We start from the raw sequence: 61702 nt of genomic DNA, 5'->3' as shown, positions 1-61702 counted from the left end.
GTCGCCGTGGAGCTTGGGCGCCGCGTCCGCCGCCGAGCTGAGCCTCAGGCCACCGCGTCTGCCCGTGCCTCAGGCCGCCGCGTCGACGTGCGCCTCCGGCTGCCACGCCGAGGCGCCTATCTAGGAGGCAAGAGTCGAGGGGCTAGGACACCGGCAGAGCTCGCGCGCGCCTTCGTCGCCGCGGAGCTCATGCGCCGCGTCCGCCGCCGAGCTGAGCCTCGGGCCGCCTCGTCTGTGCGCGCCTCTGGCCACTGCGTCGCGTGCGCCTCCGGCTGCCGCGGAGCTCATGCGTGCCTCCGGCGGCCGCGTCCTTTCATCGCCGCGAAGCTCGCGAGCCGTGTCCGCCGCCGAGCCGAGCCTTGGGCCGCCCGTCTGCGCATGCCTCTGGCTGCGAGCCGGGGCCGGGGCTGGCGAGGAGGAGGATGGGCCCGACGCCAGCGCGGGAGGCCGTAGCGGCCGGCGCGAGGCGGAGATGGGGAGGGGCGTCGACGGCCAGGCGGGCCAGCGTGAGGCATTAGGCGGTGGCGGCAGTGGGAGAGGAGGCGGCGGCGGTGGGAGAGTAGAAGTGGGGCCCACCTGTCATTGAGAGGGAAGAAAAGGTTGAGGTGCTGACGTGGACTGACTTGTGGGCCCCCTGTGCCACGTGTGCAAAACGACCCTCAAAACCACTTGCTACAGTGCTCGAGGGGGTGATTCGGATGGTTTTGCCAGTTCGAGGGCCTAGGTTACCCGGTTTTGTAGTAGGAGGTTGAAAAACGGACTTCTTGACTAGTTCGAGGTTGTAAAATAGACTTATCCCAAAAAATGGAACATTGATTAACCCTCTTTGTGGAATAAGCATCCTTAACTTACTTTCGCTTCTTTTCTTCTTTTTGCAGAAGAACAACTAGGTTTTTTTAGTAATCGAATTTGACAGAAATTGCGAAAAAAAACTGTACGGGAAACTTTGGCTCGGGGTGGGCTTGTACACACCCTAAGACCATCCCCAAGATCCCAATTCCCCACGAGTACCGCTTATGTTCCCGTGCATAGTTCAGGATGGGCCAAAGCCACCTCACTTGGTACAAAGTGTGGTTCAGGTCTGAGTGTTTTTCCTTCTTAATTAAGAAAATACTTTAGCTATCATAGGCAAAAATAGCCTCCTAGTTGGTTTAGGTCAAAATGGTTAGAGAAGCACTGTTTATGATCGTTGCCCTGTTTGCAGCTCCATTATAACACTTGCAGTAGATTTCGGCCCATTATCCTCAAAAACACATTCGGCCCGTCACGATTTGCCATATACTTTATGCCCAAACAAATATTATCGAGTTATACACCTATGTTTATGGTCTATGGAACAACATAGGTACTATCAAGAACTGAAATTTTCTGAGCTTAGGGTGATGACAAACTAACATGATTTTTTTGAGATTCGAGATGCACCTCTGTACTTTTTAAAATCTCGAGTTAGCATATCAATGGCAAAACTTTTTTTTTGTGAGGAATGGCCAAACTTTTGAAAGCATGAGGACACGAATTCCACATGACGATTAAAAAAAAGAACTCAAAGACTGCAGATGTACAATAAAGTGAATGGGAAGAGATCCCTTCTCACGGTGCCGGTGCATGGTAGCATGGCTGCAAAGATTTTCTCAGAAAACAAAGTGTTAGAGGGATTCACTTTCGTTAATTCAGCACGCAATCTACTGTGCATGCACTGATACAGTAGTCTCATACGGCCTTGTTTGTCCCGGTCGATCGACAGAGTCTTCTCACTGAACAAAGGTGACATTTGAAGGGCATGTGCATTTCGGGACTCCAAAGCTTTGGGCTACAGGCCTACAGCTGCGTGGTCGCGTGGACGACCAGAACCCGGTCGGCTTTGATCGCGCTCTCACCCAGTGCCTATCTCCAAATGTAAAGCGGACATGCTGCCTCGGCATCAGCATCCGTGCAGCTGCCAGCTGAAACCTGAAAGTCTGAACTGAACTGAGATCCTCACCAATGATTGATTGCTCATCGGTGCACCTTCGCTACAGGCTACAGCCATGTGCAAGCAACAAGAATGAGCGTATGATCGATTCTGCTTGGGCATGGCGTGACTGTCTCATGCGGATGTGTTTCTCAATGATCTGCTTGGACTGTTGGACATGACATGACTGTCTCGACGCTTGAGGGTTGGTGGACTGTCCATCTTCAGAAAAGAAACAGAGGAGTTCGCGTTTATTAGCAACTTGCTCCCTCCATTTCAAATTATAAGTGATTCTAAGAATTTTGGAGAGTCAAACCATCTCAATGTTTGACCAAAATTATAGAGAAAAATGCAAAAATTTATGACATCAAATAGATATACTATGAAAATATAACTAACAAAGAATCTAATAATATTTAATTGGTATTGTAAATATTATTATCTTGTTGTATAAATTTGGTCAAACTTAGAAAAATTTAACTCTCCAAAATTCTTGGAATGACTTATAATTTGGAACGGAGGGAGTAACACCTTACACCCCGAATTAGACTCCACCTGTAGGATTCGGTTAGCCTTCGATAAGTGATGAATACAGCTTTGAAGATGTAGCATTAGCTTAAACTAACAGCTTTGAAGCATAATTTTCTTCACACTTAGATGTAGTGCTCAGGCTAGTACTCCTTCATGTACGGCCAGTGCAAGCTGCAACTGATCAGAAGCAAGGTGTAACCAATGGCTAACAGCTGAACTGCCGAAATTCATAGTAACGTCAGCATTCAGCAAGTACACATGTACAGAATTTCCCTCAAGATCAGTATGCTCCTACTCTGAACATGACAATTGTGAAAGATCCGTGGGGAAAAAAAACAGTGCCCCTAACCTACTCAATATGTGTCATGCCAGGGCAGTTTGATGATCTCAATTTGCCGTGTGTGCTGGAGAAGAACTAATCTCCAGTGGAGATCAGTACTCCCTCTGTCGCTGCGGGAAATGGGCGACTACAAAACTACTCGATTACTCGTTTGTTGTGCGCTTGATCGGATATGGTCTAGCACACAAAGACTCGAAGATTTAGACTGGTTCGGGCCTGAAATGCCCTAGGTCCAGTATGAGGGTGGTGTTGTTGCTCTATTGCCCTCGAGCCCGGGTGCTCAAAGTTTAGAGGGGAGCTTACAAGCTGGTCAAGCAGTGCTGGATCTCGGGAGTCCAACCATTTCCTACGTGGGGGGCTTTCCCTTTTATAGTCCAAGGTGGGGCCCCTATTTACAAATATCTAACACTGTGTCTCGGCACCGTCGGGGTGCGATTTGTCCTTGTCAGTCGTCGGAGCCCACTCGGTCGGTCGGGAGTGGGCAGGCTTGATCCTGGCGATCTTCTGGGTAAGGGATGATCCTGACGATCTTCTTGGGTAACGTGTTCCCCCGGTGTTGTCCCATCCTGGCTCAATCGGGGCGGCATGATCACTCGGATGGTCGCTCGGGGGTCGCCTCCGGTCTTGTCCGCCGGAGCCTACGTCCCTTGTCCGCGGGGCCATCTCGCGCAGCTTCTGTCACCGGACGGCGCGCCCGGTGAGGGGTGTCTTACCGAGGTCTGTCCGGGGGCGTCTGGTCACGCTCGCTGTTGTAATGAGATGGCACACAGAGGCAACCATCATTACGACGGGGGTGGGGGAGGGGGAGGCAGCGTTTGTGGACGCCCTCTCCCGTTGTGTCACAGGTAACAATGGCAACGGGTCGGGTTCGGATCGGGTGGAGTCTCCGTGCACCCAAAACCGAAACCCGTACCCGAAACCGATTCGGGTGGAAATCCATCACCAAAACCAAACCCGCAGATACCCGAAACCCGAATGGATACCCGAAACCCGCGGATAAATATACACATATTCATATGTATAAACAAGAGGCAACAAATAATAAATATTTTCATGACTCAACTTTCAATAAATTTAATAGTCTAAGTAAACAAATTATCATTAACATATTATAAAACATGAGTTTTAATTCCAAATAATTCATTTCGGATATCCATTGGATATCCATGGGTGGAAACCAAAACCCGAAACCGAACCCGAAACCAAACCCAAACCCGAACCTGAAAACCGTGGGCGAAAAACCAACACCAAACCCGAAACCCAAAAAACCGAAACCCGCGGATACCCGCACCGAACCCGATCCGCTGCCATCTCTAGTCACAGGGCCCGCGCGAGTGGCGTTGTCCCCTTGTCAGGGAGTCCAGCTGCCTGAGCCCTTGCCGCAAGATAAGGAGAGCTGGCGTCCTGGAGCTTGCCCGAGGCCTATCTTGGCCGGCACGCCTGTCAGGAGGTGCGGCATTCTTGGAGCGCACGTCACGGGTCACCGGCATGGCTCTGACCCGGGGCGCTAGGTCGGGGGGCCGCCACGTGTCCCGGGAGGTCGAACTCTCGGATCCACTGGCTTAGGAGCGAAGGCGGCTCCCCACACGGCTTGGTGGGCCGTTTCGTTCTAAGCCCAGTGAGACTGCTGGGCTTCCCTTTGTACGAGTCGGGCCCGCTAGGGATCCTGGGTTTACACTCCTGTCAGAGGCCCCCGAGCGGCTCTGCGATTTTTTAATAATTGTGGAGTCACTGGACTTGGTCTTGATGACCCCTGACCGGGGCGTCCCATCCAACTGCCCGCGCTCTCAGCTTTCGGCGTGTGCTAGCGATGGCGTGACGGGGTCTGGACCGTCTTGATGGCCGGCTGGAGGGCCGTAGAATCTCGAGGCCAGTCGTCGCGTCTTATCGTCGTACTGCGGACGCCTCGTTTTCCCCCGTTCGGGGCTGCCTCCCATTGGTGGGTCGTGCGGCGATCGTGCCCCGAGTGGCGCGGCGGTTGCTTGGCGTGCTGGCACCGTCCCGTTGGCATTCAAGAGGGGGGTTCGGTTAGGTGAGGGCCTTTGGCGTGCCCCGTTTTGGCTGACCCACTGAATGCTGGGGCCGTTCGTGCCCACGTTTGCCTATAAATAAGGGTATTGTGGACACATGGTTCCACTCAAGTAGACGGATCATGGAGATCCTTCTAGTGGTTCTCTTCCTCACATCCCACACCCGTCCCCCAGATGAGAGTGGGCATGGCTTATGTCTCTGGTGCTAGAAGAATGCTTGCGAACGGCGGGGGATCTTCCTCAGGCATGAACTCGCCAACGAGTTCATCTCGCCAACTGCTACCCGGCGCCGACAAGTCCGAGGACTTGCTGCAGGAGTTAGGTAAACCAGGCCATTGGTCTGCCGGCTCCCTTACCAATCGGCGAGGGGGGCTCCCAGCTTCTGGTGGCCTCCTTGGACTCCCCTCGGCACCGTCTCGGAGACTTGGTGGTGGTGAGGACCTTCCCTGCCATGGGGGTCGCCCCTCTGCGTCCTTCTTGCGGCTGCCGCTCCCCCGAGATCTCGGGTGGGCATCTCACACGTCGTCGATGTGGAGCCGCGGATCCGCTGCCTCATCTTCCAGCTATAGCTCGAAGGCTGCACAGCTCGGTGCTGTGCTTTGCGGTAGCGGGGGACGGTCATGGGCTCCTCGCTCATCAGGCAGGGTGGTCTTGCAGCCAGGATGGGTCTCCGTGCCTCCCTCATGGAGGCGGGCGGTTAGAGAGGTGCGACTGGAAGGCGCCGTGGCCGATCGGAAGGAGATCATGGCCCGTTTTCCAATGCCTGTGGAAGATACCCAGAAGCAGCGCCGGAGGGGAGTTCGGGCTAACCTTAGCTCTATTAAACTCCCCCTCGTCGGCATCATCTGCCTCTACCTCCGACGGGGGGTTCTTGGCGCGGCTGGTGCTGGAAGAAGGCTTGCGAGGTGCTACAAGAACTCTTGCGACATTCTTTGGCCATGTCCTCTAGCTTGCCAGGTAGCAGCCGTTGCCTTAGCCCCTTTTAGTTGCTCCCTTAGTGGGAGTAAATGGATTTGATCCATTGTATCTGCTGTTTCCCTGAGTCGAGGACAGCTAGTTTTTGTTTGATGTAATGGCTTTCAGCCGATTGCTGTAAGGAGTCGATTGATGAAATAAAGTTAGCCCTGGGGCATTTTTATTTGCTAGTCTTCCGCACTGTTTTTGCATTTTTGTGTCTCAATGATGAATGACTCCACTGTGATCGGTGGCTATCGGAGGAGGTGAACCCTACCACTTGACCTAGATGGCCCGGAATGGCGGGTTCGGTGAGCTCGATAACGGGTACGCCCATTTAAGGACAATCCGAGTGAAGACCGACCCTGCCACGGACGACCGGGTCGACGGAGCCCCATTGGGAGCACTCCACTGCTCTATAGCCCGCATCTCTGTCAGATACCCGAGCCGTCAGCCAGCTCGGGGGGCCTAGTTGGCCTCCCACCTGGAGGTGATTTCGTGGAACGCTAGAGGCCGGATCGGACAAGAAAATTTGAGACGACCCGATTGCTGCCGGGGCAGATCGGGCTTGGCCCGCTTGGTGCTCGTCTCGGTTTTTCTTCCCTGGCTCTTTGAGTCAAGGCGGCGCGGAGCCCTCAGCGGACTGGCCTTCACACCTTGAGATCAAATCGTGCAGTTGCGATTCGTTTGAGACACGGAAACGGTTCGCCGTCTTCTTTGCAGTTGGAAACGAATTGACGATGGGGATTTAATTGGAACTATAGAGTACGCACCCATGGAGCCGATGCGTCGTGCCAGTTGTCGTGGAGAGGCCCGTTTGTGGCAGCTCGTGTCTCGAGGCGTCGCTTCATTCAGGAACTGCTGCGGAGTGATGATGACGATCGCCTGTTTAGCCCTCTGCCTCCCGTCGCCTTGTCTCCGTCGACGTTGCTGCTTGCTAGTTCTCGGAAAAAAGAGAGGAGGAAAAGGCGAAGGCGTGGGGGAAAGGAGGGATCGGAGTGTTAACCGCCTTCATCGTCGTCGTCGATCTTTGCCCGATGGCTGACGGCAAGCGTCCTCGTGATGAGGAGTCCAGTGCCGCGCCGCGCAGTCTGTCGTGAGCTCTTCCGGGGAAGGTATTTTTCGTCTGATCTGCTTCTTTTCCGCCCATAGGTGTTCTCTTGTGGCTTCCCTTCGTCTTCCAGGTATTGGAGAAAATCTTCAAGAGGAAGTCAATCTTCTTGCGGGAGGAACATGGTCGCGATGTGATGGGCGAGGCAGTTCGCCGGGACCTCGTGGAGCAGTTGTGTTCTGCGGAGGCCGCGCGTGCCTCGGATGCCCAGGAGTATCGCCGCGACCTCGCGGCCATAAAAACTCAGTTGGAAGAGGAGCGGGCCCATTGTGCCCGCGCAGAGGCTGACTTGGCGAGCCAAGAAACGGGTCGTCAGGCGATGGAAAAAGCGCCGGATGGTGAATTCCCTCGCATCCCCTTCTTTTGATTATGTTTACAATGTGGTCTCACGGTGTGGTGATGTTTCTTTTAGAAATAACCACTCGGAACCGGAACATGCGCCACGAGTTTGATTGGCTGCAGTCGTCGGCTCAAGAGGTTTGCTCCTGCGTCCTGGGCTCCCCGCCCTCGAGCCCTCTGCAGGACGATCTTCAGAAGGTTCCGAAGAGCTAGCCACGTTGACGGCTATAGCGGCTTACCACGGGGCTTCGACTGCGTTGAGCGCCGTGGTGCTGCGACATCCGTAGCTAGACTTGTCGGGTCTTGAAGACGATCTCTCTGCCGGGAAGCCGTACGAGAATGTCCTTGTAGTGGCCAGGAGGTTAGAGCCCATTGCCAGCAAAGTTGCACGGGGTCTGACCTTCGCTGCGGTGAGGAGAGTCCGGCGCGCAGAGCAGGAGTTGGATGTGAGCGGTGGGAGCGCCGGAGCCGTGGTGGATGCATCGTCGACTGGTGGGCCTGCCGCTCCTTCCTCGATTGTGGATCCGCCGTTGCAACAATAAACGATATATTAGCTTTTGTTTTATATGGAATTGCTGGTGAGGGATTGAACATATTGCGCTTCGTGGTCGAAGTAATCTTTTATGTTTTTGAAGAGGTTCTGCTATTCGCTTCTTCTGCTTGCTCGTGAACATTTTTGGTCCTCTGCATTCCTTTCTTTTGGAACTGCGTGCTGATCGTAGGCTGCGACGTATAGCCGGGAGCTGGCCCAAAGGCATCATTCGCTGGTCACCGTAGATCATTACACAGATCCAATTGATCGGATAGTTTGGAAAAAATGCTTGAGTAGGGTGAAGAGTATGCGAATTAGCAAAAAGAGTCGTGTATTATGTGACAGGAGAAACCGATGTGCGTGTGCTACGCGGTTTATCCCGGCGAGGCCCCCAAGTGCCTTGGCCTGAGAGTGCTCAGGGCAAGGAGCTGTAGAGGCGAGAAAACAATAGCAAGTAGGATGGTCGAAGACCATGGTTTGGCCCCCGAGCGCTCCGAGCCAAATGTGGATGGGTCGGGGTGCTAGAAGCCAGAGAACTTGTGTGTGCTGTGAGTATGCAAGAAATGCAGGTGTGCGGCCCCCCGAGTGATTCCGGGCCGAGAGTTGCCGGGTCGGGAAGCCGGGTGAGTGCACTGTGCTGTGCGGGGAGAAAAAAAAATCGACAGGTGTCGGGCCCCCGAGTGCGCCGAGCCGGGAGTGGCCGGGTCGGGGCACTTGGACTGAGCCTACTAGTGCTTTTTACGGGAAGAAACGTCGTAACTGTTCTATGTTCCAAGAGTTGGTCAGAATATTACTGTCGGAGTCTCTTAGCTTGTAGGTGCCTGGCCGTATCACTTTTGCGATGTTGTAAGGTCCCTCCCATGGCGGTGAGAGCTTGTGCTTGTCCTTCGTTGACATGACCCATCGCAGAACCAGATCTCCGACTTGCAGCGTCCTCTCCCGTATGCGCCTCTCGTGATACCTACGTAAAGTTTGTTGGTAGTGAGCCGATCGGTGTAGCATAGCTAGCCTTGCTTCTTCCAAGACTTCCATGGCGTCCCTCTGGGCTTCGGCTACCATTGCTGGGTCAAAGGCTTTGACTCTTAGCGCACCGTAGTCCAGATCAGAAGACATGACGGCCTCGGAGCCGTATGTTAGGAAGAAAGGTGTTAGTCCTGTGGACCGATTAGGTGTGGTTCGCAAGCTCCAGAGCACTGCCGGCAGCTCTTCCACCCAACGGCCCGCGAACTTTTTGAGCATGTAAAAAATGCACGGTTTGAGCCTTTAGAGGATTAGGCCGTTAGCTCTTTCTACTTGCCCGTTTGTGCGCGGGTGTCCGACCGATGCCCAGTCGATCCAGATCCCGTATCCTTCGGCAAACTCTTGGAAGTAGTGACCTGTGAAATTGGTCCCGTTGTCGGTGATGATGGAGTTGGGCACGCCGAATCTGTAGACGATATCCAGGAAGAACTTGACGGCCTCCTTGGAGTCGATCGTAGTTATCGGTTTTGCCTCTATCCATTTTGTGAACTTGTCGATTGCGACAAGCAAGTGGGTGAACCCTCCTAGTGCCTTCTTGAGTGGCCCGACCATGTCTAGACCCCATACGGCGAATGGCCATGTTATGGGAATGGTCTGAAGAGCTTGGGCTGGCAAGTGGGTTTGTTTGGCGTAAAACTGGCAGCATGCGCGGATGATTTCTTCCGCGTTGCGCAGTGCTGTTGGCCAGTAAAATCCTTGTCGAAAGCTTTTCCGACCAGGGAGCGTGGCGCAGTGTGGTGTCCACAGATCCCGGCGTGTATCTCGAGAAGGAGCTCCTTGCCCTGGGAAATGGGGATGCACTTCATGAGAATGCCAGTTTCTGAGGGGCTGCATTTGTAGAGCTCGCCGTCGATTACAGTGAAGCTTTTTGCTAGTCGGGCTACCCGGCGGGCTGTGTTGCGATCCTCGGGGAGGACTTCATGAAGAAGATAAGCCAGTAGGTCGGCTCTCCAATCTACGGTGTCTGCCGGGCTTGGTTCGGATTGTCCCGTAGCGAGACAAGTTGGGCCTCCGGGTACCTGGTCGGGGGCTGAGTCGGAGGGAGCGTGCCCTATTTTCTCTGCATGCTCTATTTCCCCTGTTTTTGTCTTGTCTACGGCCGGCTGCTTCTCTCGTGCTGACGGCACGTTCAGGTCGTTGACAAAAACGCCGCTGGGCGCCGGCTTGCGCTCGGCGGCCATTTTTGCGAGGGCGTCCACGTCGGGGTTTTGTTTCCGTGGGATGTGGTGGAGCTCCAGACCCCGGAATCTCCCTTCTAGCTTACGGACTTCCTGGCAGTATGCATCCATGAGAGGGCTCTCACAGTTAGAGTTCTTCATGACCTCGTCGACTTCGAGCTTGGAGTCGCCGTAGACGTATAGGTGGGTTGCCCCGATGTCGATGGCTATGCGAAGGCCGCTGATGAGCACCTCATACTCTGCTACGCTACATTTTGGATGCAGGAAAGTGGAGGCGGACTGTGTACTGGAACTTGCCTCCTTCTGGGGAGATCAGGACGACCTCGGCCCCCGTGCCGGGTCCCATGACCGACCCGTCGAAGTAGAGGGTCCAGTACTCGTCAGAGATTTCTGGGGTCCGGGCTTGGACTTCTGTCCACTCGGCGATGAAGTCGGCCAAGGCCTGAGACTTTATCGCCGTGCATGGCACGAACTTGACGTCGTAGCCCATTAGCTCGACTGCCCATTTGGAGATCCGCCCTACGGTGTCGCGATTGCGAACGACTTCTCCGAGTGGGAACGAGGTGACGACTGACATCTCGTGCTCGGTGAAGTAGTGTTGCAACTTCTTGGCCGTCATGACGACAGCGTATAGGAGCTTTTGTGTCTGCGGGTACCACGACTTGGTGTCAGTCAGTACCTCGCTGACGAAATACACGGGACGTTGGACCTTAAGGGCGTGTCCCTGTTCTTCCCTTTCAACCACCAGAGCGGCGCTGACCACATGGTTAGTGGCTGCCAAGTAAAGCAGAAGGGGTTCGTAGGGATCCGGTGCCACGAGCACCGGCGGAGAGGATAAGAGAGCCTTTAGGCGGTCGAGGGCCGCCTGTGCCTCCTCTGTCCAGACAAAGGTGTCGGATTTCTTGAGGAGTTTGTATATTCCAGCCGGGCGATAAACCGGCTGAGCACTGCTAGGCACCCGGTTAGCCTCTGGACACCCTTAACACCGCGGATGGGTCCCATGTTGGTGATGGCTACGATTTTGTCACGGTTGGCTTCGATGCCACGCTCGGACACCATATATCCGAGTAGTTTGCCCTTAGGCACACCGAACGTGCATTTCTCGGGGTTCAGTTTGATGTTGAACCTTTTGAGATTTGCGAATGTGGTGCTCAGGGTGGCGACCAGGTCATCCGCGTGTGGCATCTTGACGATGATGTCGTCAACGTAGACCGCGACCGTCGCCCGAGGCGGACCTGGCCGGTCGGGGTCGATCCGCGGGTTGATCTGGTCCGAAAAACAGGTTTGCATGCATCGCTGGTATGTTACCCCTGCATTCTTGAGACCGAACGGCATTGACACGTAACAGTATGAGCCGAACGGCGTGATGAAGGAGGTCGCGAGCTGGTCGGATTCCTTCATCGCTATCTGGTGGTAGCCCAAGTAAGTGTCTAGAAAGGATAAGATTTCGCATCCAGAGGTAGAGTCAATTATCTGATCTATCCTAGGCAAAGAAAAAGGGTCTTTGGGGCAAGTCTTGTTCAGGCTGGTGTAATCGACACACATCCTCAATTGACCAGTTTTCTTTTTTACAAGGACTGGGTTAGAGAGCCAGTCGAAGTGGTAGACTTCCTTTATGAAGCCAGTAGCTAATAGCTTATCTATCTCCTCTCCTATGGCCCTGCGCTTCTCGTCGTCGAAGCACTGCGGTTGTTGTTGGACGGGCTTGGATCCCAGAAAAATGCGGAGCTCGTGCTCGGCGACCTCCCTTGGGATGCCCGGCATATTGGACGGCTTCCAGGCAAAAGTGTCCTTGTTGGCGCAGAGGAAGTCGACGAGCACGTGTTCCTATTTGGACGACAGCTGGGAGCCGACTCACACCGTCTTCGTTGGATCAGCGTCGTCGACCGAGACCGGCTTGGTCTCATCGGTTGAGACGAAGGCCGGTGCCTGGCTAGCCTTGCTAGGGTCAGGATGGCACTCGGGAGTGGTGGCGCGAAGTTGGCCGAGCTCGGCTGAGTTCGCCGCAGTGGTGACGAGGTCAAAGTACTCGCGGCTGCTGACGTAGGCCTGCTCGAAGGAGCAGCTCATGGTGATTACGCCGTTCGGGCCCGACAGCTTGAGCTTGAGGTAGGTGTAGTTGGGCACTGCCATGAACTTGGCATAGGCGGGGCGCCCGAGAATGGCATGGTATCCCCCCTTCCAGTCCACCACCTCGAACGTGAGGGTCTCGGTGCGGAAGTTGGATTTGCTGCCAAACGTGACCGGCAAGTCGATGTTATCGATCGGGTATGCCTTCATGCCCGGCAGGATGCCGTAAAAGGGGAAGAGGGATTCCCGCAAGCAGGCTCGCGGGATTCCCATGGTTTCCAGGGTGTCCATGTAGACGATGTTGATGCTGCTTCCCCCGTTCATCAACACCTTGGACAAGCCCGGCATGCAAGCCGATAGTCCTCCAGCCATACGCCGGGGTTCGTATCCCCGGTATACTTCACGACGTTCGCCGACGGTCGGAAGCGTTGGGGGAAAGGCGCCCCCCCCGGATCGCTATGGAGAAGGCGTTTGGTCCGGTGGGGTCCGGGCTCGGACTGCGGTTGCGATCCGTGTTAGGGTTGCAGGGGCGTCCCCCACGCTGGAGCGGTGAGCGCTCCGGGTTGGGCGCGTATGCCCGCGCATCTTCTGCTCGCGCGGCCGCACGGTCAACGTCAGCGTGGTGGCTTGCCTGCTGCCGGCCTTGGATCACGCTGCGCGCGTCGTAGTTGGGGACGACGCGGTCGTGAATCGGTGGCCTCGGCGGGAGAGGAGCAGATACTACCACTGGGGCTAGCGCGCCACCCGCGTTGGCCTGCCGCGCAGGTGGGGTGCGCTGCACTTCGGATGGCTCCTGCCCACCGTGGCTCGCGCCGCCAGTGGGACACGAGGCAGCAGCCTGCCGGCGGTGTTGCGAGGAGCTCTCCGCCTGCTGAACGGTGGTGAGTTCTACCAAGTTTCTCACCTGGCGGTGAAGGTCCCTTTGGGTCGGATCCTCTGTCTCTGGCAGCATCTGCAGGAGGATCGCGCCTGCTGCAATGTTCTGGCCTGCACGGAACTCTTGCGGGAGTTGCATGTGGGCGTCGTTGACGATGTCGTGGTTGACCTTGCATGCGCGCTAATGTGCGGAACCCGCGGGGTTTATCCCTTTTGACCCGGAGGGGGCCTGCGGGGGCTGTTCCACGGGCTGAGGTGTCTGCTGGCGATGGTGGAGATCTTTGCCGTGGGCCTGCGCGTCGGCGAGCGCGTGCTCGCGGTGGTTTGTTGGGGTGTGCATCTGCTCGGATGGCACCACCTCCAGCGGCGGGTCACCGTCGGCCATGGTGCACATGCGCGGTGGCGCGGACGTCCCCTCCAGGTGGTTGTCCCCCGTGCTGGAGGAATCACTCAGGGGATCCTCGAAGCACAGGAGGTCATGGACAGAGTCGGGGTAGCTCTCTGTCATGCTCACGAACTGTGACGCGGGCTGGAACCCCTGGGCAGCCTTGCGCAGCTCCCGAGCATAGATGCTCGCGGCATTGCGTAAGCCGAACGGGAGTCGCCCTGAGAACGAGCGGGGTGTCGGGAGCGGAGGTCCGCCCACGAGCTGTCGAGAGACGTTGGCTAGAGAGAAGAGGACTAGGTTGACGTCCTCGACGGCAGGGTTGGAGGCCATCATGAGAGCGATGCGGCAGAGCACCGCACGGGTTGACTGTGATGGCCTACGCTTCTTGATGCGCCAGCGAACTGATCGCCGACGCCTCATGTTGCGAGGCTTAGGAGGAGGCGGAGGCTCCTCTGTGGCCGCCGGGGCGGCTTCCTCCTCATGGAGGTGCAGTGCACCGAGCTGGTCGGTGATGAACTCCAGGCTTCCGAACTGGAAGGTCCGAGAAGGCGGGAATGGTGGAGGCGCCCACAATCCGATCGCCGAAGCAGTGAACTCAAAAGGCGCTCCCCACGGACGGCGCCAAAACTGCCGCTGCGGGAAATGGGTGACTACAAAACTACTCGATTGCTCGTTTGTTGTGCGCTTTATCGGATATGGTCTAGCACGCAAAGACTCGAGGATTTAGACTGGTTTGGGCCTAAAATGTCCTACGTCCAATATGGGGGGTGGTGTTCTTGCTCTATTGCTCTCGAGTTCGGGTGCTCAAAGTTTAGAGGGGTGCTTACAAGCTGGTTAAGCAGTGTTGGATCTCTGGGAGTCCAACCCTTTCCTACGTGGGGGGCTTTCCCTTTTATAGTCCAAGGTGAGGCCCCCTATTTACAAATATCTAGCGCTGTGTCTCTGCACCATCGGGGTGCGATTTGTCCTTGTCAGTCGTCAGGGCCCGCTCGGTCGGTCGAGAGTGGGCAGGCTTGATCCTGGCGATCTTCTGGGTAAGGGATGATCCTGGCGATCTTCTTGGGTAACGTGTTCCCCCGGTGTTGTCCCATCCTGGCTCAGTCGGGGCGGCGCGATCACTCGGATGGTCACTCGGGGGGTCGCCTCCGGTCTTGTCCGCCGGAGCCTACGTCCCTTGTCTGCGGGGCCATCTCGCGTAGCTTCTGTCACCGGACGGCGCACCCGGTGAGGGGTGTCTTACCGAGGTCTGGACGGGGGCGTCCGGTCACGCTCGCTAGCATAATGAGATGGCGCGCAGAGGCAACCATCATTACGGCACGGGGGGAGGCAGCGTCTGTGGACGCCCCCTCCCGTTGTGTCACGGGGCCCGCGCGAGCGGTGCTGTCCCCTTGTCAGGGAGTCCAGCTGCCTGAGCCCTTGCCGCAAGATAAGGAGAGCTGGCGTCCTGGAGCTTGCCCGAGGCCTATCTTGGCCGGCACGCCTGTCAGGAGGCGCGGCATTCTTGGAGCGCACGTACCGGGTCACCGGCATGGCTCTGACCCGGGGCGCTAGGTCGGGGGGCCGCCACGTGTCCCGGGAGGTCGGACTCTCGGATCCGCTGGCTTAGGAGCGAAGGCGGCTCCCCCACACGGCTTGGTGGGCCGTTTCGTTCTAAGCCCAGTGAGACTGCTGGGCTTTCCTTTGTACGAGTCGGGCCCGCTGGGGATCCCGGGTTTACACCCCGTCACCCTCCGTTTCAAATTATAAGTCATTCCAAGAATCTTGAAGAGTCAAAGTTTTTCAAATTTGACCAAAATTATATAACAAAATAATAACATTTATGATACCGATTAAGTATTATTAGATTCTTTGTTAGCTATATTTTCATAGTATATCTATTTGATGGCATAAATCTTTGTGTTTCTCTCTATAATTTTGGTCAAACTTTGAGATGGTTTGACTCTCCAAAATTCTTGAAATGACTTATAATTTAGAACGGAGAGAGTACTTTATTTCAACTGAGAACTTAATATCCACACTAGGGCCATTAATGTATCTTAGTGGTGTCGTAAGATGATATCCTAATTCTCATAGACCTAAGCATTTGTATAGTCATTTAGGCTTGTATTAAGATTAGTCTCTTGAGCAAGTTTGACTTTTCTTTTTGATATGATCAATTTGGAGAGATAGCATGTATAAATAAGCAGTTAGGCAGGCTGTTGCTCTATGCATAAGTGTGGAACCACCAAGCTGTTTTAAGAACATGTAACCTGTGCAGCCAATTCATCAATACCTTGTTCTATGGACTATGGTTACTCTTCTGCGGAAAGAGAAAGAAGCATTTCTTGACTAATATGTAAATTTTTATCCTAATATGTTTTCAAGATATCTGAGATAATACAGCTAACACTAACAAGAAAATATTGTACTTACATGGCAACAAAGATTTGAGATCAGATGAACAGATAACCATGAAGTGAAAGATGATCCCATAACTTTGCCTTGTAAATGCACCAATGAGAGAAAGTTTAAAAGTATTGTTCACGATTCCAAATCTTCTCCATCGCGCTGATATCAAAAGTTGGTGACACTAGCAATGTCTTAGCGCATCCATTATGCACTCAACAAGAAGCTCCTGTTCACTTGTCCATTTGGGTAAAGGGTGGTCAATATGACAAGCGCAATGGTATTTGATTAAAAAGAGTGTGTTGTCTTATGCGGAAACTTTCATAGTGAGGAAGAACATTTTTTTTGGTAATTTTCTTGTCATTTGCCGAGTAAAAGCCAAGATCCAATTGTCCAACAAATCCCTTCTACAATCCTGCGGCCGTTGGTACAGCCGCCGTCTTCCCTTCCATACCTAGAGGTTAATTAGAGGCAGGGATTGGAAGCGCCGGCAATCAGAGGCGATAGAAAATATGACGGGTTCCCGGAGCACGAATCATAAGGTAAATCGAATGGTTCAAGTCGTGCTTCCTTTTTCTCTTTGCCCAAGTTTTCAGCAATTCTATTGGTGCACTTTAATATTTTGTTATAGTAATATAATTTAGATTCAGATTTAGGAGTTACTTTAACTTTAATAATGATATAATTAGATAATTTATGTACAATTTGTATTATTTTTATAATGGCATAGATGAGAAATTTACACGAAGATTAGGGGTTACTTTAGATTTTGTTTTATAAGCAGGGCTGAGTAATTTAGATACATATTTAGGGATTACTTTAGTCTATTTTCATAATGAAAGAGATGTGTAATTTATTAGAAAAGATAACAGATCCAATGACTATTATAATTAGAGTTGTCGGATTGACGGTCATATGTTTCTGATTAGTGTGAGAATTTCGAAAATTTATCTATTTTTTAAGTATCCACATAGGATCCTAGGTGGTTTCATATGAGGAGCATCCAATTAATAATAGTAAGATAAGATGTATCATGATTGTTATTGGCACATTCCATCATAACACCATGCAGGGTGTGCGCAACAGGCGAGCACACGAAACCTGGTCAGCTTTGATCGTTCTCTCGCCCTGTTTCGGACTCCAAATGTAAAGCATACATGCATCAGCAAATCAGCATCTTACTTGCAGTTGCAACTGAGATCCTTAATAATGGTTGTTGGTTGCTTATTGCCGATGTATGCCCCACAGCTAGAAAATGATATGACCGTGTGCTTTTACTTTGGCATGAACATGACATGACTGTCTCCTAGCTGATGTATTTCTCCATCATTTGGTTGGGCACGACATGACTGTCGATGGTTGAATCAGGAAAATTCTATTAAAAAAAGAAAAAAATAGTATCGAACAAAAAGGAATTCTAGTTTAGTAATGCTTTCGCCTCCATTTACTCTTGTCAGGATTAGAGATTTCTTGAGGAATTTTTATTATTTAGTCAAACTTTGAAGCAAATCGAAAGGGCTCAGGTCCTATGTCTGCCTGTGTGAGCCCAGCTGGTGAAGACTCTCACCTCCTCCCCTTAATGATTTGGAGGTGCTCCTGCAAATGGCTTGCACACCACATTTCTATTTTTAAAACATTCCGCTGTCTCATAGTCTTAGATTTTCTTTAGTTCATCAGCTGCTAGTACAGAGCCAAGTGCTCGCAACTTTTCACCAATTAAAAAAAGTAAAGGGGTGAAAAGGGTTAGTGAAAGGGTGTTACCATGGACCGTAATGCACTTGAGCTACACTTCTTAGCTGTACAATCTACCTGTGAGCCTGTGATGTAGCTCAAGCTGGACGCACAATGATTAGGAGCAAACATTACACACAACGTTAATAACAATGTACAATCAACCTTATCCCTACATCTAGAGCCAAACTGCAATTGACCAATGAATGGCAAGATGTAATGGTCAATGGTGGTTTAACAGCTGAACTACATGTTAATACTCGGCAAGTACAGGTATGAGGAATGTTCATCTAGTGCAGTTCATGATGCTTTTTTCCAGTTGCATTGAAAAATGCCAATATCTATTGTGAATAGTGACAGCGAGAGATGAATGCAAGGCAGTTGTGATCTCAATGTCAGTGTCGTTGCCGTGCAGCTTTACAACTCAAAACATATCTTTAGTTTGCAATGCGGTAGCAGTTCTTTAACTAGAAGAGTATAATTTTCTTTTGTTGATGTCATAGTGAGGGGTCATTAGCATATCTTAGAGCCATAGGATTATAAAATATTCATTTTGCGTCAATGCTTCTGTGGCTAAGTCTTTCCAACTTGATATGCAAAGTTTAGGGATATGTTAGCCTGATAAATTTGAAGATAGATCATCATACGTGTGTATTCACTAGTGTTGTAGGATGGTCATGTGAAATGCCTGAATGCTCAATAAATTGCTTCACCAGTTCATGGTTTATGGAAGACCAAATGTGAAAGCTGAAGATTATTACCAGGTCATCTGACCATCAAGAAATGGTTAAATCACATGGGTGACCATTTCATCAATACCTTTGCCTCCTATATACTAATAAGATAGAGAAAGAAGCATTTCTTTAAGCATGACTACGAGCATGCCAAGCAATGTAACTTTCATGAGAGTATGCTGCCATTGGAGACTGGGTAATGCATTTTCTACCGACCGGAAAACACTAAACTTAACTAGCAATGAATATTGTTAGAGAGGTTAGCAGATGGATATACATGAAGTGGCATAAATCCAACAAACGTTTCTTCACCTTGTAAATGCAACGGTGGGACTGTATGCTGCAAAAATTGTTCGTCACCAAATCTGTCACCCATACTGAAAATCAAAGCTAATGACGCCAGCGATTGCTTTGCAGATCCATTAAACACTAGAAAATCCGTGTGCGCCGAGCACAAACAAAAGCGATCATATTCGCTTGCCTGTATTGACAGAGAGCGATTAATATGACAAAGCCAATGGTTTGATTAAGAATCACTCTGGTGTCCGATACAGAAGATTTCGTTAAAATGAAGAACATTTTGTCAATTTTGGTGTCACTTTCAATGTAGAATACAAGAACCAGTAGTCCAAGAAATCTGCTAGGGGTAATGGCCATGTACGGGCCACGGGGAAACCAATTATCTCGAAGGAAATACGTATAGAACTAAATGGGTCACTTGTCATTGCATAAATTAAGGAAAGGCGCTCAGAAACTCCGAATGCTACTTTGTTGGTTCGCGGCGATGAAAATTAACAAACATAAGTGTTGTTCTAGATCCATTACAACGGCGTACGAATCTATATCTACTAACCGTACACATGAGAGAGCAAGTAGAATGAGCTAATTTGTTTTACATGAAGTGGCCTCTAGCATATGAAAACTGAAGATTTTGCATTGTAGAGTGGCTTGTCACAGTCAGACCCCTGAGAAAATAACTTCTGAAACCAACCATTACCATCTTGGCTCTTTCCCTCACACGGAAGGGTCAATGGAAGGATGAATTCAGGGTCCCTGGCACAAATGGCCTGGAACATAAATCAGCCCAGAAATTTTTTCTGTCATCCCATTTTGAGAACTCACTTCGCAACAAAAACATTTTCAGAGAAAAGAATGTCGTCTAGGTCATTTTTGAAGCATTCAGACTGAGAAACTGAGTGTCCAGCTGTTTGTCAAGTCTACACAAGCATGCTGTAGAATAGCTGCCTGGCAGGTGCAAACCGAACATTGGCTGTGTTTAGATGGAGGGAAAAGGGAATGCGAAAAGTCACATCGGACGCTGTAGCACACTGTAACACTTTTCGTTTGTTTGTGGTAAATATTATCCTACCATGATCTAACTAAGCTCAAAAGATTCGTCTCGCAAGGTACATCTAAACTATACAATTAGTTTTTTTATTTACCTACATTTAGTACTCCATGTATGGGTCATTTGCTATATTTAATATTTCGATGTGATGGAGATTTAATGGAAAGTTTGGATTTTAGAGGGTTTTTTGGGGCATCTAAACACACCCATTCTGTAGAAACGAAATATACCATAGCTCAATCTCCACTGACAGAGTCGAAACTGTTCTTGCTGTCAAAATGCTTCCTACTGCCAAGAAGGCAAGCACTGACCATAAGACCATACCCAAAACGAAAGTGATAATAAGATCCTCCATCCAATCACCTCTGCCTTGATCATGTCATTATTTCATTTGTTTATCGCCTACTACAATGACGAGGTGACTGCGACGGACTATGGCGCCAGGAAGTTGCCACCGCTAGGAGACACCTCGGTCGATCTCCATTGCCCTCCGGAATAAACCCCACCCCGCCATCAGACGCCAAACCCGCCATTAAAAAATACCCGGAGCTGCCACCACATAGAACAAGTCCTCCTTGTTCTTCACACCCACCATGTGGCACGCCTCCGAGCCGCGCCGGCCAAAGCCGTACCTGTTGCTGGTACATAAGACCCCGTCCCTCCTCCCACTCCTCTTGATGGCTGCTTCTTCCACCTCTGGCTCGACCAAGAACTCGTAGGAGGCGCAGTAGGTGTTCTAGGACGGCAGGAAGAAGACCAAAATTAAGGCTGCAGCTTTGGTGAGAGAAGAAGGGAGGAAGAAAAGAGGAGGGCATGGATCGCTTGGTGATACCGGAGCCGTCGAGCGAGGTGATGATCCGGGTGGAGCCCGGGAGGCAGGCGAGGGGGGAGCTCACGCTGCGGAACGCGATGCACACCATGCCGGTGGCGTTCAGGCTGCAGCCGGCGGTGCGGGGGCGCTTCGCGGTGCGCCCGCACACGGGGATCCTGGCGCCGCTCGCCGCGGTGACCGTGGAGGTGCTGTACCTGGCCTCCGCGGCGCCAGAGGGGCCGCCCAATGGGTCAGGAGGAGGGAGCCGCGGCGAGGACGCGTTCCTCCTGCACAGCGTGGTGGCGCCCGGCGCCGCGGTGAAGGAGCCCGTCACGGCGCTCGACTCGGTCAACCCGGAGTGGTTTTCCGCGAGGAGGAAGCAGGTGTTCGTCGACAGCGGCATCAGGGCGACCTTCGTGGGCGCGTCCGTGGCCGCGCGGCTTGTCGCGGCCGGCGCGGTGGAGGCGCTCAGGGAGGTGCTCGACCGGAGCGAGCCCGAGTGGCGCTCCGCGGACGCCGCCGACGAGTCCGGGCGCACGCTTCTGGACCTCGCCGTCGGCCTCGGTCGCGCCGACATCGTCCAGGTGCTGCTCGAGTACGGCGCGGACGCCGACAAGCCGAGCCGCGGCCGGACGCCCCTCGAAACCGCCGCCGCCTCTGGCGAGTGCCTCATCGCCGAGCTCCTCCTCGCCAACGGCGCGAATCCCGCCGGCTCCGACGCGCTCCACGTGGCCGCGGCGGCCGGCCACAACGACGTCTTGAAGCTGCTCCTCGCCAAGCCCGCCTGTGCTTCTCCCGCCTCGTCCTCCTCCGCATCCTTCTCATGTTCGTTTACATCTATCGACGCGGCGGGGAGGGACGGCAAGACTCCCCTTCGGGTGGCGGCGGAGGCCGGACGGCGGGACGCGGTGAAGGCGCTCCTCGCGGCGGGCGCGAGGGCCGAGGCCAGGTGCGGCACAGACGGGGCCACCGCTCTGCACGCCGCGGCGAGGCGCGGGGACGAGGCGGTCGCGCGCCTCCTCCTGTCGCACGGCGTGGCCGGCACGGCCGCCGTGCGCGACGTGGCCGGGAAGACGGCCTTCGAGATCGCCGCCGAGGAGGGTCACGGCGGCCGTATCATGGACTTCCTGGGCCTCGGCGAGGCGATCCTGGCCGCCGCGGGCAAGGGCGAGGTGAGGTCGGTCCGGCGCGCGGCCGACGGCGGCGCGTCCGTCGAGGGGCGGGACGCGCACGGGTGGACGCCGCTCATGCGCGCCGCCTTCAAAGGTCGCGCCGACACGGTGCGCGACCTCATCGACCGCGGCGCGGATGTCGACGCGGCCGACGCCGAAGGGTACACGGCGTTGCACTGCGCGGCCGAGGCCGGTCGCGCCGACGTGGTAGACCTCCTTCTAAAGAACGGCGCGAACGCCAAGACCACGACGGCGAAGGGAAGAACTGCTACCGAGATCGCGGCCGCCGCGGGGAAGTCCAAGGTGGTGCGGCTTCTTGAGAAGTCCGGCGGCATGGGGAGGAAGGATGCCAGCGAGAAGGCGGCACCGGCGGTGGCAAAGGGTGGCAGCATGGACAGGAGGCGGCGAGGGAGAAAGGGGAGCAGTGGGGCCATACGTTTTGGTGGCGGCAAGGAGGGGTTCGAAGCCGCCGCGGTTAGCGTTGGATGGTCACACTAGCCCGTGATCAGTTTGAGAAGAGTCTCTTGGATTTCGGCTCAAAACTGCCTAAAAAGGATTTGGTCTAATTTGTGATTAGTTTTGGATGAGACAACAAATTCGTTTTGAAGGAACAGGCAAGTAATATACATGTGGTTGAGGTTGTGTAGTACACATGTAAAAATAGATTGCTTTAAGGTAGATGTTCGAGTTTTCATTTTTTTCACTTTGTTGTGCCATGATGGCATGGGTTTGTAGCTGATGACTAGAGGATAGGCAGGAGTGTCCTGTTGTAAAGTGTACAATGATGATTTGATTTCAATAAATGAGTTTGCTGACAAGTAAAATTTTGCAGAGATAACTTGCTTCAAAAAGGGCAATAGGAAGATCATAATCATAGAAATAGATATAAAAAATTGAGTGGCGCGGGAACGCGGACCATGCGTCGCGTGCCGAGAGGAAAATGAGTGCAGGATTTCTGAAAAATACTTGAACAGCAGGCGACGTTGCTACCTGATTCAGCATTTTCGTTACACTAGTAAGTGTGCCCGTGATAACGCTATGAATGCATTTCAAACATACTCATAAGAAATATATGTTTCACACAAAGAAGATGTAATATAGAGTTATTATGTTGATTACACAACCACATTTGAATTTAAAGATATACAATGCTTGCAACAGAACAAACACAACCAAAGTATTTATCTTTAGAATTGTCTAAGTCTGTAACTAAAAGAAAACAAATTCTTCATTGTTGTCAAATTTAATTGCATCTCTTTGACTTTAGGATTGTCAAGTCTGTAATTACATGAGATTTAAAATTCATATTACCTGCAAGCTATAATCTTGTACTGTATATGCATGCTACAGAGCTTATACTTGGTTGGATGCTTAGGGCTTGTTTAGTTCGCGAATTTTTTTGAATTCGGCTACTGTAGCACTTTCATTTTTATTTGGTAATTAGTGTTCAATCATGGACTAATTAGACTCAAAAGATTTATCTCATCGTTTACAGCTAAACTGGCAATTGATTATTTTTTAAAACAATATTTAATACTCCATGCATGTGTCCAAAAATTCGATGTGATGGGAAATCTTGAATTTTTTTGGAAACTAAACATGCCCTAAAATACTACTACTATATGGTTGTACAGGTGCCCATTCTCGTGTAACTATATTCTTTAAACATCATCACATTAATGGATCTTAAATTAAAGAAAAAATACACTACATTCTTCACTAACCCCATTTTTTAATATTGCAGGTTCATTACTTAACGAATCAGAGGAAGAACATGTACATAGGTTTAGAAACTCTATTTGACTATTAACAGATTTAAAATTAATTTCACCTCATGGATTGAAAACAATACAGTAGGCATCATGCAAAACGTCCGTGGAATTATTTTGCTACTTGCAACTATCAAGCAATAGCTCCTTTTGCAACCCCAAGGATCAATAATGTAACCCAAAAGGATTAATAATGATAAGTTATAATTTATAAATGAGGAGAAAACATCAATGTTTGAGCACAAACGAATCACGCTAGAACAAGTGTAAGAATGAAATGGGGGTAAGAACAGCTGAAAGAGTGCATACATTTTCTTAGTGGCATCCAATATGAAAGCACTCATGCCCTGCTTCTGGAGCTCCCTCTTCTTGGAGACAATGGTGCATATCCCTGCAACCTCCCTGCATATCATCACCTCCAAATCTGAACAAGGTCCTCCAGCATGGAATTGAAAAGGAGCCGGCTCGATTTCAGTCAACACTACGATAATGTTGTTCCAAAATAATACTGACTACAAGTTCCAACATCCAAGGTACTACAGTCATATATTTATCTTTAATAAGAAAGCAATGCAACCAATTAACCCATAACAAGGAAGAGAAGCATAACAAGAAGGAAGAGCACCAGAGCATACCAATCGAGAGATTCCAAGCAAGTGAGCACGCCGAGGGCCGCTGCCGCTGGATCGCCGTGTTCTTCCATCGATATGTGGATGTGGATGGAGGAGGGAAGAAGAGAGAGCACCTCACCTCGGCAAGCGATTTCCCGCAGCCCGGCGATACTCCTTCCGTCCCAAAATAAACACAATTTTAGAGTTTAAATTTGTTCCAAAATAAACACTCACTTTGACTACATGCAAGAGCATCAGTATGTACTGATCTAATCTGAACATATCGCAGCCCACTGCTCTGACAAAAAAAAAGAAGCAGGAACCTGCATACGTGGAGCGCTCCCATCCACTCATTCATCATCTTTCAGAATACTCTCGCAAAGGTAGCTTGGTTAGCATTCTTTGGCCCTTCCCATTCAATCAAGATCTCGCATCTCCTTCACCTCTTCTCCTCCCTGCTACCTCTCGTACCTTGCCCAGATCGACCTCTGTCAGCGTAATGGAAACGGGGTCCCCATAATCCCGGACTCATGCGTGATTAAGAAGGACGGACTCACCGGCGACATCAGCCGAGCGTGGCCATGGGACCCACCACGAATGTCCACGTCCAGGGGGCGTGGGCGCCCATCGAGAGCGGGCTGGACCTGGCCCGGCGCGCAAAACCCGGAGGGACGCTTCCTTCCCCTCGAATACACCCGCCCGGTAAAAAAGATCTTTTACCAGGCAGTTACGGCGCCTCACCGCCGGACTCCATATAGAGCCCGAGAGGGTGCACGGCTTCCCCGCAAGAACATCATAATTACTGGGATGCCGCGCGCTCAGAAGATAAGACGATAGGCGGCGGACAGCTTATCTCTGAGCTGCCTGTCCCATCGACTTGAAGATGGACGGTGGCCGGGACCCACCTCCATTTACCATACCCCCGTCGCAGTAAAGACTGGGGTCACCCCGGGCGGAGCCTCGGGGACGCCCCGGACTAGGAGGGTCTGCTAGACGACCTCGGGAGCCGCCATGTGGCTGCACTCGCCCCACTCCGGACGCCCCCGGGACACCCCGGAGCGCTCGAATCGAGCAGAAGGCCCCAGAATGCTCCGAGATGAGAGGACCCACCTGCCAGCATCTACGGCCACCCTGAGGTCTCCCTGGGTAGCCCCGGACGGCCCTGACGGTGGTGGGACCCCATGTGGCTGCTACTGCGGTCCCGACAAGACGCTGGCCTGCCTGACAGCGGCAGGGCAGCCTGGACGACGGCGCCCGCCATGCAAAGGGTGTGTTCACACCGTTGGGTCTTTTTCAACCACTTCTCCTTTCCACTATCTTGATCCTTTTCACCAAGGGGGCAAGATCACGCCCGCACAAACTTGCCGCTGCTCACCACACCGTCAGGAGCTAGCCGGCGACGCCTAGCCATCTAGGAGGCTCACCTCCAAGAGTAACAAATGCAAATTGAATCTTTGACCGAACCAAGAGTGCTTAAGCTATGTTTGCTCTCAGCTGCTCAAAATAGAGCTCTCACAAAGGTCACTTTGCTCACACACACTCAATCTCTCAACTCAATCAAATGATACGCAATCTAGTTAGCACAACTCAAAGAGTGTTGGGAAGAGCTAGCTGGTCAAGAAAATACCTCAAGAAGATCTAGAATAGCCAAAGAACCAGCAGCCCACGCAAGAGAGGGACAAGGGGTATAAATACCCATCACTCAAAAACTAGCCGTTAGAGCTGTCAGTGCAGACCGGTCAAACTGGTCTGGTCTTGACCTAGCCGTTACTCCCCGGGCCGGTCAGACCAGTCCCCCAGACAGGTCAGACCGGTTAGGGCCAGAGAACCTCAAACCCCTGTTAAAAGGCTTCTCTTGGTCCATCAAGTCAAGACTTGAACATCCAAGAAGTACTGAGTTAGTTGTCAGAGGTTTTCTCTCCGGATTCTCACTTGGGTGACCTATGAGCACTTTTGACCATGTCAAATAATGAATGTTGCATCCCTCTTGATAGTACGGCATAGTTATACTAAAGATTAAATATAAAACACAATTTAACCACTTGAGCTTTGAATCACTTGTTGTTATTCAGTTTCTATGTCTCCTCCCCCCCCCCCCCGCGTCGCTCCCTCGGGCGACACTGGGGGCGCCCCGCGCCGCCGCCCACCTTCTGCCCCCAGGCCGCCTCCGGCGGCGGCCATCCGGGCGGCAGCGGCGGCCTGCGGCGGTGCCGAAGTTGGCCCTGTCGCGTCCCCTCACCCTCCCCCCCCTCTCTCTCTCTTCCCTGCCTCCCTCTTCCTCTCGGCTTGCAACCTCGCCGACCTCCGCCGGCGGGGTCGGATCCGGCCTCCTCCTCTCCGGATTCGGGCCCCCCGTGTTCGATCTGCCGCTGGGCGCGCCCCCGTCGGTGGCTTTGGTGTGGCGCGCCTCCGCCGTTCGGATGGTTGTGCGGCCACAGCCCGCCGCCGCCGCCGCCGTCTTCGAGGGTCGGGGACCCTCGGCCGCGCCGCCGCCGCCGACTCGTGCTGGCCGGGGGGCCGCTATCGCGTCGCTGCTCGCTGGGGGCGGGCCTCCTCTGGCGCAGCCGCCCGTGGTGGCCGGTTGTGCGGGGGCGCGCGGCCGCGTTGCCGTCGCCGGCGCTCACCCCGGTCGCGGCACCCTTCCTGGCCGGCCCTCTCCGGTCTCGTGGCTTGCCATGTCGTCTGGTGGCCGGGGACCGCCGCCGCCGCCGGCTTGGTCGCTCCTAGGCGGGCTCCCAGGCAGTTGCGCTGGGCGCTCCCTTGGCCCGGCCACTGGCCTGCATCGCCCGCTCGTCTTGGCTCCCCCACCCCCCGCTAGACGTTGGCCGCCCTCTTGGTGACCTCCTGCGGCGCGGTGCCCGCCGGCGTACCCTCCTGTGCTGCGGTGGCGTCGGATTTGTGGAGGGACTTGGGTGGAGGCGAAAGCCATGGACCCGTTTGCGGGCCGATGATGGTGACGCCTGAGGGCGCCGCTCACCTTCTTGAAGGCGTCATCGTTCCCCCTTGTCCCTCCTCTCCGGTGAGCTCTCCGTATGAAAATCCTTGCTCTGCCCCCGCTGGCCGCCCTCCTGGTGGCCTCCTGCGGCGCGGTGCCGGCCGGCGTACCGTCCTATGCTGCGGTGGGGTCGGATTTGTGGAGGGATTTGGGTGGAGGCGAAAGCCATGGACCCGTTTGCGGGCTGATGATGACGACGCCCTTGGGTGCCGCTCACCTTGTTGAAGGCGTCATCTTTCCCCTTCGTCCCTCCTCTCCGCTCTGGTGGTGGTGGTCGTTTGCTCTCTTCGGAGAGTTCCTGCTTCTGCGCCTGCCTTCGCTCGGTTGCATCTACATCGTTAGGGTTGCGTCGGTCGTCGTCTGGCGGATGATTTGCCGCCGTTACTCTAGCGGATGCTTTGCCGCCGTCGTCGTATTGGTTGAAAATCACCTCGAGCGGATGCTTTGCCGTCGTGGTTAGTTGGTTGGGTGGATGCTTTTCCACCGTTGTTGTGTTGTAGACCTTTGCACCCTTGTCGTTGTAGTTTACTTTGCAGGTTCAGTTGTATGGTTGTGCTAGTTTCGTAGGTCGGGAGAGTCTCCTCCCCTGTCTTTCTTGTTGTTCTTGTCTGTTGTGTTGTCATCCTCCACTTACTTAGTGGCGCTTGTATCCGCCTTAATAGTCTCTACCTATTAAGGTTTGTAATGGTCGTATTGCTTTTCTCTTAATAAAATACGTGCTCAGGCACGTTCGCGAAAAAAGCTTTGAATCACTTCAGTCTTGCCATACATTGACTTTGTCAAACTTGGGATTTCAACATTGCATCATCTTTTCTTGAGCAAATCCATACTTGAGCTAGTGACTTAGGAATTCCATCTCTTAGAAAAATATGTCCTTGAATCCAAGTCACTCCATAATATATTTGATACCTTGCATTGCTTCACCCAACAAAGCTTAGATATGATACTTCGAAACCCCATAGATACTAGCAACTTCACCCAAGCAATTCGCACATGGTAAGCTGTCGCTTCACCAAAACTTGCATAGTCCCTCTCACTAGTGAAAGGACCTTGGATGTCGCCTAGAAGGGGGTGAATAGGCGTTCTAAAAATTCTGCAAAATTCAGTACTTCAAACAAAGTCAGTCCATAGAAGGGGGCGGGCGCGAGCGCCGCGCGCAGGCATGTACGGAATTTAGGCTTCTTTTTCCCAACAGACTATTGCTTTGGAGACCTGCCCGTGGAACAATTCGAAAATAATTTGGATTTGCTTGAAATTAATTTGAATTGGTCCGAAAATTTTGTTCTTATTCTTGCTATAGGTCGTTTTGATCTATCCTCAAAGCTATAGATCGTTTTGATATTTCTATGTGCATAATTTATGCTACGTATCTTGATATATTGTAATCTAGATGCATAGTAAAAATTATGCACATAGAAATATCAAAACAGCCTATAATTTTTTTTCCAATGTTCTCTATCATTTAAGCTAAGAATGCATGAACGTGGGTTATATTCAACAAAAAAAAAGTATAAAAAGACAGACTGAAAGAAATGCGATAAAAAAAGAATGAGAAAAGGAGGTCCTCTAGCCCTCCCGTGCGTGGTAATGGGTCTCGGTCCCCTGTCCCGGCCTTGTCCGTCCGCGGCCAAGAACAAGAACTAAAAGGAGGTGGAGAATTTCCCGTCCTAGAAAACACGGATCGGAGGCATCTCCCTCCTCTGTGACCGCTCTTCTCCCTCAGAATTGAAATTCGAACTAGTACCAGATAAGCAAGTGAGCAACGCATGCCAAACAAAAAGAAAGCCGGGGTATATCCCTTTTTCACTTTGATTTGAAGGTTTATTTTTTAAAAAAAATCTTTCATTTGAAGGGGATCCCGAGGCCCGCCTGGACGACGAGGCTTTTTTTTTCGTTGTCTGCAACAGCTAGCTTCTTTTGGGAGTCGATTCTGATCCCAAACAGACGATGAGACCGGAAAGCCGGCCCGCAGTGGGACCTGCGTGTGTGGCAAGAAGCCCGAGTGCAACAGAGGCACTTGGCAAACAATGTATTGTCGAGTGTCTAAATAGGAGCACTCGACAAAGTATATTTGACGAGTGTCAGTTTATAGGCACTCGGCAAAACGCGTCACGTGCACTGCACATGCCTGCCCTCGTGCCGGCCGTCAATGTTTGCAGAGTGTCTAAAGTATGACACTCGACGGTCGGCACGGCGCCGTTAACGGATGGGCATGTGCGTGCACCGCACATGCCTGCCCTCGTGCCGGCTGTCAATGTTTGCAGAGTGCCTAAAGTATGACACTCGACGGTCGGCACGGCGCCGTTAACGGATGGGCATGTGCGATGCACGTAACGTGTTTTGCCGAGTGCCTATAAACTGACACTCGGCAAATAATCTGTTTGCCGAGTGCGCCGGTTCAGACACTCTCCAAATATTTCTTTTGCCGAGTGTATTATTTGTGCCGAGTGTTTTGTTTACTACACTCGGCGAATGAGCTCTTTGACGAGTACCCATGTTTATACGCTCCACAAAATTTATTACACTCGGCGTATAACCGGTTTCCGGCGGCAGTGACTACCGCAACTATCTCGTGTTCGATCCAACCTTGTCGCCGTGCTACGAGGTCATCTCGTTTCCACATATAAAGTATCCCAAATGTTCTCCGAAGCCGTCGTCCTTAATACACCCCACGGTAGCGGAAGCTGAATGGCCATCGCCGAGATGCGTCCTCCGTGTATTCTCGTCAAGGGTGAACAGGTGGGAAGAAAGGTCCTTCATCCGGGAAGGGGAAGCCGAAGCCACCATCCTTGACAAGTTGACATGCATCGTACATGTGAGCCGCCCTATTCCACCTATTCAAGGGGAGCACTGTATGTCTTTTGCCAAGCTTGTTATGTTATGAGGTAGGTATATACTCCGTATAGTTATATTCATTCTTCAGCATTGCCATTAATTAGTTTCTTTATATATTGTCGTCTTGGCTTAGAAAAATGTGTATGTTATTAGTTTCTTCAACTCTCTATATATATGCTGACACTGTAACTTCTTTTGACACCACTATTTCAACTTTGCAGGATATCATGCAACAAATACCGAGCAATTAAAACGCCAGTTACTTTTGGTCATGATCCAGAAGTTTACTTGGGAAAGTCTGAGAAGGGGGTGTACCCTGATGATCTACTTCAGATTTGGATGCTTGATGAATCGTGTGGTCGGATATGGAGTGGTTTTTGAAGCATAATTGCAACCTTAAGCATGTGCTACGTCAGAACTACTTCCTACAGGCTAGTGGACCATGGTCCATGGGTTTTACAGGATGTCAACTACAATGTCTATCGTGATCATATTTTCCAAACAGGATCAAACAAGCACCCGTTGAAGAGAAATACGAATGGGACTCCGACAATGATAATGTTCTTGGCAATGAGGATAGAGGTGAAAGACTTTACTACGTGATTTCAATCCTTGGATTCCATCCTTTCAAAGAGGTTATCTTTTTAAGTCAATCAGTAAGGAGGGGACTTGCCTGCTCCAAATTTCAAGACTTGGGAAACATGTATCCAACAGAATACGAGTACTTTGCAGATATGTGGCCAGATATAGATGTTTCTTTTCCTTGCACGCCATCCTGGACGTGAGGGCTCACAGAAGCAGCTAAGTTAGAAGAGCGCAGGCTAGTCTAATGTGTTTTTTTTTCTCACAAAAAGCACATGTTCGTTGCAAGCTGTATGTTGGAATCCTCTTCTAATTTATGTACTTAAAAACATTGCGCCCTTCATGGAAATATTTCTTTTTTGCAATTTCTGTTTTTTTTTTCTGGTTCTCGAACTATCGCTGTGCTATCCAGTCTGCCAAGTGAATTCCAGAATGAATAATGAAATTGCACGGGAACGATATGTGCACTGCACTGATGTCGCTCTTTTTTTCTCAAGGTAGATTTTTTTTTTAGATTCAGGAAAGTCCGGCCTCGATGCATCACACGAGATGATCTACAGCCAACAAAATACAGCACGCAGGCTGTAAGAGCAAATGCTAACACCAAACACCAGAACAACGTTCAACTCGAAACCAGACCAAGACACTCTTTAACCAGCTTCGGCCTAAGAACAAAACAGCTTCCAGAACCATCAAGCATCAGACGGTGCACTTCATTCCTTGCATCTACTAGTAGATCAAACGGTTTCTGAAGTTCCAACCCCTTCTGGCAAACATCTCCAGTACTCTTCCTTCTAGATGACGGCAGTTGTTCTTCAAAAAACAAGAACATTAGGCGCGTGATGCACGCCCTACCGTTAAAACAATCAAATATAAGTAAATCGGAGATAATAAAATGTGCAATGCCACATAATAGGAGCAAGAAAAAAAAAGCAAAGATAGTCAAATGTAATCGTTTTGCATCTGAACAGGAATCAACATTTCTTTAAAACAACAACATCCTTAAAAGTTTGGTTCGACTGCACTGAAGCAGATTAAGATCATCAGCTCAAATAAGTTGAAAATCTTTAATCAAATTTGCTAAATTCCAAGATCTTGTAATGCTATAAAACACACATTGAAATAGTTGAAATGGTTCTAAAGATATAAATCATTGCAACAATTTGCCATGAATCAAATAAGCTAACATTCTCTTGCTACAAAAAGTAAGAAAAGGGCATCTACCTTGTGGCTTCCATGTCTGCCTTATCGAGTCTCTCCGCTTGCGTTTAGCAAAAGTGGTGAAAACACCCATAACAAAAGACATCCTATGCCCCATGCTTCCCTGGTCACCCTGGCGAAGCTCTAGCAACCGACAAGCGCATCTCAATATCCGATATCGTCTTACCCAAAACTCTACGATTGAAACATCAATACACCATAACAATTCCATGCATGGTTCAGATAAATTCAGAGCTGGGGAAGTTTATTTCAGAGGCTCTGAAGAGTCTGTGGCATTACATGATGACTTCACGAGTCTGTGACACTTGGTTCAGCGCGGCCCTCAAGTGTTCAGAGCTTGCCTGGAAAATTGGAGGCCGGATCTCGATGCACATCCATCGGAGATGAAAGGGTGATCTGGGCAACCGGGATGCTCAGGAACTGTCCAGTACATAGAAAAAAGCATACCAACTCCCTACTCAAAACTTCATTAGTTAAAAAGCATACAAAATGAGAGCCCAATCGGTTGTTCCCATGTCTGTCTAAACACCACAACTCCACAAGCTGTAGAAAGTATTGTGAACATCATTTTCTTTTCTAACCTAATGTACAGATCTCATTCATGAATAGCATGACCTTTCTTGATACAAGACAAAACAGCTAAGGCGGCATAATTTTGGGGGTCTATGTTCTATGTTATATCCATGAAATTTCCATGTTTCCCATGAAAAGGCATAAGAACACCCCTACACCCATATATTGATCTAGTATGTTATTCCTAGTTATTTAGAGAGTAAAGAACCTCATTCTGCAGCTGAGAAGAGAATATAAAATTACCATCATCAAGATGAAGTGTGTATGTTCCAATTGGCATATCCCTATCCAAGGTACGAACAACCTCATCTTCATCTTCAAGCCTGAAAGCACGTCTTGTTCTAAGTCCAAACGCTGATTTGATAGCTTCCTTAATTGCTTTAGAAGTACCATCAATTCCTATTCTTTTAGTGTAATCACCCCATTTGACCAAAATGACTCTCCCACAAAAAGTGCTCTGGCTATCTCCACCAATATGGGTTTATGCAGAATTCAAAAGAAGCAACAAATTAAAAATAATAATCGCTGGACTAACCAGTTTTACTGAACAACACATTGAACATTTTTGTAAATTTCCGCCAGAATTCAGTTTAAGTAGAATTTAAGTGAGACCTTGGCAATATTAAGAAACCCTTTTTATAAAAGGGGATATATTTAGCACAGGACACCCAATCTTACAAGATAGACCGCAAGGAAACATAAAACCTTGAAGGCTACACATTCTTAAAATGCTAATTAGAAATATATTTATCTATCTAGCTGGTTGATCTATCCAAGTGGGTGTAACAAATTGAAAGATAACAGTTAGTACGTAATATGCAGAGAATTTGAAGTCCCTGCCTCATTCCAATGAACTATACCAATAAGAATATAAGAAAAACTAAGTCCTCGAGTTCAGGAGTTTCAAACCTTTTGTTTCCATAGGGTTATTAGAATGCCAGGGAGTCAAACTGAACCCAAGTCGTACACTAAATAGTGGAATAGCAACAATTCGAGGTGGTTGGCGATGGAATGCCAATTCCTATGGCCAAAAGTTATATGACAAATTTATACCCTGAATTATGACTTTCCTAGGATGTTAGATAGGGAAAATACACATTTAGACAGACCTTATACTTACGGTGGCTCTGCATGACTCTGTTGCTCAATCAGCCAATTGTGCATTTGGACACATATAATGATCAATATTCCTCAGCTGTGTGAGTCAGCCAATGGCATCTGCTGCGGCGCAGGGTGACTGGAGGACCTGTCCAATTCAAATCAGAACACACAGGTAAGTAATGACTACAGTCTAGTACTCCTCCATCTAACATAGCAGCAAACCCCCACTGAATAAGGCCCGTAAATAATGCAGGAAATGAGGATTGGCAAAATTTTGGAACGGATAATTAGATTGCACATCGCATATGAAGATACATTGTTAAGAAAAGATGAAACATTCAGTCCTACAATGCTCTCGCATATATTATTTATGTTGATGGCTGAAAGGATAGGTAAATAAACTGAAACATGGCAGCAGAATTGTTTGCCCAAGATCTTTTACCAACCATACCAAATAAAAAATACAGGTTTGAAACTAAAGGAGCAAACAAAATTATTGGAATCGAATTCATCGTTCGCAGTGCCCGAGAAATATAGAGCTGCACTCGCCCTTCAAACTGCTGACAGCATCATTTTTTCCAGAAGAGGCAAGTTCAGTTCATAATGCTTGATAAACCCACCACCTGATGCTTGCATATGAGTTGTTATCCTTTTTAGTAATAATAAGTTCAGTTCGTAATGCTTGACAAACCCACCACCTGATGCTTGCATATGAGTTGTTATCCTTTTTAGTAATAAGTTGTTACTGGTGCTCCCAATTGCATTCTCATGCTTAGGTTCAGGAGAAAGGTGAAAATGTCCAATATCTACAATGAGCTTGAAGGCACTTGCACATTTCATTTTCCAATCCATCATTTTGATTAGACACATGTAGGTATTAAAAAAAAGGAAAGAACCCCTCAAATTAGCCAGTTGATCAAAGTGTACAACAATCACATGCTTGCTTATGAGTTTTTATCCTTGTTAGTAATAATTTATTACTGGTGCTCCCATGCCATAAGAAATAAGGATATCTGAATTGTTTCAGATTTGCATGGGAATCTAGAGCCTGCATTTCCATCTCCCTTTCCTGAGTTCTATCTAATTTTGGTTATGTACTGACACATATAACCATTAGAAAGCACTGAAGGCTCTTTGGCGTGCTTCTTTTCCTAGAACTGAACTTCTAGGGCTAGTATCAGATCAGTGGAAGGAGATTGGATGGCAAGGAAAGATCCATCTACAGATTTCAGGTCTTTCCTCCGTTCATTACAATGTGTGCATTTTTACCAAACCATTCATTTGTTAAATTTCAAATGTGTCATCATATGTTCTGTTGAATTTACAGAGGTGGTGGTTTTATATCTTTGGAGAATTTACTGTACTTCTCTAAGAACTTTCAAGTGAGTAAAAATCACTTGACCCAAGTGCTTGTTCACATTCATCTCAATATTTCTGCAATGCTGGCTTATGCATCCCTTGTGGCTTAAATGTTATTTATTGAGCTTGAGCTCGAAAGGATCTAAAGGATGCGTCTACATGTTTCTTGAAATTTCACTAAAACTCTGCCTTCTTCCTATTGTGGCACAACAGCAGGAACAGGAATTACTTGAATTAGATCATCAAAACAATTACTGCTAGACCTATACGAGCTGCAGTAACAGAGGTGGTGGTTCTATATCGCAAAAAAAGCACAGTTAATGGCACAACTACTGGGATTGGGCATGCGAGTGCTGATACCTCGTTGAGCTCGGTCAGCTGCCGCTTGCTTCTCAGCTTCAAGCACCTTCTCCGGATCCACCTCGAGTGCCTCTGCGTAGGTGTCGTCGCGCCGAACACTCTGCAGCGGCACGCAATGAACAGCCCGGCCATCTCCATATTCGGCATCTTTAGACAGCTGCCACCAAAATCTGGTCCAATATGTCCCCTGAAAATGACCTGCAAATATGAGTTAGGAAAATATTGACTGAATACTGCATCATTTTCTCAGGTAGATATGTTACTGTCATCTGGGTGGTTATTTTGAGAAAGCACAGACAAAAAGAATGTTTCTGCTGCAAGGTGAACAGGTGCTACGCCGCCATGGCCCATGGATGCCAAGACCGGCTCGCATGGTGCTCCTAATAGAGCGCGCGGCATACTGGAAACAGCGAGGCAAATACCATTAGGGCAGCAGTCCAGCAGACTCCAACACAGCCTTCTTCCATGCCCATGCAATTTAGCGGCTAAGTAAGAATCAAATTGAATCAGACAACTTGTGATCAACGGTGTCGTGGTGACCAAGAGTGAGAGCACTGATGAGCAACCTGAGGTCACTCCTGGGAGTGGAAACTGCAGTATCCAGGCACCTCGAGGTTGAACAGCTGTACTGAACTCGCTGAAGGTTGATGCCACAGCACTGATACAACCTTTCACTCCACTTGAAGCTTACCACTCAATATGACATGAAATGCACCTGCTGCCTGGAAACAAAAATGTACAAATTCAAACAGATGCAGAGGTAGAAGCACATATCATAGAGAATGAACATCAGTAGTAGATTTCTGTCTTCAGTGACAGAAATCTACTTGGTTGTCTGCGTTGGATTCTCAAGTTCATTCTCTATAATATGTGCTTCTACCTCTGCATCTGTTTGATTTTGTACATTTTTGTTTCCAGGACCACAGGTACTAGGAAATATAATCCTCTATACCACTAAATAGAGACCCAAATTTCTGTCGTCAAAATGTTGCTCATGTCTCATATGTCAATAGTCTGTTAGGTTTATGTTTGCCTTACAACATTTCATTTTGGTCAATGGCCCTTGACAGGCCTCCCATGTTTTTTTTTCTGAAGGAAACAAAAACAACCAACATCACTTCATCTCCACCTTTCATATATAATCCACAGAGTTTAACCCTGCAACTATGTAAATAACAATGAGATGCATACTAAAGGTTTGTATCAACTTGGTGCATGATTGCATGAGCAAAAATGATCAACGCCTTCGTAAATCTGATTACCATTACCTTGGTTTATATACATATAAACTACAAACCATGGGTTGTGTGGTTCATGTCATGTTCACCATGTGCCAAAAAGTTTTCCTTAAACCCGGGCTTACTTTGCATTTGCTCTGCTTAGACTTCCACCTTTCAAATTCCTTGGATCGGATCTTGCATTTCTCAGCTTCACATTGCGAGGCAAGCAATGTACATGGCTTTTCATGAGGAACAGCTGAGCTAATATGCAGTGTTAGGACATGAGGTCTCTCACATGATGTCCTGAGATACCAATAGTTTATGAAAATGTTCTTCTTTTTGGTGGTGGTGCTGTCACCAGAAATCTCCACAGCTGCATTGTCCATTCTTAAAATGATGAAATCTGTTAGCATCTCTGACAATGATGGCTCTGTTCCTAACTAATGTCATGTACTTTATGGTAGTATGGCAGTCTCCACATACACGGAGATTCTTTGTAACAAAAATGGTCTTATCCTCATCAAGACTGAGGATACCAAAAGCTATCGCTAGCTTTTCGCTATGATAAAGGAGTGCCTTTTCCTTTTCCTCTTCCTCCAGATCTTGCAAAACAAAACTGGTATCAGCCTGGTAACCCAGTTTCTTAATGTCTATCATGATATTATCAAGTTCTTGATATATGTCAGGTGAATGTGGATGAGATTGGTCTCCACCAACAAATGCATTTAAGGAGCCATTTATCTCAATCCAACTGCAGCCAGGACTCTTCTTAAATCCCTTGACCTTCTGTATCACTCGAACTTCTGCGGCCTCATTGAATCTCCCAGCAGCACTGAATATGTTGGACAGCAGAACAAAGTTGCCAGTCCCTTCAGGTCCTAGTTTCTGGATCATCCTTGACACTTGTTTTCCTAAATCAATGTTCTTGTGAATCCGGCAAGCTCCAAGCAAGGCTCCCCATACACGGACATCAGCTTTCAGTGGCATACTCTGGATAAACTGATAGGCTTCATCAAGGAAACCACCTCTTGCCAAAAGGTCAACCATACAGATATAGTGTTCCATCCTTGGAAGTATACCATGCTTTTGTGTCATCATATTAAACCAGTGCTTCCCTTCAGTCACAAGTCCAGAATGACTGCACGCGGATATTAGACAGATGAATGTGACATCATCTGGTGCAAAACCTTGATTCTTCATGCCTAAGAACAATGTAGTGGCTTCCTTCCCGAGTCCATGAATACCATATCCTGCAATCATTGTATTCCACGATACAATATCCCGAGCTGCCATCTTATCAAACACCTGCCTGGAGAGATCAATCCTTCCACATTTTGCATACATATCTATCAAAGCATTACATATAGAGGTTTCTGATGCAAGCCCACGGATAATAACAGAGCCATGACTGCACCTCCCATGCTGCAAAGCGGCCAGATGTGAACAAGCTGGGATCAGAGATACCATTGTCGCGACATCTGGTTCCACATTGCAGGCTTGCATCTTCTTGAAGACAAGAAATGCTTCCTCTGCCTTGCCATTCTGCACAAACCCTGACAAAAGAGCACCATAAGAGACTGTGTCCTTGACGGCCATTTCATCAAAGAGTGCCATTGTTTCGTTGATCAAGCCAGCCTTGGCGTACATCGAGAGAAGTGAGTTCCCTGCAGTGAGATCAGTGTGGATACCAGATTTAGCTAGCAAAGCATGCAGCTGTGTACCCATACGAACATCAGAGAGGCTGGCGCAGACCCTAAGGGCGCTTGCGACAGAGGTTGGAGAGAGAAAGCACAGTCCTTGAGCCAGCATGTCCTTGAACAGACTGAAAGCTTCTACCATTCTGTCGCACAGCACAAAGCCTCCAATAAGCGCGCTCCAAGTGACCTCATTCCTGACAGGCATGGCATAAAAGACCCTGCAAGCATAAACCAAGTGTTTGCATTTTGCATACATATCCAACAGCGCAGTGCCAACAATTACTTGTTCCTCCTTATGATCAAGACAGGCACGAAGGCAGTAGGCATGAACCCTTGTTCCTTGGGAGAGCGCCTCTTGTTGCGCAAGAAGAGGAAGGAGGGAGACGAGGGTGGAGGCGTTGGGCCTGAGGCAGTCATGAGCCTGCATGTCGAGGAGATGGGCAATGGCGTGTTGGTACATGCCGTGTTGAGCATAGCCTGCAAGCATGGCGTTCCATGCCACAACGTCCCTCATGGGCATTTTGGCGAACACGTTGGCTGCAGGGCCGAAGCGGGCGCACCTGATGTACAGGTCAATGAGGGCAGTGGAGACAAACATGTCGGTGTGGAGGCCCGCAGCGGCAGCATGGCCATGGACAGCGCGGCCAGAGCTGAGGTCAGCGAGCGCGGAGCAGGCCTTGAGGACGAAGGGGAATGTGTACTTGTTGGGGGGCACGCGGCGGTGGAGCATAGAGCGGTAGAGGTCGATGGCGGCGTGGAAGGGGCCGCGCCAGGAGTAGGCTCGGATGAGCGAGTTGTAAGCGCGCGCGTCCGGCGCGGGGATTCTGTCGAACACCTTGCGGGCAATGGCAAGCTGCCCGCGGGTGATGTGCTGCTCCAGCTCCAGCTGCCATTCGTTCTTGCCCCTGACCTCGTGAGATATGGCGCCGGACGGAGGTGGGTGGAGGTGGACGGCGGCGGTGGAGGCGAGCCGGAGATGAACTCGCGGCAGGCGCATAGCGCGAGCGCAAGGCGGCCGCTGTGGCTGAAGGGTGCTGGCCCTTGATGATGCAGCAACGAGATGACGACCGGTGAGGAGAGCGGAGGCGGCGGACGCGTGCCGCGGACACAGCATTGCTCAAGATGGCTACATTTGGGAGTACAGACAGCATCGACCCGTTTGTTAGAAATCTAGGCAATTTTCGGTATATTTTAATTCCAAAATTAAATGTATAAACTAGCAATATTTCTATGACTTTAAGGAGTAAAATAAAACATGTGAACATGTATAAACTAGCAATATTCCATAGATGCATTGTCTATCATATTTCGTGAAAGACACTTTGTAAACTGATCTGCCAGATTTTTAGCCGTCTGAACATAGTCCAGGGCTATAACTCCGGAGTTTCTCAATTTTCTGACAGATTTCAACCGCCTTTTCACATGTCTAAATGACTTCATGTTATCCTTTGAACTATTCACCTTGACAATTACCGTTTGATTGTCACAGTTCATTAGGATTGCCGGTAACGGTTTTTCAACTATCGGCAAGTCCATAAGGAGCTCACGAAGCCACTCAGCCTCAACAGTGGCGGTATCTAATGCTGTGAGTTCTGCTTCCATAGTTGGCCTCGTTAAGATGGTCTACTTGCAAGACTTCCAGGAAACAGCTCCACCACCAAGTGTAAACACATATCCACTTGTGGCCTTTATCTCATCAGCATCAGAAATCCAATTTGAATCACTATATCCTTCTAGTACCCTTGGGTACCCGGTGTAGTGAATTCCATAGTTCATTGTCCCCTTCAGATAGCGCATTACTCTTTCAAGACCCTTCCAATGATCATCTCCCGGGTTTGAAACAAACCGGCTCAGTTTGCTTACAGCAAATGAGATGTCAGGTCTTGTAGCGCTCGCTAAATACATTAATGAACCAATGATCTGAGAATATCTCAGCTGATCTCGCATTATCCTTTTGTTCTTTCTAAGAATTAAACTGGCATCATATGGTGTTGAGACAGGTTTATAGTCACTATAACCAAAGCGACTTAACACCTTCTCCACATAGTGAGACTGTGTAAGAATCACCCCACCATTGATCTCTTTTACCAGCTTTATATTAAGGATAACATCAGCTTCTCCCAGATCCTTCATCTCAAAATTTTGAGATAAAAACTCTTTGACTTCCTTAATCACATTAAGGCTAGTGCCAAAGATCAGTATGTCATCCACATACAAGCACAAAATCACTCCTTCAGCCCCACCATAGCGATAGTACACACATCTGTCAGCTTCGTTCACAACAAAGCCGGCAGAGGTCAAAGTTCTATCAAACTTTTCATGCCACTGCTTAGGCGCTTGTTTGAGACCATATAAAGATTTTAACAACTTACAAACCATTCCTTCTTGACCCTTTGATACAAACCCATCCGGCTGATCCATATAGATCTCCTCTTCTAACTCTCTATTGAGGAAAGCCGTCTTAACGTCCATCTGATGAACGAGAAGACCATAAGAGGCTGCCAAGGAGAGTAACACTCGAATTGTGGTCAATCGGGCAACTGGTGAATAAGTGTCAAAGAAATCTTCTCCTTCTTTTTGTGTATAACCCTTGGCCACAAGCCTAGCCTTGTACTTTTCAATAGTACCATCTGGCCTAAGTTTTTTCTTGAACACCCACTTGCATCCAACCGGTTTACATCCATAAGGACGTTCAACGACCTCCCAGGTTCCATTAGACATAATAGAATCCATCTCACTCCTTACTGCTTCCTTCCAATAGTCAGCATCAGGAGATGAATATGCCTCTTCAATGGTTCTGGGTGTATCATCTATGAGGTATACAATGAAATCATCACCAAAAGACTTTACAGTCCTTTGTCTCTTGCTCTTTCTCGGAGCATCATTGTTATCCTCCTCAGGATTTTCTACAAGTGTATGTTCATTGTGTTCTATCGGCTCAGCAGAGCCATCATCCTTGATGAACTCTTGCCTAGATGAACTTGTTTCATCTCTCATGAGAAAAATGTTTTCAAAAAATGTAGCATCTCTGGACTCCATTATAGTACCAACATGCATGTCAGGTACTCCAGATTTCACTATTAAAAATCTATATCCAACGCTGTGAATAGCATAATCTAGAAAGATACAATCCACAGTTTTAGGTCCAAGCTTACGTTTCTTGGTTATTGGCACACTCACTTTTGCCAAACAACCCCATGTACGTAAGTATGACAGTGTTGGCCTTTTCTTCTCCCATTCCTCGAAAGGAGTTATCTCTTTATTCTTTGTAGGAACACGGTTTAGGACATGACATGCAGTTAATATAGCCTCACCCCACCATTCCTTGGAAAGTCCCGCTGTATCTAACATGTCGTTAACCAAATCCGTTAGAGTGCGGTTCTTTTTTTCGGCAACCCCATTTGACTGAGGTGAATAGGGAGGCGTCCTCTCATGAATAATACCATGTTCCTCGCAGAATAAAGTAAATAAATTTGAGAAATACTCGCCACCACGATCTGACCTAACTCTTTTGATCTTTCTCTCAAGTTGGTTTTCTACTTCAGCTTTATAGATTTTAAAGTAGTGTAAAGCTTCATCTTTTGACTTCAACAAATAGATGTAATAAAATCTAGTACTATCATCAATCAAAGTCATGAAATATTTTTTACCACCTTTTGTCAACACTCCATTCATTTCGCACAAATCGGAATGAATTAATTCTAAGGGTGCCAAGCTCCTTGCCTCCGCGGTCTTATGAGGCTTACGAGTTTGTTTTGATTCAACACATACATGACACTTAGAATTTTTGACAAAAGTGAACTTTGGAATTAAGATCAAATTAGCTAAGCGCATCATACAACCAAAATTAACGTGACAAAGCCTCGAATGCCAAACATTTGTTTCATCAACGTTAATAACATTGTATGCAATTTTATTACAAACATCTGACAAAGAAAGACGGAACAAACCTCCGCTTTCATAACCTTTTCCAACAAAAGTACCAAACTTAGACAAGATACATTTATTGGACTCAAAGACTAATTTGAAACCATCTCTACACAGTAGAGAGCCGCTGACTAAATTCTTCTTGATGGTGGGGACATGCTGCACGTTCTTCAGCTGCACGGTCTTCCCCGAAGTAAACTTCAGATTTACCGTACCAACACCAAGAACACGCGCATGTGATCCGTTCCCCATCAGCAAGGAGGAAGTCCCGCCGGTCTGGTAAGAAGAGAACAAAGAAGCATCAGCACAAACATGAATATTAGCACCAGTGTCAACCCACCACTCGGGTGAACCAAAGACTGAAAGAACAGTAGGTAATAAATTACCGTACCCCGAAGTTCCTCCAGGCTCGCTAATAACCATGTTGGCGGAGTCGTTGCCTTTGCGGTTCGGACACTTTGCAGCAAAGTGATCCGTACTAGCACACACATAGCAAGCTCCCGTCTTCTTCTTCTTCTTAAAAGTGGTTGTCTTCTTAGTCTTTGGTTGGTTCTGCGGTGGCTTTTTCTTGTTCTTATGGGAGTTGTTCTTCTGAACAAGATTGGCACTTGAAGCACCAACAACTCCTTTCCCACGTATGTCCTTTGCTCTCGCCTTCTCCTCAACATCAAGAGTCCCTATGAGTCCATCTATTGTGAACTCCTGTCTCTTATGTTTTAGAGAAGTAGCAAAGTCCCTCCAAGAAGGTGGCAGCTTAGAGATTATACTTCCAGCCACAAACTTATTGGGTAACACACATGGGGACTCTTTGCTGCAATTTTTGAGATCTTTTGCCAGAGTATGTATTTCATGAGCCTGTTCCACTACAGAACGGTCTTCGACCATCCTGTACTCAAGGAACTGCTCCATGATATACAACTCACTCCCGGCGTCAGATACTCCATATTGAGCCTCAAGAGCATCCCACAAAGCTTTGCCAGTTGGCAGCCGGATATAAGAATCCACCAGGTTATCACCGAGAACACTAATGATCAAGCCTCGAAAGAGGATATCAGCCTCATCGAACGCACTCCCTTCCTCTGGAGAGAATTGTTCAGGCTTACCCTCTTTCACATGGATCACTCTCGATAGTGTTAACCACAGTATAAGCCGCTCTTGCCAACGTTTGTAATTTGAACCATCAAAAGGTGATGGTTTGATTGATGCAGCAAAGTTAGATACCGAAAGCCTATTAACATAATCAGGTTTTTGGATTGTTAGAAATCTAGGCAATTTTCGGTATATTTTAATTCCAAAATTAAATGTATAAACTAGCAATATTTCTATGACTTTAAGGAGTAAAATAAAACATGTGAACATGTATAAACTAGCAATATTCCATAGATGCATTGTCTATCATATTTCGTGAAAGACCCTTTGTAAACTGATCTGCCAGATTTTTAGCCGTCTGAACATAGTCCAGGGCTATAACTCCGGAGTTTCTCAATTTTCTGACAGATTTCAACCGCCTTTTCACATGTCTAAATGACTTCATGTTATCCTTTGAACTATTCACCTTGACAATTACTGTTTGATTGTCACAGTTCATTAGGATTGCCGGTAACGGTTTTTCAACTATCGGCAAGTCCATAAGGAGCTCACGAAGCCACTCAGCCTCAACAGTGGCGGTATCTAATGCTGTGAGTTCTGCTTCCATAGTTGACCTCGTTAAGATGGTCTACTTGCAAGACTTCCAGGAAACAGCTCCACCACCAAGTGTAAACACATATCCACTTGTGGCCTTTATCTCATCAGCATCAGAAATCCAATTTGAATCACTATATCCTTCTAGTACCCTTGGGTACCCGGTGTAGTGAATTCCATAGTTCATTGTCCCCTTCAGATAGCGCATTACTCTTTCAAGACCCTTCCAATGATCATCTCCCGAGTTTGAAACAAACCGGCTCAGTTTGCTTACAGCAAACGAGATGTCAGGTCTTGTAGCGCTCGCTAAATACATTAATGAACCAATGATCTGAGAATATCTCAGCTGATCTCGCATTATCTTTTTGTTCTTTCTAAGAATTAAACTGGCATTATATGGTGTTGAGACAGGTTTATAGTCACTATAACCAAAGCGACTTAACACCTTCTCCACATAGTGAGACTGTGTAAGAATCACCCCACCATTGATCTCTTTTACCAGCTTTATATTAAGGATAACATCAGCTTCTCCCAGATCCTTCATCTCAAAATTTTGAGATAAAAACTCTTTGACTTCCTTAATCACATTAAGGCTAGTGCCAAAGATCAGTATGTCATCCACATACAAGCACAAAATCACTCCTTCAGCCCCACCATAGCGATAATACACACATCTGTCAGCTTCGTTCACAACAAAGCCGGCAGAGGTCAAAGTTCTATCAAACTTTTCATGCCACTGCTTAGGTGCTTGTTTGAGACCATATAAAGATTTTAACAACTTACAAACCATTCCTTCTTGACCCTTTGATACAAACCCATCCGGCTGATCCATATAGATCTCCTCTTCTAACTCTCCATTGAGGAAAGCCGTCTTAACGTCCATCTGATGAACGAGAAGACCATAAGAGGCTGCCAAGGAAAGTAACACTCGAATTGTGGTCAATCGGGCAACTGGTGAATAAGTGTCAAAGAAATCTTCTCCTTCTTTTTGTGTATAACCCTTGGCCACAAGCCTAGCCTTGTACTTTTCAATAGTACCATCTGGCCTAAGTTTTTTCTTGAACACCCACTTGCATCCAACCGGTTTACATCCATAAGGACGTTCAACGACCTCCCAGGTTCCATTAGACATAATAGAATCCATCTCACTCCTTACTGCTTCCTTCCAATAGTCAGCATCAGGAGATGAATATGCCTCTTCAATGGTTCTGGGTGTATCATCTATGAGGTATACAATGAAATCATCACCAAAAGACTTTACAGTCCTTTGTCTCTTGCTCTTTCTCGGAGCATCATTGTTATCCTCCTCAGGATTTTCTACAAGTGTATGTTCATTGTGTTCTATCGGCTCAGCAGAGCCATCATCCTTGATGAACTCTTGCCTAGATGAACTTGTTTCATCTCTCATGAGAAAAATGTTTTCAAAAAATGTAGCATCTCTGGACTCCATTATAGTACCAACATGCATGTCAGGTACTCCAGATTTCACTATTAAAAATCTATATCCAACGCTGTGAATAGCATAACCTAGAAAGATACAATCCACAGTTTTAGGTCCAAACTTACATTTCTTGGTTATTGGCACACTCACTTTTGCCAAACAACCCCATGTACGTAAGTATGACAGTGTTGGCCTTTTCTTCTCCCATTCCTCGAAAGGAGTTATCTCTTTATTCTTTGTAGGAACACGGTTTAGGACATGACATGCAGTTAATATAGCCTCACCCCACCATTCCTTGGAAAGTCCCGCTGTATCTAACATGTCGTTAACCAAATCCGTTAGAGTGCGGTTCTTTCTTTCGGCAACCCCATTTGACTGAGGTGAATAGGGAGGCGTCCTCTCATGAATAATACCATGTTCCTCGCAGAATAAAGTAAATAAATTTGAGAAATACTCGCCACCACGATCTGACCTAACTCTTTTGATCTTTCTCTCAAGTTGGTTTTCTACTTCAGCTTTATAGATTTTAAAGTAGTGTAAAGCTTCATCTTTTGACTTCAACAAATAGATGTAATAAAATCTAGTACTATCATCAATCAAAGTCATGAAATATTTTTTACCACCTTTTGTCAACACTCCATTCATTTCGCACAAATCGGAATGAATTAATTCTAAGGGTGCCAAGCTCCTTGCCTCCGCGGTCTTATGAGGCTTACGAGTTTGTTTTGATTCAACACATACATGACACTTAGAATTTTTGACAAAAGTGAACTTTGGAATTAAGATCAAATTAGCTAAGCGCATCATACAACCAAAATTAACGTGACAAAGCCTCGAATGCCAAACATTTGTTTCATCAACGTTAATAACATTGTATGCAATTTTATTACAAACATCTGACAAAGAAAGACGGAACAAACCTCCGCTTTCATAACCTTTTCCAACAAAAGTACCAAACTTAGACAAGATACATTTATTGGACTCAAAGACTAATTTGAAACCATCTCTACACAGTAGAGAGCCGCTGACTAAATTCTTCTTGATGGTGGGGACATGCTGCACGTTCTTCAGCTGCACGGTCTTCCCCGAAGTAAACTTCAGATTTACCGTACCAACACCAAGAACACGCGCATGTGATCCGTTCCCCATCAGCAAGGAGGAAGTCCCGCCGGTCTGGTAAGAAGAGAACAAAGAAGCATCAGCACAAACATGAATATTAGCACCAGTGTCAACCCACCACTCGGGTGAACCAAAGACTGAAAGAACAGTAGGTAATAAATTACCGTACCCCGAAGTTCCTCCAGGCTCGCTAATAACCATGTTGGCGGAGTCGTTGCCTTTGCGGTTCGGACACTTTGCAGCAAAGTGATCCGTACTAGCACACACATAGCAAGCTCCCGTCTTCTTCTTCTTCTTAAAAGTGGTTGTCTTCTTAGTCTTTGGTTGGTTCTGCGGTGGCTTTTTCTTGTTCTTATGGGAGTTGTTCTTCTGAACAAGATTGGCACTTGAAGCACCAACAACTCCTTTCCCACGTATGTCCTTTGCTCTCGCCTTCTCCTCAACATCAAGAGTCCCTATGAGTCCATCTATTGTGAACTCCTGTCTCTTATGTTTTAGAGAAGTAGCAAAGTCCCTCCAAGAAGGCGGCAGCTTAGAGATTATACTTCCAGCCACAAACTTATTGGGTAACACACATGGGGACTCTTTGCTGCAATTTTTGAGATCTTTTGCCAGAGTATGTATTTCATGAGCCTGTTCCACTACAGAACGGTCTTCGACCATCCTGTACTCAAGGAACTGCTCCATGATATACAACTCACTCCCGGCGTCAGATACTCCATATTGAGCCTCAAGAGCATCCCACAAAGCTTTGCCAGTTGGCAGCCGGATATAAGAATCCACCAGGTTATCACCGAGAACACTAATGATCAAGCCTCGAAAGAGGATATCAGCCTCATCGAACGCACTCCCTTCCTCTGGAGAGAATTGTTCAGGCTTACCCTCTTTCACATGGATCACTCTCGATAGTGTTAACCACAGTATAAGCCGCTCTTGCCAACGTTTGTAATTTGAACCATCAAAAGGTGATGGTTTGATTGATGCAGCAAAGTTAGATACCGAAAGCCTATTAACATAATCAGGTTTTTGGATTGTTAGAAATCTAGGCAATTTTCGGTATATTTTAATTCCAAAATTAAATGTATAAACTAGCAATATTTCTATGACTTTAAGGAGTAAAATAAAACATGTGAACATGTATAAACTAGCAATATTCCATAGATGCATTGTCTATCATATTTCGTGAAAGACCCTTTGTAAACTGATCTGCCAGATTTTTAGCCGTCTGAACATAGTCCAGGGCTATAACTCCGGAGTTTCTCAATTTTCTGACAGATTTCAACCGCCTTTTCACATGTCTAAATGACTTCATGTTATCCTTTGAACTATTCACCTTGACAATTACCGTTTGATTGTCACAGTTCATTAGGATTGCCGGTAACGGTTTTTCAACTATCGGCAAGTCCATAAGGAGCTCACGAAGCCACTCAGCCTCAACAGTGGCGGTATCTAATGCTGTGAGTTCTGCTTCCATAGTTGGCCTCGTTAAGATGGTCTACTTGCAAGACTTCCAGGAAACAGCTCCACCACCAAGTGTAAACACATATCCACTTGTGGCCTTTATCTCATCAGCATCAGAAATCCAATTTGAATCACTATATCCTTCTAGTACCCTTGGGTACCCGGTGTAGTGAATTCCATAGTTCATTGTCCCCTTCAGATAGCGCATTACTCTTTCAAGACCCTTCCAATGATCATCTCCCGGGTTTGAAACAAACCGGCTCAGTTTGCTTACAGCAAATGAGATGTCAGGTCTTGTAGCGCTCGCTAAATACATTAATGAACCAATGATCTGAGAATATCTCAGCTGATCTCGCATTATCCTTTTGTTCTTTCTAAGAATTAAACTGGCATCATATGGTGTTGAGACAGGTTTATAGTCACTATAACCAAAGCGACTTAACACCTTCTCCACATAGTGAGACTGTGTAAGAATCACCCCACCATTGATCTCTTTTACCAGCTTTATATTAAGGATAACATCAGCTTCTCCCAGATCCTTCATCTCAAAATTTTGAGATAAAAACTCTTTGACTTCCTTAATCACATTAAGGCTAGTGCCAAAGATCAGTATGTCATCCACATACAAGCACAAAATCACTCCTTCAGCCCCACCATAGCGATAGTACACACATCTGTCAGCTTCGTTCACAACAAAGCCGGCAGAGGTCAAAGTTCTATCAAACTTTTCATGCCACTGCTTAGGCGCTTGTTTGAGACCATATAAAGATTTTAACAACTTACAAACCATTCCTTCTTGACCCTTTGATACAAACCCATCCGGCTGATCCATATAGATCTCCTCTTCTAACTCTCTATTGAGGAAAGCCGTCTTAACGTCCATCTGATGAACGAGAAGACCATAAGAGGCTGCCAAGGAGAGTAACACTCGAATTGTGGTCAATCGGGCAACTGGTGAATAAGTGTCAAAGAAATCTTCTCCTTCTTTTTGTGTATAACCCTTGGCCACAAGCCTAGCCTTGTACTTTTCAATAGTACCATCTGGCCTAAGTTTTTTCTTGAACACCCACTTGCATCCAACCGGTTTACATCCATAAGGACGTTCAACGACCTCCCAGGTTCCATTAGACATAATAGAATCCATCTCACTCCTTACTGCTTCCTTCCAATAGTCAGCATCAGGAGATGAATATGCCTCTTCAATGGTTCTGGGTGTATCATCTATGAGGTATACAATGAAATCATCACCAAAAGACTTTACAGTCCTTTGTCTCTTGCTCTTTCTCGGAGCATCATTGTTATCCTCCTCAGGATTTTCTACAAGTGTATGTTCATTGTGTTCTATCGGCTCAGCAGAGCCATCATCCTTGATGAACTCTTGCCTAGATGAACTTGTTTCATCTCTCATGAGAAAAATGTTTTCAAAAAATGTAGCATCTCTGGACTCCATTATAGTACCAACATGCATGTCAGGTACTCCAGATTTCACTATTAAAAATCTATATCCAACGCTGTGAATAGCATAACCTAGAAAGATACAATCCACAGTTTTAGGTCCAAGCTTACGTTTCTTGGTTATTGGCACACTCACTTTTGCCAAACAACCCCATGTACGTAAGTATGACAGTGTTGGCCTTTTCTTCTCCCATTCCTCGAAAGGAGTTATCTCTTTATTCTTTGTAGGAACACGGTTTAGGACATGACATGCAGTTAATATAGCCTCACCCCACCATTCCTTGGAAAGTCCCGCTGTATCTAACATGTCGTTAACCAAATCCGTTAGAGTGCGGTTCTTTTTTTCGGCAACCCCATTTGACTGAGGTGAATAGGGAGGCGTCCTCTCATGAATAATACCATGTTCCTCGCAGAATAAAGTAAATAAATTTGAGAAATACTCGCCACCACGATCTGACCTAACTCTTTTGATCTTTCTCTCAAGTTGGTTTTCTACTTCAGCTTTATAGATTTTAAAGTAGTGTAAAGCTTCATCTTTTGACTTCAACAAATAGATGTAATAAAATCTAGTACTATCATCAATCAAAGTCATGAAATATTTTTTACCACCTTTTGTCAACACTCCATTCATTTCGCACAAATCGGAATGAATTAATTCTAAGGGTGCCAAGCTCCTTGCCTCCGCGGTCTTATGAGGCTTACGAGTTTGTTTTGATTCAACACATACATGACACTTAGAATTTTTGACAAAAGTGAACTTTGGAATTAAGATCAAATTAGCTAAGCGCATCATACAACCAAAATTAACGTGACAAAGCCTCGAATGCCAAATATTTGTTTCATCAACGTTAATAACATTGTATGCAATTTTATTACAAACATCTGACAAAGAAAGACGGAACAAACCTCCGCTTTCATAACCTTTTCCAACAAAAGTACCAAACTTAGACAAGATACATTTATTGGACTCAAAGACTAATTTGAAACCATCTCTACACAGTAGAGAGCCGCTGACTAAATTCTTCTTGATGGTGGGGACATGCTGCACGTTCTTCAGCTGCACGGTCTTCCCCGAAGTAAACTTCAGATTTACCGTACCAACACCAAGAACACGCGCATGTGATCCGTTCCCCATCAGCAAGGAGGAAGTCCCGCCGGTCTGGTAAGAAGAGAACAAAGAAGCATCAGCACAAACATGAATATTAGCACCAGTGTCAACCCACCACTCGGGTGAACCAAAGACTGAAAGAACAGTAGGTAATAAATTACCGTACCCCGAAGTTCCTCCAGGCTCGCTAATAACCATGTTGGCGGAGTCGTTGCCTTTGCGGTTCGGACACTTTGCAGCAAAGTGATCCGTACTAGCACACACATAGCAAGCTCCCGTCTTCTTCTTCTTCTTAAAAGTGGTTGTCTTCTTAGTCTTTGGTTGGTTCTGCGGTGGCTTTTTCTTGTTCTTATGGGAGTTGTTCTTCTGAACAAGATTGGCACTTGAAGCACCAACAACTCCTTTCCCACGTATGTCCTTTGCTCTCGCCTTCTCCTCAACATCAAGAGTCCCTATGAGTCCATCTATTGTGAACTCCTGTCTCTTATGTTTTAGAGAAGTAGCAAAGTCCCTCCAAGAAGGTGGCAGCTTAGAGATTATACTTCCAGCCACAAACTTATTGGGTAACACACATGGGGACTCTTTGCTGCAATTTTTGAGATCTTTTGCCAGAGTATGTATTTCATGAGCCTGTTCCACTACAGAACGGTCTTCGACCATCCTGTACTCAAGGAACTGCTCCATGATATACAACTCACTCCCGGCGTCAGATACTCCATATTGAGCCTCAAGAGCATCCCACAAAGCTTTGCCAGTTGGCAGCCGGATATAAGAATCCACCAGGTTATCACCGAGAACACTAATGATCAAGCCTCGAAAGAGGATATCAGCCTCATCGAACGCACTCCCTTCCTCTGGAGAGAATTGTTCAGGCTTACCCTCTTTCACATGGATCACTCTCGATAGTGTTAACCACAGTATAAGCCGCTCTTACCAACGTTTGTAATTTGAACCATCAAAAGGTGATGGTTTGATTGATGCAGCAAAGCTAGATACCGAAAGCCTATTAACATAATCAGGTTTTTGGATTGTTAGAAATCTAGGCAATTTTTGGTATATTTTAATTCTAAATTTAAATGTATAAACTAGCAATATTTTTATGACTTTAAGGAGTAAAATAAAACATGTGAACATGTTTATACTTATCACACATATAAGCATAAACAATATAAATAACCAAAGTTTCAGGGAGTACCCTAAAGCGGGGCCGTTGCCGGAGGCATTGGCTGCGCTGTTACCAACTGGAGTAGACATCTACTCGGTTGGCCTCAGTCGAAGTAGTCGAACTAAATCGGTGCAGGAAGAAGTTCGCAGTGCAGTCCCACGAACGGTCACCAAGATGTAGTCGACGTAGTCGTTCGGCCACCAGAATGTAGTCGACGTAGTCGTTCGGCTCGTCCACCAGGAAGTAGTCGTACAATCGGGCAAAGCCTTAGTATTTTTGAGCAGTCACGCTAAAGCGTTACCCAAAAACCTGATTGCCCGCCTATCCCGTGCAGGATCTCAAGGCGAGCAAGGTTTCGGAGGCCTGCTCACGCTAATTCTGTGCGCGCAGAAATTAGCGTTGGGGAACTCAGTTGTTGCAACTGGAGAGGGAGAAGAGAGGAGCCGAGTTGCCTCAGTGCTCTGGTGCAGGATGGATGAGGGGAATGACACTCCTTATATAGTGACTCAGGTGCTCAGGATTGTTGAACTTGGACACCATCAGAGTCATTTAGGTGATGCGGTTATGGCCATTAATTACAGATTTAATTGCACATTTAATCGCACGATTAATTGCTGTCAACGGCAAAATAGCCATCACATCGCGCCGCGCCGCGCCGTCCACGGCCCGGCCCGGCCCGGCGAGGCGAGCGAGCGCGCGCGTGTGGTTCACCGTCCTCCTCTTACCGGCTTCACAAGTGGTGTACAAGAAGTCCAACTTTTAATCGGTTGAGATCCTCCTCAATTCCCGGTACGGAATTAAACATTAATTCCCTAACATTAATAGTGGACTTTAAATTCTTTTAATGCTTTAAAATAAATGGGCCAAACCCATTACGCCAACACCGTCCTCCCCGCCGAGTCACAACGCCGGCCACGCCTGCCCCTCCTCTGCCGCCAAGCTGCTCTCCGACACAACTGGAAGGTGCCCCCCGCCCCGCTGCCACCGCCTTTGAATCCCCTGAAGCGGAGGATGGGCAATTGCCGATGACGGTGAGCGCGGCAACAGCGTGTACTGACAGAGGCAGAGGCGGCGGCGTGGCGGCCGGCGGCTGTGCAGAACAGGATTTAGGGGATAACTGGCCCAGTGGACGGCGATCGGCGAGCTAACGACCTAACGTAGTTTGATTTGGCGGCCTCTGGAAGTCTCAAGCCGAAGTTCAATTCTGCTTCCAAATTTTGGGTCTCATTTGATTCTATGACGAAATTTGGATATATTATGGACTACAAGTCAACATTGTCTGTACAAACTTCAGCTAAAGGACTAAAGGAAAGCTAATTTGGGATGACTATTATGTTTTTGGCAAATTATTTCTGATTTTAGTTATAGTAAAACTAAAGCTCGCGAGAGCCGTTTCAAGGCTTAGGATCTGTTTGTCAGCTCTTCACTCCTTTTTTTCTCCACTCCTTAATCTTTTGTCCAAACAATCTAGTTGTTCCAATCCACTCCACAAAAGATTAGCTTCACTTCATCTTTTTTGTGGAGCACAGAAGTTACTTCACCAAATCTTGGAGTTGTAGTGGAGCCGGTGGAGTTGCAAAATATTACCCACCACTGTCACTCTTTAGAATAAATAAATAGTTCGCTAATCTATTTCGGGCAACACCGGCAAATCGCGACCCCTTCCCTCTCGCAATCCCTCCCCACATAGCGTCCTTGCCGCCACGGCCGCTGCGGGCCGCCTCTCCGCCGGCGCGGCCGACGTCAAGATCCCACAACCGCCCTCGAGCTGAGACACCGCCGCCACCTGTCGGGAACTCGGAATCACGCCGGCACCTCCCTTCCTACCTCGAGTTGCCGGTACTCTCAAATCCAGATGCCGCCGCCGCTCTCGAGTCCAGATGCCACCGCGCTCGAGTCAAGCCACCGTCGCTGCCTGTCGGGATCTCGCCGCCGCCCTCGAGCTAAGACGCCACCACCGCCCTCGAGTCGAGCCGCCGCCGCTAGTCGGGATCCCGCTGGCGCGAGCCTCCCTTCCCACACTGGTGCGAGCCTCCCTTACCACGCCGCCGTGAGGAGGCCACTGTATGGAGGGTGATGCAGTTGGAGTTGAGTGTGTATGACAGCTTTGACCCACAAGGTTTGGTGGAGAGGAATGGAGCCCAACAGAATGAAAAAAAATGGAGTTGAGCTAGGATGTGGAGTTGAGTATTATAGGAGTAGAGCATTGTTTTTGAGTGGAGAGATGCCAAACAGGCCCCTAGTGCTAGTGATTTTATTACCAGAAAATATTAAAAGCGAAATATTGTGTAGGTCTGTTCCCACACCATGCCGGAGCCGTTTTACAAACACTTCAAAGCATAACTAGGTTAGCCTAATTAACATTTTGTTGTTGGTGAGTAACCTAGTTATTAGCACACAAAATATGAGCGTATGAAATAATATTTTATAATCACAGAAATTTTCCCGCGAAGGATTTAATGTTTCTGTTGTTTCAAGGTTATTGATGGCATCCTTCCTCTTTTCAAAGAAAATGGCAATCTTGTCGCGGGGTACAATCTGAAAATATATCATGTTGTACACATCAGCCAAAGTTGAGATGCTTTGGCCAATTAAAACTCCAACTGTCCGATATATATATTTCTGAATGGGGACCAAGTGAGTAATTAATATCAGAAAACATATGGCCCTACAATCCACTTCTTGGCATCTCTTTTTGCTATAATCATAGTTTATATATACTCCCTCCGTATTGTAAAAGAAATCGTTTTGGACATGTTTTGGGTCAAATATTGGAAATACAAATCATCAATAAATTTTAAATTGTTGAATTTGCAAATGTGAAAATTATATGAATAGATTTGTTTTGAAAAATATTTTCATAAAAGTATACATATCTCACTTTTCTATAAATATTTTTTATAATAACAAGGGGTCAAAATTATGTTTTGGAAGTCGAAACGATTTTTTTATCAGCATGGAGGGAGTATATTTAAAAACGTGCCCTTCAAATGCACTGTCTGCCAGCCAGACCTTTTTTTTCAAAGAAAATGGAAATTCCAAGCCCTATTTTTGGGCCTTTTTGACCACCATCCGATGATCCATTCCACCCAGTTGCACGTCAAAGTACAGGCAATCGCGGTGGGCCACGGAACAAACCCAGGCGCCGGGCAGCCCCACCTCCACCCGGTCCCGGCGCAAAGCAAACAAACCCTAGCGAGCCGGACCCGGACCCTCTGATCCGGTGCGCCCGGTCAAACCCCCCTTCAGCCGGTCACGCTCCGCTCCGCTCCCCCAGGCCCCAACCACCTCCTCGCCTCCTCCCCCTCCACCTCGACGGAGCACTGCTCCCCCCGCCGCCGTCGCGCACACCCGCCTCCCTCGCCCAGTCCTCCCTCCTCACCGCCCTTTCCACCTGCAAGTGTTCCCTCTATTTCTCCCCGCGCTCACTCGCCGCGTGGATCGCCTCGGCCCCCTTTCCCCCCTCCCCGGCGGAGCGGCCAGGAGCCTGTTCCTGGGGGCAGCCGGCGGGCGGATGTTCGCGTCCTGGACGGAGATGGAGAGGCCGCTGGCTTGACGGATTGATCTCGGGGCGCCGCCTTTTTTGGGGGGGGCGTCCGCCGCGGCGGCCATGGAGAGAGGGGCGGGGAGCGAGCAGGGGTCGCCCGAGAGCGAAATGGGCGACGGCGACAACGACAGCGTCGGCTACGGCGCGGAGATGGAGGTGGACGCCGGGAGCGGCTCGGCCGGGGCCTCGGCGCCGGCGAGCTCGGCGTCGGCATCCGCCTGCGCCTCCGCGTCGGCGTACGCCGCGCGCGCCGGCGCCTACGACGGGGTCGACCCGTTCGAGGGCATGGAGTTCGACGACGAGGAGGACGCCTGGACGTTCTACAACGTGTACGCCCACCGCGTGGGCTTCAGCACCCGGATTAGCGTCATGCACCGGTCGCGCCGGGACGGCTCCGTCATGTCGCGCCAGTTCGTCTGCGCCAAGGAGGGGTTCCGCACCTACCGGGGGAAGAACGAGGTTGCCCGTGCTGATGCGGCCGACGCAGGTGACGAGGATAGTGCGAGGGGCCGGCGGACACGGGCTGTCACCAGGGTTGGCTGCAAGGCCATGATCCGGGTGAAGAAGCAGGACAACGGCCGGTGGACTGTCACCAAGCTGGAGACTGCTCACAACCATCCGTTGGTCCCTGCGAACCAGGCACATTGTCTGCGCCCGCACAAGCCACTGTCGGAGTGTGGGAAGCAGCGGCCATTTGGGGGGCATCGAAATGGTGGTACACTTCTGTCAATTGAACCGCCGCAAACACCTCTTACGCCGTCTGTGCCTCAAACAAGTATAGCTCAAGTGGTTCCTCAGTATGTTTCGGATGGTATCGGGAATGACACTAGAGTGATTTTGGATTACGTTAAGCGCATGCAAGCTGAAGACCCAGCGTTCTTTTATGCCATGCAGTTTGTTGAGGGGCGCCCAGTAGGGAATGTGTTCTGGGCTGATGCGAGAGCTAGGGCGGCATACAAAGACTTTGGAGATGCCATTGTCTTGGATGACTACTTCAAAAGGAGCAAGCATGAATTTCCACTTGTTGCTTTTACTGGAGTCAATCACCATTGCCAACCAGTCCTATTTGGATGTGCCATCATTGCAGATAACAATGAGGCATCATTTGTTTGGTTGTTTGAGACATTTCTCTTAGCGATGTCTGGTCAACACCCTGCATCTCTTACCATGGAGCATGATAATGCTTTACAGTCAGCTGCTGTGAAAGTTTTTCCTCTAACTAGGTTCCAGATTTGTAAGTGGCACATCATCAACGAAGCACGCGATAAGCTATCTCATCTCCTGAATGTATTCCCATCCTTCCATGAGGACTTTATCAATTGTATCAACATGTCTGAGACAATCGATGAGTTCGAAGCAAATTGGAAGGCATTAATCTCTAAGGTCAGCTCTCAAAATACTGAATGGCTCAACTCAATGTACAACTGTCGTCATAAATGGGTCCCAGTATACTTGAGGGATACATTCTTTGGGGATGTGGCATTAAAGCAGCAGTGTGCAACCAGGAGTTCGTTATTTGAAGGTTATATCAGTGCCAAGACTGATTCACAGTCATTCATTCAACAGTATGAAAAAGCTCTAGACTGTTGTTATGAGAAGGAGGTGAAGGAAGAATTTGAAACAAAATATTCACCTCCAGATATCAAGACATCATCTCCTATAGAGAGGCAAGGAGCGGAGTCATATACAAGGTCAATGTTTTTGAAATTCCAACAGGAATTGATTGATGCCTCTGTTTACACTGCTGAAATGGTAAAAGAGGAGGGCAGTGTTTCCACTTATGTAGTGACCAAATCTGAAGGAAGTGAGAAGGCTGTAACCGTTCAGTTTAGTTCCTCTGGAAGTTCTGCAACATGTAGCTGTCGGATGTTTGAATATTTTGGTATTGTCTGTAGGCACATACTTGCTGTGTTTGGTGTAAGAGGTGTCTCTGTGCTTCCTTCTCAGTATTTTGTAAAAAGATGGACAAAGAATGCCATGGATAGAAGCTCAAGCAAGAAAGTTGATGCAGTTAGCAGAGTTGAGGAGCCCAAGGAGGAGCAAAGAAGTAGTGCTGAAGATGATGAGCAGTCCCCAACGTGGCGTTACAACAGTTTGTGTCGTGAAGCGCTACGATATGCTGAAGAGGGAGCGTCATCATTAGAGGTTTATATTGTGGCCATGCAAGCTCTTCAAGAGGCTGCCAACAGGGTTAATATGGCCAAGAGAGGTATTGGACAGGTTGCACCATTAGCAGTGATGCCAATTGCAGCCCAACCACCAGAAAGTTTTGGAAAAATTCAGGAGATTAGTTCTAATAAGCAAAAGAAGAGAAAAAGGAATTCAAACAGCTCAAGGGAGAATGCTACATCAAATCAACTTATGTATGTGCAACAACCTGTTAATTTTCTTTTTGTTGCTTCTGGTTCATCAAGTGCTTTACAAGGGCCTAGTCAGCTAGTTGCTGCTGCTCCTATTTCTTTGAGTACCCAATATGGACAAACATCAGGCGTGAATAATTCAGTTGATGACAATATACCTCCTGCTTCTGTAGTTGATAAGTTTTCTGGGTTACCTGACCGAAATGCATCAGCATCAGCACCTTCATTAGGGAATCTGCAAGGGGGAGAAACAAATTCTACAGGAGCTGCTTCACAAATAAAAGAGGTATTATGCTGACTACCAGGTTCATATGCTGCATATTTTCAAATGTTCTATTCTAGCCAGTTCTTACAGAATTTCCAGGAAAAAGAGCACCATACCTGTTATACACACTTCTTTTCCAATTCCAAGTGATTTTAGGGTGAATTCTCGGTCATTTATAAGTGATGATCTACAACATCAATAGGAAATCTAACCATGTCTCCCAAATTGTCATTCCTTGTTTAATCAGTAATGTATTGTATGTGTCCATTGATCACCTTCTTCACTGGTCTCTTAGGATAAAATGGTAGAATAGGATGTCACATTGGACGCATATTGGATGAACAAGAACTATAGGGGATTAGGGTTGTTATATTGCACATATTCTTTAATGTGTGCTTGCAAGTCCAAGATGGAGAGATATTATGTCATAAGAAGGTTCAGAACCTTTTCCCACTTGCATTTTAACATAGGATACAAGGTTAAAAAATGCATATAGAGGGAATTTTCTCTTGTTAGCCAAATAAGTTGACTTTATGTATTTCTTTGCTTGTAGGCATTCTTGCCTATTGGATTAAGATTCTTGATACATCCAACCTTTTTATTTTATATTTGCATTATTCTTTTTTCTTCATTGGGGTTCTTGATTAGATATTGCTTGGCCTATCAATTTACTTCCTTTCACTTCCAAGTGAGAACCATTTAAATATTTTATCTTCTTTTCTCGAATGCATATAAGTAATTTATGATACTATGGATAGTCAGGTGTGACAGAATCAAGGGTTCATATTGTTTTTTCGATTTGCATTAGTAAAGGAAGTGTTAGAACCTGAAGTAATTTCATTTTGATTTACATAGCTGCCACTTTCTCGAAGTTACTTCGAATGATTCATTAATAGGGCGCTGGTAAACACTTAGCTTGAGGTTTTCTTGCTATGAATCATATCTATTAGTAAATGTTTAAAATATCTATGGACACAGGATTGTTGTGGCAAATCCAGATGAAGTGAGAACTGGGATGCTTTTGTTAGTTTGTATCAGGATATTGATGCATATCAATTATGGTTTGGATATGGCATGTTTGTTTTGTAACTGTCAATAGTGTAGTTTATGACAATGATGGTGTGCTTACCAATTTTAGTTCCAGGTCGGACATGTCAGAAATGTTGCATCTCATATATTGTAATCGTAGCATTTCTCTTTGTCTTGTTTTCTCTAGGATAAATATTATTAGCTTTATAGCTTATGTGGCTACCTATCTTTTATGAAAAAAATAAGTCTTTGATGTCTTCAATTGAGTCAAATAGTTAATAGCTGCAATCCTGTTTTCTTGACATCTAATTGGGTATTGTATGGGAGCTATTTCAGTTGCATCAGTCAAACAAGCATTTTATATTAGCCCTTTCTGAGAAAGTGATTTACTTTACAAGAATTTAGCACAGCAGTTAGTTAAGTTATTACCAGTAGAGACTATATCAAAGCCCCTCTTATTATAAGCCAAGCCGACGGTGTGGATTCCCTATATATGGATGGTAGGAACCACAGCCTGCTATACAGCCTACTGTTTGACTACTTTGGCTTGCCCAACTATGGCAGGCTTGACCTACTAGATTCTCACTCGAGAAAAGGTTGCTAAAGGTCGTTGTATGCTCTAGTGTGCTAAGTTGGTGATTGCCTTCCAACGTTATCGTATTCGTCTTCAAGAAAAACACAGTGCACAGCTTAGTTTTACTGTCATAGCTTCTTTCCCCCCTTGTACGCATGAGTAGCTCGTATTTCCTTATTACATGTACAGAGTTATTGCAGTTTCAATCATAATATGCTTCACTTGCTTCAGTGTTCTAACTGTAAGTCTATGGAATCTGCAGTACCATGAACTATCCCAAGCTAATGGTAACAGGGGATGCAGTGTAAATACATTAAACTCCAGTGCTGCGCCACAGCTTGTGACTGTTCCCATCGGATTGTGCCTTCCATCCATGGATGGCTCCAATATATCTGCAGGTATGTGTCACCATGAACCATGATTTTACTTGCTACTCAAATCTATAAACTATTCCAAACAAACATCCAATCTGAGTTCTTTTTTAAAAATGTCATAATTTGTGCCAATTTAGCCAGAACCTTTTATTTAAGCTGTAGCTGTGATATATACGAGGTATTTTGTTTTTTTAGAAGTTAGTGCATATATCATAATCCATTTTACTGACAGGGTTACTTTTGACGCAGCTGGTATGAACTCTGTAAATTCTGGAGATACCAATAGCAATGGCAAGTTGTCACTTGGTCTTCATCAACCCGAGTCATCTTCACAAACAAAAACGCTTGAGAGTATTGATCCTCGTGCAAATCTTGAGGGTTCTTCTATAAGGGCTGCAGCCATTGCAGCTGGTGCGCGCATCGCATCTCCATCTGATGCAGCTTCAATCATAAAAGCAGCACAGTCAAAAGGCGCCATACAAATCAGGCCTGGTGAAAACCTCCCAAATTACTTGAAACCACTAGCACCAAAACCGCTTTCCTCGCTACCACCGGTGAACACACCCCACTCAGTGCATGCAATCCCTGGCCAACACAGCTTTGGTGATTCTGCAGCCGCCAAGGATGCAATCTTTGGTTCCTCGGATGGCAGTGATGATGATGAGTACGATGACGATGACGACACTGATGATGAAGATGAGGGGCTGACTGGCGACGATGCGGAGCATGAATGAGGTCTTCTCTCCCTGCACTAACCTCCCCTAATGGCTTGTGAGGTGCTGATCTTTAACAACCTCTTCACCAATGGAATCACTTAGAGCATAGCTGTATACATGTAAGGTACCAGCTGTCACCTCCATGAGCCTAGAATTCTTCTTTAGTTTCTCTCTCACTTAGCATGCCTAGAAACCCCACTTGTTACCTAATCATAGACATTGAGCTCTCTGAATCTTTTTTTTTTCGGTTGGCTCCTGGTGAGGTTGGTCAGTCGGTGCGAGGGTCAGTTCACATGTGTAGCTTGCTAGCTATGTTATGTACAGCATGAGTTGTATGCTGGTGAACTGCTTTCAACAGTCCAAAATTTTGTACCCTTATTTTTCTCTTCCTGGAAAGAGACATGTCGACTTGAGCTTACAAAACCCTATTGCCCGTTGACTTGTCTTGGAAGAGTGGCTGGTTCGTTGGGGGAGGGGACAAAATTGATTCTTGGATCGCGACATGCTCCTGCGACATTTGAATTTGACGAAATTACTCTGCATAGCGACGCCCAAGCGGAAATGTATGTTAAAGTTTCCTTGAACAGGTTGTTGCTGACGCCTTTCGCTGACGGTGCTATGCGTCATCCAGATCCGTAGGTTTTTCAGATTCATGGCATGCCTGGGACGTGGTGCAACTTTTGTCTCGTAAAGGTTTAACATGCCAGTACGCGCATGCAATTTGGAGTACCGGCCCTGCCGCCCTGGTCGATGCATTTTTACCAGCATCAGCTAACTTTTGAAACATGAACGTGGCTTCGACAACAAATTAAACAGCAAGGATTGCAACATCGTGAGGTTTGAATTGTGTAGCTGCACGAAGCACACGATCAAAACGGCACTTGCCGCAATGAGCGTCTAACACTTATGACTGAACTCGTATCGTATAACTCCAAGAGCTTTTTCAAAATTTGCTCTTTGAATTATCATTTGGAGAGTTATTTGAGTGAAAATCATTTTCCATATTTTTGTCTTTTCCAACAGCTCTTCTTTATCTTATTTGTAGTCCAGAGAACCATCCTTACTCACCATCTTTGACTAACATGAAATCCGAAATAAAGGATATTTATCTTTGGATATTCATTTGAAGAGTCTGTTGGAGGCTAATTTTTCATCAAAATCTCTATTTCTATAGATTAGAGAAGATATAAAGAGTCTTTTGGAGATGCTCGTATTATTCTTTTTCCAAGCAGAAGTGCTCTCTGATTTATTTTTGTTTTGAAAAACCGTGCTCTCTGATTCTCTGAACCTTCGGACTGTGTGCACGTATATGCGGGCATGTCATCCGTCGTCCACCAACCCCGAAGGTAGGAGCACCTACCATGGCCCCATTTTCTCCTCCCTGGTGGGCCCCAAAGCCAGCAAGTGGGGCACAACATGTCTTGCTTCTGAGGATGATAGCCTAGCCCATGATCAAACAACCCTTTGTTCAACCAGAAAAAAAAATGCAGACACTCATGCAGCCTGTGTCTTGAGTGTGATGTAAGCCAGATTCAAGAAAAGTAGCTGGATGGAGCTTTCACGGTTGGTGGGGCTGGCAGGATGCAGGAGCTGCCCCTACTCCACTTGGGATGGTTGGAATGCTTGGGGAGTGCACATCTATTAGAATTGCATT

At 47.6% G+C, this 61702-nt stretch overlaps 4 protein-coding genes and 2 long non-coding RNA genes across 32 annotated transcripts; 2 read left to right on the top strand and 4 right to left on the bottom strand.

Annotated features, from left to right (window-relative positions):
• Positions 1 to 11840: 11840 nt before the first annotated feature.
• On the bottom strand, positions 11841 to 12404 carry LOC120688744. The gene is made up of 2 exons (XM_039971122.1): positions 12117 to 12404; positions 11841 to 12035 (listed from the first exon to the last, which is right to left on the bottom strand). The coding sequence occupies exons 1-2, from the start codon at positions 12402 to 12404 to the stop codon at positions 11841 to 11843; spliced, it is 483 nt and encodes a 160-aa protein (XP_039827056.1).
• A 7506-nt stretch (positions 12405 to 19910) lies between these two features.
• LOC120689496 (protein VAPYRIN-like) lies at positions 19911 to 22063 on the top strand. The gene has a single exon (XM_039971774.1). It carries the CDS (start codon positions 20332 to 20334, stop codon positions 21997 to 21999), a length of 1668 nt encoding a protein of 555 aa, XP_039827708.1. The 5' UTR covers positions 19911 to 20331; the 3' UTR covers positions 22000 to 22063.
• A 203-nt stretch (positions 22064 to 22266) lies between these two features.
• LOC120689498 lies at positions 22267 to 23895 on the bottom strand. Its single transcript, XR_005681254.1, has 2 exons — positions 23580 to 23895; positions 22267 to 22491 (listed from the first exon to the last, which is right to left on the bottom strand). It is a non-coding gene; the product is annotated as an uncharacterized LOC120689498 (long non-coding RNA).
• A 6859-nt stretch (positions 23896 to 30754) lies between these two features.
• LOC120689497 lies at positions 30755 to 31945 on the bottom strand. Its single transcript, XR_005681253.1, has 3 exons — positions 31794 to 31945; positions 31518 to 31688; positions 30755 to 31106 (listed from the first exon to the last, which is right to left on the bottom strand). It is a non-coding gene; the product is annotated as an uncharacterized LOC120689497 (long non-coding RNA).
• A 382-nt stretch (positions 31946 to 32327) lies between these two features.
• On the bottom strand, positions 32328 to 53313 carry LOC120689495 (pentatricopeptide repeat-containing protein At3g16610-like). 27 transcript variants are annotated; one of them, XR_005681240.1, is made up of 7 exons: positions 52071 to 53313; positions 36176 to 38983; positions 35474 to 35629; positions 35330 to 35392; positions 34908 to 35105; positions 33197 to 33333; positions 32407 to 33108 (listed from the first exon to the last, which is right to left on the bottom strand). XR_005681240.1 is itself a non-coding variant. In XM_039971773.1 (2 exons), the coding sequence occupies exon 2, from the start codon at positions 38936 to 38938 to the stop codon at positions 36482 to 36484; it is 2457 nt and encodes an 818-aa protein (XP_039827707.1). In that variant the 5' UTR covers positions 38939 to 38983; positions 52071 to 53313; the 3' UTR covers positions 36124 to 36481. The 27 variants fall into 27 exon arrangements, 1 of the variants encoding a protein (XP_039827707.1); XR_005681243.1 differs by having other exon boundaries at positions 34908 to 35094; XR_005681242.1 differs by having other exon boundaries at positions 35330 to 35364.
• A 1138-nt stretch (positions 53314 to 54451) lies between these two features.
• On the top strand, positions 54452 to 60476 carry LOC120688329 (protein FAR1-RELATED SEQUENCE 5-like). The gene is made up of 3 exons (XM_039970606.1): positions 54452 to 57376; positions 59221 to 59356; positions 59582 to 60476. The coding sequence occupies exons 1-3, from the start codon at positions 54794 to 54796 to the stop codon at positions 60064 to 60066; spliced, it is 3204 nt and encodes a 1067-aa protein (XP_039826540.1). The 5' UTR covers positions 54452 to 54793; the 3' UTR covers positions 60067 to 60476.
• The last annotated feature ends 1226 nt before the right edge of the window (positions 60477 to 61702 follow it).

This window comes from Panicum virgatum, chromosome 9N (assembly GCF_016808335.1).
Source record: "Panicum virgatum strain AP13 chromosome 9N, P.virgatum_v5, whole genome shotgun sequence".
Lineage (NCBI taxonomy): Eukaryota > Viridiplantae > Streptophyta > Magnoliopsida > Poales > Poaceae > Panicum > Panicum virgatum.
Note: the sequence above shows the minus strand (reverse complement) of the source record. Positions and strands in the feature narration are given on the sequence as shown.

Coding starts and splice junctions, on each gene's coding strand:
- LOC120689496 (XM_039971774.1), top strand. CDS start 20,332: ATGGATCGCTTGGTGATACCGGAGCCGTCGAGCGAGGTGATGATCCGG.
- LOC120688744 (XM_039971122.1), bottom strand. CDS start 12,404: ATGCCGGGCTTGTCCAAGGTGTTGATGAACGGGGGAAGCAGCATCAAC. Junction 12,036..12,116: donor CCGCCTATGCCAAGTTCATG/GCAGTGCCCAAC, acceptor TCCTTCGAGCAG/GCCTACGTCAGCAGCCGCGA.
- LOC120689495 (XM_039971773.1), bottom strand. CDS start 38,938: ATGCTGTGTCCGCGGCACGCGTCCGCCGCCTCCGCTCTCCTCACCGGT.
- LOC120688329 (XM_039970606.1), top strand. CDS start 54,794: ATGGAGAGAGGGGCGGGGAGCGAGCAGGGGTCGCCCGAGAGCGAAATG. Junction 57,377..59,220: donor CTGCTTCACAAATAAAAGAG/GTATTATGCTGA, acceptor TGGAATCTGCAG/TACCATGAACTATCCCAAGC. Junction 59,357..59,581: donor TGGCTCCAATATATCTGCAG/GTATGTGTCACC, acceptor CTTTTGACGCAG/CTGGTATGAACTCTGTAAAT.